General features: G+C 40.1%; 1 long non-coding RNA gene across 1 annotated transcript; it reads left to right on the top strand.

Annotated features, from left to right (window-relative positions):
- The first annotated feature begins 29,354 nt into the window (after positions 1 to 29,354).
- LOC114433756 (uncharacterized) lies at positions 29,355 to 71,858 on the top strand. The gene is made up of 5 exons (XR_003670395.1): positions 29,355 to 29,417; positions 48,602 to 48,723; positions 52,020 to 52,067; positions 69,331 to 69,446; positions 71,769 to 71,858. It is a non-coding gene; the product is annotated as an uncharacterized LOC114433756 (long non-coding RNA).
- Positions 71,859 to 72,089: the final 231 nt, after the last annotated feature.

The following is a 72,089-nucleotide window of genomic DNA, read 5'->3' as shown; positions in this document are numbered from 1 at the left end:
AAAGAAAAAAAGTGTGACTTATAGTCCAGAAAATACGGTAATTTTTTACACCTAAATGTGCATTGTTTACGGAGACAATCACAGAAAATACTATTCATGATGTTCACTTTAAAATCAGGTTAGTAAACTTAATGTCAGTTCATTGTGTTCCTTTTTTTGATGTTTCCAAATCTCAGACCCCTTAAATACATGGTGTGGCTCTGAGCTTACAAAGCACAGGAACTTGAAAGAACATAAAGTAAAATGATGTTGCCAATTTGTAATCCCTGGAGGAAGCCTTTAAAGCAAAAAAAAATGCTGCAATAATAAGCAAATCCACAGTGTAATATTTCCACAGCTGCACTACAAATGATGGGGGAAAAATACATGGAACATGCTTGTGGTTGCAACATTTTGGAATTCATTAGCAAAAATAAAAAGAAAAAAAGATGACAAGATGAGTGACAGTTGCAACAACAAGCAATCATTCTTCATAGTTGAATCACCTGAATGAAGCAATTTGCCATCGCTGCAAAACCTATCAGACATTTTAATGCACAACAGTTTGCATCAGCACATGAACAAAGACCTGGGGGATAATCAAAACCACACATGCTGTTTGTGGTATTATTCCCAAATAGGATGAATGTGATGGAACCACAGATGACTTCATTGCCAATTAGTGACTGCCCTGTTCGCTGAGCGATGGAAAGCAGTGCAACAGAACCAAATAACTCTCATTGCCTGTCTATATATTTGCACACAATCATTTATTTTCCAATTCTCATGCCCAACTTTAATGCAAAGCAGCTTAGCCGGACGTGCTAATCACTGACTTTCTTATTGCATCAACATGCTGAGAAACCTAACAAAGCATGTTCTACTTAATCTGACATGAACAACATGACTGTAGCGACTGAGGCAAAAAAAAACAGCAAATAGCCTCAGTCAGTCAACAATGATATAAAACTTAACCTCAACTACAGACAGATTACAACAACTAAAGCCTAAGCCCAGTAATAACTCCATCAGGTGGTGTATTATCATTCCTCTATTACGGGTTTGGATGGTGATTGTTAGAGAAGAAATAATAGCTGCCTGTGGTGCCTGACTTCACTTTGTCCGTGGCCTCTCTTTTTATTCTCACAGTGCCACTTTATCTTCAAGTGTTAACTATCTCAGATCCTTCCTTAGGTGAACAAACCAACACAAGACCAAGAGGGACTCACAACAAACCGATCTCTGAGAGTTGTTGAGATTAAGATAAATTATTTCTTTATTTGTTTTACCCCCTCTAACCGCCTTTTCTCTGCTATCTTTCTAACAAACACCCCCCCTTACCCCAGCAAGCACCCTCCCTTGCTTCCATCCTCTGCTTGTCATATGTGGTTTCAGAGTGCCAACCAAGCTTTGCGCCTCCAAGGGAGCTTCAGGCAAGTGTCACTTTAAGTTACACGCGGTGCGTAAAAAAGCCAGTCGCCGAGCTAGCGGTCATAGATCTGTGCAAAATCAGGTCAAATGTTGGCATCTCTATCCCATCCTCCTGGTGATTGTTACATTTTGAGTGCAGAGGCTGGTGATTTGAAAGGAATAAGAAGAAAAAAAAAATATGGCACAATCAGTGCTCTATAGCCCCTACCACCCCCCCACTAACTGTCTCTTTGCAATCTGCCTGGGAACGTGAGTACGGCAGAGATGTCATAGGACTGATTGTTAGCCACAGGGAGAGAAAAGGAGGAAGTACACATTGCCTGAAGTTGTGTTGCATATAGGACCAATGTCTGTCAGTTTTACATGGGGAGATATGACTGCTGACGACATTCAGCATGATTCCTATTGACATAAAACTGCAGCTCAACATGCACAGGCTGATGTTATTTAATGTAAAAAAAAAGTTAAAAATGATGCTGGAGTGGTGCATCTTAAAGACAGTGACCATACACTTTATTAGTTTGCAGCAATGCTGTGTTGCTGCATCAAGCTGGCATCAAGGGCAGAATGTTTCCTGCGCTCTTGTTTCTGGTACCTGAGTGCTTCAGCTACATCTAGTGGCAAAGTTCCTGCCCGTGCAGTTGGAAAAAGGAGCTGTGATTTGTAATTCAAAATACAGGGAGAACACAATATTCTTGTACTAGCTGCAGTAAGGGGAAAAAAAGAGTGTATCAAAAGACTTTCTGTGTTTACCGAAGGAGGAGGCAGAAGAAGACATGTACATAAATACACTGAAAAAAATGCAAAACTGGATAAACAACAGTAAGGGAATTAAAATGCACAGCAGGTGTATTATATCTCCCTATAACAGCCCATTCTTCCTCTTTATGCTGGCATCTCAACAGGAAGCAGAACTACAGTGACAAAAAAAAAGATGGTGTATAAGTGACAGTGACAGCTCTCGGTTCAATAATAAAGAATATTTGCTAAAATGGATGCATCCATTTTTTATGTTTGCCATAACTTTGGCCATTTTTTATTCAGTTCTATTGCATGAAAATTATTATTCCATTAATGTATTAAATATTAAATTGCAGTGCCATTTTAAATCCTTATGTCTTAGAAAGACAAAGAAAATATACTCCAAACACTATGAAAGCCCACTCTCTCTTTCACAAATATGTTTTTTTAAGCAATACTTTTCTTTTCATTGTGTTGTGAGAGGTAGTGTATGTGAGAGCAGGAAAAAAAATATATATTCATATTGAGTAGCACAGATTTTATGTTGCTGAAACTTAACACCCACTGTCAGCAGAAATGCATTGTATCTAATATAAAGCTTACAAAACACTATTCATACCCTATAGACTGTGTTTGCAAAAGACTGCGACAGAATGCGCGGTGATCTAATGGTAATCTAATGGAAATCATGGTAATCTAATGGAATACATTTTTGCTCTGCAGCGAAGATGAAAGGAGCACATGAAAAAGCCCCTGTGATTCAAAACTGTTGGTGAAAGCAGCACTCGCCTCACATCCCTCAACAAGAGTGTAAATCAGTGGCAACATCAGCCGAGGTGTCAGAATCTGTCCTGACCGACAACAAGTGGTGGTGGTGAGGGGTGTGGGTGGGTGGTGGGGTGGAGGACTGTAGGTGACTGAATACAATCTTTTCCTCTGTCAATGCACACAATCAGTGCTAATCAAAAGTTTGGATCTTTTCTTTTCATTATATTATCTCCAGATCTAATGAAATATATTCTGCATGTTAATCCAGCAAGTCCTGATTGTGCCTGTCCTGCTATATCTATCTATCTATCTATATATATATATATATATATATATATATATATATATATATATATATATATATATATATATATGGATGAAGGATATAGGAGTGACAATCTGTGTATGATCAAGGTGTGAAGATAAATTACCATAGCGGCTCAGAGCAATAAAGCATGTGTGAAAGGTAGAGCTCAGCGGCTCCCCTCGCTTTACCTTCACATTAAAAGTAATGGCAGGTCAGCGCAGATGTTAAAGGAGCATCAATCAGATCGGCACACAGAGAAATGCTTATAGCTCAGATTTACTGATACGTATACTGCTGTTTTCTTAATAATTGTTCCAAATGATTTAATCCTTTAAACTAATAGAAAATTATATGCAATTTGTGAGATGTCTCCATGACTTCTCAGTCACCGAGGTCGCAGAATCCTTAGGTCAACCTCATGGGTGAGCGTTTTACCAAGCAAACAGTGTCCAGTATGTAAAATGTAATTAGATGAAACAGAATTTAAGATTGGTATAATGTAAGCCAAAAAAAAACAGAAATCTTTTTTTTTTTCATTGTCTCCAGGCACCTTATGCATAATTCCTTCAGTAAGGTTGTGTGAAACTCAGTCAGTGGCCCACCTTGCTGTGACAGAAGGTCTCTTATCTCTGCGGTAAAGGCCTTTGGATTTCAACAAAAATCTTTCTTTATGAATCTTTGCCAAGAGTACTGAGCATCTTTTACAGCAAGTACATGTGGTTTGGCACAGGATGAGAGCAACTATTATGCTGGTGTAGCTTCGTTACACTTTTCACTGGCTTCATGTCGGGGGCATGCCTCAGCTCCACATTTATTACGTCTTTTAAACCTATCATCTGTGAACGTTACTGTAGCCTGATGTAAATACAAGAATCAAACCAACTGGCTTAGAACAGGTTGTAATGTAGAATATTGGTTAACATACATGATTGTAAATATATTTGTGTTGTTGAAGAATTTCACTTAAAAACAGCTTGATCAATGGTGGTAGACAACAAAAGGTTAGCAAATCGTAATCAAAGCAGATTCTTCATCACAAGACAGATTCTTCATCAGTGTCCATTGTGGCTACATTGAATAGGTCGAAATGATGTTTACTGCTAACTTTTTTAAACCCATAGGCCATATATTAAAGCAAAAAATACTAAAGAAAGTAGTTCCTGGTGTTGTTGACTGGTGGTGTTGTTCGAATGAAAATTCTAGGAAGTTTTATTGGTCTGATGGTTTGCATAGGTATTTATTTATTTTTATTTATTGCTGACATGTGTCACCTTCTTCGATTAAAGTGGGAGAAAATCAGTCACTTCACATTCAAACTGAATCAAAATGAATCATTTGAAAGAGCAGAATTTTTTAATCTCATCATTTCGAAAATACATTGTTTTTATTGTTATTAGACAATTATTTAGTCTATTAAATATACGTTTTCATTGACAACATACAGTAAACCATCCAGATATGTTGTTTTATTTATGTTTTTTTAAATAGTTTTTTTTTATGTTTCATGTTGGTGTAATTATGTCCTTGTTGTTTCCTGCAAACATACAAACAAACAGAGGATGGGGAAAAAGCAAACATTTGAATATACACAGCTAAACTACACACTGGACTACAATCCTTTTTGAAAAGGACATAGGCCTCATTATATGTCTTTTTGAAAAAGAGAAAGTTATTCCTTTAGTTCTAGATGAGTCTTTGTGCGTTGTGTTGGACCATCATGGTTCTACAACATTAAGTGGGTCATGGGCTGCTCCCCTTCCCAGTGGCAGATTGTGTCAGCAGGCAGTGGACCAACTGGCCGGGGAAGACCCTGTTTAATTTTTCACCATATTGCAATATTGTATGGTATTAAAATGCATAGAAAGAGGAAAGTCATTAATAAAGCACAGCACAGTTAGTCATATCCACAGACATGAGCCACACCCAACACAAATGCACACACATTTCTACGCAGACATTCATTATTTGACAAATGTATGTTAATGTGTTTGAAACTTCATTGATGCAATTTTAAACATTGAAACAACTTATTGCAAGCATACAGTCTAAATGCATTTTAAGTTCTTATATTTGTCACTTTACATGAAACTGTTCACCAACATTTCAGAAGAATGTAAATAGATCATTTCAAAAAAGGCTCCATTGAGTTTGCCTGGCTTGGCCTGCTTTATTTTTCAAGAAGTTCTACATAGTTATTTTGGGAGACACTAATTTATGCTAAGCCCGTATTTGCCCCTCTGCGGGTGCAGTGACATAATGCTATAAGTCACACTAGACACTAACAATAGCCACAGGCCACTGGTCAGCTCTGTTTTTAGATGACTGTTGAATCATTTGAAAAAAGATGTCACTTGTTGGCTATTAAGTGCTTTGCCTTTTCCAGCCCCGGGGCAGTGGCTAGCCAAGATAAATAACCTTCCTGCGATGTTAGCTGAATTCTTTCGTGGCTAAACAACTAAGCATGACAGGAGCTGCTGCACAGTATTGGTTTACCATAGCTCCCCATTTTTGTGTCAAAGGCAATGGTTGACAAAGACATTAATGTTTTATTACTGCCCATAAACAAAGTGTTCTTGTTATAGCTCGGCTGTGGTGATCCCACTAGAACACTTGTGAAACTCAGCAGAGCGCAAATTCTACATAGCTGTAGCAGTTTTTACAGTTTTCAAGAGTGAAACCTATTTTTATTTGACCAGAAACAAAGAAATAAAGAAGAAATAAAATAAATCAATATTGTTTCTTCCTCAAAAAAATGTATGTTACCTTTAGAGTTTATTATGTTGTCTTTTTCTACATATTTGTAAAGTACTATTCTAAAAAGTTTAGGTGAATTGAAAGATTTTCAAGACTAATTAGTTTATCAGCTAAATTTCTGCATAAGTTATGTCTATTTTATGCCTCTGAGGATTCGATATTTACATATTGGCAAAATACGTTCATCACTTATGATGGGCAGCTTAGTAATTAGCTCCTAATCTTGTAGAGCTGCTAGAATGGTATATTTTTTGTTTTTTTTATGAAGTTGTTGAGTATTGACACCTGGCCAGAAACACCATTTTCTATTTATATATGATGAAACAGCAGCTCAGTTTTGAGGTTTATTATGTCAGCATGTGGATTCATTCAGAAGTCAATATACTAAACCTTTCAAAGAACCTCAGCCAGCCAACCCTCATCCTGTTTCAAATTAGTAGTTCAGCAAAATGTTCCAACAGGAACTTCGTATTGCAGTGGAAATTTACTGACCTTGAAAAATCTTGGTTTTGACTTTTTGTGGTCACATTGACTTTTTCTCTCTTTCTCTTTTTATTTTGGTCATGATCCAGACTTCAGACTGGCACATTGCTGCATATGGTGACATGGCTCACTAAAGGTCTGCTTTAATGGTGCATGTTTGATCCTTTGGCCTGGCACAAAGGGGGGAAGATTATGCTGTAATTAGGCCATTGGTTGGAGGAATAAGCTTTTTTTGTGATCATGAAAAGACTCAGTCCATCAGCAACCACAGCACATAGACGTTTCTGTGAATAAAATGAATGTTTAAAAATACCTCAGATGTTATTTTACTTCATTACTTTCTGCATAGAATTTCTCCCTTTACTTTAATTATGACTGCATGGATACTAACAGTAGGGGCTGTGAACAATCTTTTTATATATCAGCCTCGGCAAATCCCCCCAGCAGGACGACATACAGGGTCATTAAGCCTCTGGTTTTAAATATAGACAAAATGTATCTTTTCTAGCTTTTTTTCTTATTACTTTATGCATACTGTGTGAAGAGCAGTCCTGAAAAATGATTCAGTTTAGAAAGGGCACCTGGACAGATGGTCCTGCACCAGCTGCACCCATGCCCTATTAAATCTCTACATTTTTATTGCTTTGAGCTGGACAAATTGTTTGTGTCCACTTTAAAAAAAAGAACACAATACTTAGTGAAAGGAAAGGTGGATGTGATATTGAAGGGTGAGAAGGCTAAGTTACACAAAAGCAAAAGCTTTTATCTCTTCTGCCCTTATCTGAGCTTAATTAAAACTACACACACAAAGGTGCCATAGTGTAATCAAATGGTGACCAAATGCATAATTCTGCAACTGCACACGTTTGGTAAAAGAAACCTGAGCAGGATGAATATGTTGGTATTCATTCTGTACAGCTGAAGACCAATCAGTATAGTGCAACTATCTTTGCATTGCATGTATGTGTACCAAATATGTACCAAATAGGTCGCACAATAGAGTAACACATGACACATGGTGTCTGTTTGGATAAAGGTTCTTGGTACTTGGGTTATAAAAGCTACAGTACAATTCTTCCTATTTATTTCATCTTTGTTGGATCTGTATGTCCTCTGTAATGTCCACACATTTTATAATTGGACTGTTGATTTTTCATCTTAAGGCAGCTCTTCCAGTGTTTGAATATCGGTGCTGTAATGTTAACTACAGTGGCAGATTAACTGACCTATAAGCCGGGGGTGAAGCTGCGTGGTCGAATCGATTCTGCTGTAAATATTGTGGAATCAGCGTAAATAATATTCACTGATTCAATTAGACTTTGCCAAGAAAGCATTGTTAAACTGCACAGGCTTTAAACTTGCAGCACTATGAGGTCACACACACAAGCATGAACGATGTCAGATCACTGGACACACAGGCCTGCATGTGGACAGTGTTACATCCCTGATAAACTAATGTGTAATCATATATGGCTAAAGCTACAATCATTGTGACAGTCAGTGTCCAGGAGAACAATTGTGATGTAAAAGTTTGTTCAGTGTGTGTGTGTGTGCAGTCATGTCAGCACCAAATAAAAGCATGTGCAGATTAGGTTGTAGCACACTGACATTAAAGTTAGATGACTGGTCTGGTTTTCACTTTGTTGCCGAGCTTGTAAGTGAATAGGTGTTTCATTAATGTAACTTCAGTGTACTGTGAAATTCACACTTATTTGGTACAAGGCTCACTTTTGTGATTCCACATTTGTCCAGAATTATTACAGCCATTTGCTATGCAGAAAAATGCTGAGTCAGATGAACAGGATGTTGCATTGGTGCTATGTGTTGCCTATACCATCTCAAAACAATGGCTGCAAATGACGCATATTATTCTTAATGAATTTCTTTTCTCTGCATTAAAAAGGCAAAAATGATAAACACCACAAGTGTGCACCCAACTCTATCGACAACTGTTCCCCCTCTCTCTGTGGCCCCTATGGAAAATCCAATTTTACACACCATGGCCTTCGTAGATTACTTTCTATTTCCTCGACCAGATTTTTATGAAGACATTGTGATTTTATTAACCAGTAAATACAGTTCTGTGTCACATTGTATGCATAGACATGCATAAAGATCCATCAAACGGAGGCTGAAGAGACTGGGGATGCAGCTATTAAATCAGAGCAGTTAGCAAAAAAAAAAAAAAAAAAAAACCTGTTGTGGCACGCTTTATCCGTCCCAACGCCATAACTCTGCCATCGCCATCACAAGACTCCCTGAAGTGCTAGGCGATAAAATTGTGCCTCATCATTGCACGTGCAGCACATTCAGAAATGTAATGTCCATCATTATGTCACATGAAGGAAGCAAGAACATTCTCTTGACAGAGTAGCTGTTATACTTCTCACTCCTTGCAAGGTAATTCCGGTGAGGAGAGAGGTTTTTCAGCGTTACAATAAAACCTCATCAAGACCCAGATGGAGTGAAGGCTGCAGTGAGAGAAGCAAATAATAGAAGCAGCAGAGAGGATCAAGGCATCTGTAGGAGTATGTATGTTGACTGAAAGAAAGATTGAGCAAATATTCTCTTTCCTGTTACTTAAATGAGAACCCCCCCCCCCCCAAAAAAAAAAAGAAAAAGAAAAAAAAGACATTTTATATGATTTTTTTTTAAACCATACTATTATAAGGTTAAGAATCAAACCTCTCTTTTCTTCTGTGGCTTGCCTTTCTTTTCATGTGACTAAGGAAAAAAAACACAACAGGTGTGTTTGCAGTGAAACAGCTGTAACACACACACAGTTAAGACAAGATTACAGATGAGAAATAATTGTTATTGCCATTGTGTGAACAGACTGGAGTGCCCCAGTGCTCAGTTATGCTAAGTTTAGTTTTACTTTTTTTACTGCTAATAAAGGCAGGCTAACCTTGTGAGTGTTTTTAAAGGTCAGTATGAGAGGCTGTGGTTATTATCTACTTGGCACTGCTAGAGTCTTCCTTACTTTAGGCTAATCCAAATAAGGGCTAAGCACTGAATGACAAGCAAAGCTACTAATGATCTGACATACTCACACATGTAATTTTATATATATAAAAAAAAACTGTGAACCCATGAACATCATTTTCTTTTGTACATTTTTTTTTATTTTCAGCCCCTTAAGATTGGTGCTTTGTGTTGACCCATAGATTGGAAACCTTTTTGTAAGTTGGTTCTCTATTTGATTTCCTGACTTTTGTCTTTAAAGTAATGCCTCTCTCTGTAAAAGCTGCATAAAGGTTTTCAACTTAACATGGTGTTTTGTTCAGTAATCAACCTTTTCATTTGTCAACAAGAAAGGAAATAATATTGCTCATTACCAGGTTATTTGGAGTGTTGGCATACAGTAACCTAGTTGCTACTCTCACTTCCTGTGGAAATCTGTGGTTTTCTTTCATAGAACAGTGGCTGTGGTGGTTTTGCCTTAAGGTCAGTTATAATTGATTACAGTAGTGACAAATCAAGGTCCTCAGGCCGCACACTCCAATTTATATCAGTCTATATATTTGGAACATAATGTACATTTAGAATGATTTCCTTCCTAATCCATCCATCCCTTTGTGTAACTCTCTTGTCCTTTCCTACCCCTTTGCTTCGTCCCAACACTGGGTGTGTGACGAGTGATGAACTGTCCTCCATTTAGCCTGGCTCACCTTCCCGAGGAGCCTGGCACTGTGAACAGTGATTAAGCATACTTTCCACTGTGTAACATACTAATTCAGAAAAAGGGCCCAAAGCATAACAGCTCCATTCAGTGATCATATTTTTCTCAGTAATTAGTGTGGCACTTTTTGTCTCCTATGAGAGCAATCCATTTTAGCTATTATAAAGGGGTTCTTTGTTTAAAAGTATTCATTTGTTTCACAGCCATATTGTTTGTATCACAAAAGTAAAGATTTACCCAAGATGCTTTGTGGATGTGTGAGCTTTCTATTCTTGCTTTCTGAAATGAAATGTGATCCTTTATCTTAGTTCTTGAATGCAATGCACATAACTGTCCTGAACTGTCCCCCAACTTCTGCCCAAAAATCCAAATATCCTTAACACCATTATGTTATATGTATGTTGTCCTATGTCTTTAAGTTTTTTTTTTTATTTAGATTTTTGTTAAGCCAGTTCTATAGCTTCTCTAATCATAACAGTTCAGCTGTGCTAACATAATTTAAATAGAACACAGGAGTGTTGGTTGCTGGAAAAGGGCCTCTGTATACCTTTGTATATATTCCAATAAAAATCAGCCTTTTCTAACTAGAATAGTCATTTACCACATTAATAATGTCTAGACTGTATGTCTGATTACTTTAATGTTATCTTAATTGAAAAGAAAGACATTTCCAACTGACCCCATCAGGAAGCAAACGATTAATTTTAAACAAAGTATATTATAATTTATTTAAAGAAAATTGTGAATGTTAAAAAGAGTGTCAAAACAAGGATGTGGTTGGTTTTGTAGTTGAACAGTATCGGCTAGAGGGCTTTTGGTTTCAGTTCAACCTCTGAGCGTTGCTGTTTTTCAAAGACATGCCTGTTTACTGCTAAGTGTGACGGGTGTAGTAATTACACTTTTCACAGTCACTGGGACACAGTGTTTGCATATTGGAAAGCTTTCATGACATTGATCTTGGAAGTTGCTATACCCTAATCACACATACAACATGAAACCACCACTCTGTGAAAGGCAGCACAACGTGCATTGTCTAGAAACACACACCAAGTTGTGTGCAACAACTGAAAGGACTTAGTAAAATGAGACAGATTGCTGACTGGATGTGGAGGAAGAGATGAATAGATAACAAAATTACCTGAAATATTTATAACCTCTGTCTCTTTCATCACTGCTTTCCTCGTAAGCCATTAAAGGGCCCTTTTGGGACCTCTTAATTGAGTTCCTTTTCGGAACAGAATATGAAAGGCTTCTTTTTATTCCCCCACTCCCTCTTTTCATCTGAAGAATGGGGTGATTAATACGCAGAGAATAGAAGTTGGAAAGGGTGAGTTCATTGTAATCAGGGGTACAACTTGAGTGATTGACTTGGTCTTCTGTGAGACAGCAAGTGGACACAGTTATTGAGCCTGAACAACTGCAGTTCACACACACACACACACTGTTCTCTGGTCCAAACACGATGCTAGCAGCACTGACTTTGTAACTGTCAGTGTGTACTGCTTTGTCCAAATGAGACATACAGATGTACTTTCAGTTCAGTGATACTGGTACTTTCTTATTTCTTAACTTTTGACATTCAATATTTGAATATTTACCATGGACAGATGAAAAATGTGGGTGTGTAGTAGTAATAGTCAAAACACAATGTTTACAGTCAGTGTGGGATTGGATGGAAGCACGAAAGCCTAAGCATTGACCTTGTGTAAAGGCTGTCAACATGTGGCATGTTTCAGTACATTTGTATACATTAAGTGGGCTGCATATGTTTTAGACCTTTAAAATGCTGGATTAGGATTACCCACAAATCATGGATTAGGCTGATGTAAACAAATATAAACAGTCACAGTACTGAAGTGTTGTTATGTGTACACTAACATGTTTTTTTTGGTATAAGTTAAACCTATGTCAGGAGAAAGGTGGGGTGGGGGGTGGCGTTTTTGTGAGGTCACTATCGTCACTTCCGACACGTTTTCCACTTGCCTAGGCTTTAAAATACAACTTGTTAAGGTTAAGTGTTAAAAACAGGGTAAGGTTGTTGGGGAACATTGTAGTTTACCCAGAATGCTGGCTGCCATGGAAATGATCTGTGATGTCACAGAAGAATATGAAAAGCTTCTTTTGGAAATCCATTGGCAACCATGGTGACAAGTCCTTTCCTGGACAACACATTTGACAGGCAGTACATTCACCAGCCACTTTTTCCTACTGAGAATTCACACATTATATCTAACCTTTTAACAAATGTCACTTAAGGCAAACATCTTTCTGTAACAAGCTTCTCTGCTATTTTCTTAGCTACCATGGGCATAAACCCAGATTACTTTACATGTACTTAAACACATGAATGTAAAATGGCGCATATCTGTGGTGTGTGGTGGTTGTTTCGGTTGGGCATAACAACCACCACCACCACACACCACAGCCCAACATCACACACAAATATGACCCATAAGGCAGCCTACTCTAAATCAAAAATTAAAAACTTAAAATATGACAAATACGCAACATGAAAAATATTTTCAAATAAATGCATTTTGTTTATAAAAGACAACTTCTGGTCCTATCTTTTGAAAAAGATACAGCTTGACAGCTTGTTGTTGTTGGAACAATGTGGTAAATCCCGCTATAGTTTTTATTTCTGTTTCCATTTTTGTGTGTCTTTTCATTTGACCTATGAATTGACAAAATTTAACTTCCATTCCACTGAAAAAGCTCCCACTGGATTTTCCATTTCCTTATCAGACCTGCTCATGATCATTTACTTATGACTGATGAAGGCACAAAAATGCACTTACCTTTTTTTTTTCTTTTTTTTTCTTTTTTTTAAAGTGGAGATGAAGGGCTGCGGCTGCTCCAAGCAGTAGTTTGACTGATTTATCACATCTCACTCCGCTCTCTCTCTGCAAATGCCGAGCAGATGGTCTGGCATTGCCAAAATTAAACTGCTTGCAAATATGCAGGTAGCGCTGAGGATGTGACCTCGATGGCAGCTGCTGAGCTCCTCTATTGTTCTGCCGCCTCTGAGTGAACAGTGATGGCCGATGAATTGTAGTGAAGTGCACGGGCATTTGTGTGACAAGTGTGCATCTGAATATGTGTAGGAGACAAGGGTGGGAGGTAGATTGTGGCTTTCCAGAGGTGAGAGATCAGATTTTTTTTTAGAGAAAGCACTGGGGGTGTGATTTATTGCAATTACATGACCACAGGAAAACAAAATATTTCATATTCCTGGACATCAATGAAGACACAAACATTTCTCTTTCTCTATAGCCTATGTGAGGAGAGAAAAGAACTGTTATCTCTGAGCTCTGCTGTGTTTATATGTAAAGCATAAAAAACCTCACTGAATGATGCTCTGTTGTCTGGAACATCAGCAAATGCATCCATCCATCTGAGTGGATGTGTCTGAGGACAATTCCACTGTGGGTTCCTATAGTGCTGGAGAGAGGATGGGTGATACACAACAAAATGAGAGGCCCAACTCTCCACAGATCTCATTAGACTGGTCATAACATTGCAACAAGCGTGGAAAGCATATTCATCTGACTCCTGTCCCCCCAGCACAGCACACTCCCAGAGCATTACCATCAGGCTCTTTTTGCACCATCACTAGCTTTGGGTTAAAGCTACAAGATAAGTGTGTGGCTGACTTTTCTCCTAACATGTTTTCTGACACACACACACAAAACCATCATTAGTGTGTTTTACTGTGTCACTTATTACAGAGAGTCTGTTTGATGCAGGCTGCGTGGACATTTGGAGGAAAATATACAGCATTTGAAGGGTGCTGAATAATTATAAGATAGGAAGGACGGAGGGAAATGGAGGGAAACCTTGGTGCTTAGATCATTTTTGACCTAATGGCCTGGATTCATGCAATTTTTATTTTATTTTTATTTTTAATTGTAATTTTTTTTGTGGAATAAAACATTGGAGGTTAAACTCTGATCATGAGCAAGCTGGTAATTGCTAAACATGAGGTACAAACCTTGATCAGAGCTGCAAAAATTCAAACACGTAATGTTGGCTATTCCAATAGAGAGAATATTTTTCAAAAAATTGCGTTGCTGTTTGTCAGAGCTGATACTACTCCACTGTGTATTCTCCATATTAATGAAGCTTTCTATCACACTAAAACAGATTATCTCAGCTCTGCATTTATTACATACACCAGTGTAAAGGCAGCATAATGGCAGGGTAATTATGAGCTGTGAATTGAAATATAGATTCACATCATCACTATGTAAAATTGTCAACAACAATATGCACCGTCTGTGGGGAAATGATATGGGTATCATCGGTTGTGCTTTGCTTTATGTCTCAATTATATATCCTTCCTTATTTTTTTTAACTGTAACGTCACATGAAGAAGGATCAAACTCAAAGGAAATGTATTTTTAATCAATTCTAACATTCCTTTGGCATCCTAACTTTATATAAATGAGGAGGAGAGATAGAGCTTTGGTTTAGTTTGGCACAATTCAACAAAACATAAACACAGAGCTAGGCGCCAAACTGTCCACAATTAGCCATGTGCATAATAGCAAATTGCATCACAAAGAAACAATCATTGGATCTTTCTAAGAAGATGGTGATAAGTCACTGGACCATGGTAGACTCTACCCTGGTCAGAGAGGCCAACTCGCTTCTGCAGTGACTGTTGTTCCATCCGACAGTAAAATCTATGGACAGAGCTTCCGTGATGTCACCCATTTGTTTCTAAAGAGCTGCTTGGAGGCACGGTGGGAGGCTCCAGGATGCTACGGCCGCCGCAATGTTGGCAGCGCCACAGTCCGCCAAAACTCCAAATACGGACAAAGAGGGGGGAGCACGAGCAGAGTTAAGGAGGTTGAGCGATCGCGGAAGCAGGAAACTTGCGCTGTGATGCGACAACCGCCTGTCACTCAAAGCGGCAATGCCCATAATTATGCATAATTTTAGGTCAGAATATAGTCAAAACAAGTATAAAAACGTCACCCCCTGTGCAATTGGCACTAAAAGAGAACTTATCATTTGAGACCAGAATGGTTTTTTGTACCAGGCTGTAAACATGTTCATTTCTGCTGTGAAGTTGGACATTTTAACATGGGAGTCTATGGGAAATGACTCGCTTCTTGAGCCAGCCCCCAGAGGTTGCGGCTTGAACTACAAGTTTCGACACTTCCGCATGGGCTTCAAGTCTGAGCCCCGAAGGTTGCTGCTTGGTCTGATCAAGATGTAGTCTATGTGTGCCAGCTTCTCTTTATGCATCTCTTGCTTTTCTGCCTCATTTGTCATACCTTATTTTTCCACTTCTAACTACACTTCATATTCTGAGCTAAGAATAACGTCTTTTCTGTGAATTTTATTTTTAAATTGCATACTAAATCTGTGGCTACAAATGTTCCTCAGCATTTCCTCTCCTAAAAAAGCTCATTGCTGTATGGATCTTTAAATTGTTCAAAACCAACCTGGCATAGAGCAGAGGGAGAGATTGTCTACTGACAAAGAGAAAAAAAATATAAAGATGTCAATAATTAACATCTTATCATTCTGAGAAGTCTAGGTTGTGCTACTAATGTTTCCCATTTGAATCACAATGAGGTGCTTTAAAGTAAATGTAAATGTCTCTCATCTGTGCAAAGCTGACACTGCGAAATGTACACTGATGAAGCCAGAGAATGCAGCATACATCTGAATGAAGTCATAAGCATCACAAGTAAAGAGAGAATATGATCTAAATTGAGAGTGTCAATTATGTAAGACACCGCAGCAGCACATGTTTTGTGTTGCGTTTTATTGTTAGCATCCTCTCACACAATCTGCCCTACCCACAAAAAAGAGAGACTGGCATGACAAAATGTAGTTCCTCTCACACACATCTGCCCAGAGATGCTCTCCTTCTTTCAGCATTCAAAAAAAGATCAGTGAACCTTGAACTCACAAGGAAGAAGCCTCTCTTTGGCCCACCATAGACTCCACCTCTGCTGCTCTGCTCCTGTCAGGGGGCCCCTGTGACCTGCTGTGAATTTCAAGACACTGGCCTTGAGAAGCTATCATAACTGAAGAGGGAACCAGGCTCCGAGCAGCACCTAATGGATGTGAGGATGGCCTGCAGCTCGCCTGGATAAATACACACCAGTGCAATTACAGTGCCTGGAGTCTCTCGGTATAGAATGTTCATTTGGTGACACAGTAATCTGGAGGACAATTGGCCTTCGCCTCCTCTCCTGTCTTGTTAAGTACAGTATGTATCTGAAAAAGGTCACCAGTAGCGTAAGCTTGGGTCTCTTTTTTCTTTGTAGGTGTGAAGTTTGGCTAATGTGAACTATTTTCTGTAACCTTGACTTAAAGTGAAAGGCAATTTTGAAGAAAGACTGCATGTTGAAATAAGCAGAGCTGACGTAGTTTAAAAATATTTTTTTCAGAGGTCGTCCTTAAGGACTATGTAAGAGTAATATTTTTTTATAGAAAGTAAAATTTAGTTATTAGACATTACAACTCCAATAAGTACTTTAATTTTACTCAGACCCCTCAGTTGTTAAAGCCTGCCGTAAGTTATAATTGTACATTTTTTTGTATACTGTATCCAATCAAATAATAATAATATTGATAATACTAGTTGCTTAGACTTTTTTACATTTGCAGACATCTTTATTGCGTTTACCTGCACACCAGACCACACACCACATATTTATAATCTGAGTTGAAACCACTCAATGTTCATTTCTTCTGAAAAATAGGGCACTATGTTAGCCGTACTGCAGCACAGGTTAGAATAAATAGCCATACTAGCAGTGGTGTTTTGCACTAGTTGTGAGAATGTCACAGAGCAAGAATAAATGTTGGTCTCGTCCAGTCTTTGATAAAGATGTTTGTTGTTTTATTTTTTTTGTTTTTTGCAAACAATAAGATTATCACAGCAAGCCATTCAATACAAATGTCTTCCACGGCACCAGCTGACCTAACAGTGCTTGAATTTCATATGGCATTTGCTACCATGCTTGTGTTCAGCTCATTGTTTGGCAAAGCTTAAGGCTCACTTGGTTACCATTCTACGAATAACATGGGAGCTTTATGAGGATTATGCCAAAGCTCCATGGCTCAGATTGGTTTTCAGGTCGGGGAATGCAGACACAAAGTGTGGACCACTGTCCTTTTCATGAGCCTCTGTGAATGTCACATGCTGGCGAGCTTGGCACAAAGTGTGCGAGGAGGCAAATGAAAACTAGCCACGGACGCAAATACCATCAGAAGAACGGTGACAGACGTGGCAAAAGGGCAAAATCTGACACACATTGGTTTTCCTCCTGGGAGCAGGCTGCCTTATGAATAAACACACACACAGAAACTATTTGAAACACCGCTCATTGAACATATAAAACTGTTGCGCTTAACTGCAGGCATTTGCAGCTTGGAGTCATTGCTCTACGTTTTTTTTTCTCCCTACCTGCCAGTCATCTCAAGCTCTCTAAAAATTCTATTCCACATCTCTACCCTGCTTCCCCCTCCCCTTCCCTACATCTGGTCTGAAGGGGTCAGTGCAGTTAAAGGGGGTAAAAACAGAACCAGAAGTGGATTTTCAATTGAATTGTCCGAAGCTGGCTGTTTTATTAAATCCTTCCCAATAAAAGGGCAGGGTACCTTTTGTGAAGTGGCTTCACCCATGACGCTTGGCTTGGGTGCTCGCCAGTGAACCAGTTTCTGTCAGATAAAAAGCACCTGGTGGTGTCTTCACTGGATATGGGAGACTTATATCAATAGGTGAATGTTTGTTCTATTTTGGAGTCACTCCATTCCATCTTTTTATGGTGCAAACAATTTGTCCCCAGGCATGTGCATATTATATTTAATTTGATTAGCAAACAAATAATGAGATCACAAGCAAAATGATATTCACAGCACGCTAATGGAACTGTAACAAATACATGTGGACACCCAGACATCATATGTCTGTTTGCTGGTCTCTATCTCTGGGCTTCTGTCCCAAAACAGGGAAGTTTCTGTGTCATATTGAAACAGAAAGCTTGCAAACACACAAATATGTTACATGTAAATATAAAAAATAAATAATATATCCTTAAAAATCTGCAGCAATTTGTAGGTTTGGAACTGCTCATCTGAAAACAGGAAGATTCACTGAGTTTCCTTTCAGTGATTTGTCCATAAAAAAATGATTATTTAAGTGATCATGGATCATCAATTATAATGCAAATAATCATCAGGTGCAGATCTGGTAGGCTGGCCATTCTTCAAAGTTTGATGTCGTTTCCACATCCAGTAAAGTGGTTGCCTGCACTAGTGTGATAAAAACGGATGTATTATTGTATTGATACATTTGTTTTGGTGAGCTGTTACCTGATTTATTTATGTATTTATTTATTTATTTTGGGGGGGGGGCTGGTTTAGCTACAGCCTTAAAGTTTGCATACAGAACATTGATGAGAAACAAACACAATGAGCTAAAAGACACTAAAACTGAGGATTTAATGTAGGTTGTTGAGCAAAGGGCAACCAATGCATCTAGCTACATGTAGCATTCTGTTGAAGTACAGTATGGATGTAGCTGCACATAGTCAAAAAAAACTTTTTTCCCATTTAAACCCTTTGACAGTGGCTACGATGGGGCTCATCAAAAACACCTTGTAGCTTAGTGCAAAGTGCAAATGTAGCTATATTTAAACTGTATCAGACTGTTACATGTGTTTACTGAAAAAACATGATATAGAAAGTAGCTGGTTTGTGTTGTCTGTGGGTGTAAAGTGATTCATAATATGCCTATCATATGGTGTTCCACAGGGTCCATGTTGGAAGCCCTTTTATTCAGTGTATATATCCTTCCATTAAATCAAATAATATGCAGATGATGCACTCGTTTTTCACACTGCCTACATTCCTCTATAATGTTGTTTTAAACTCTTCTACTCTACAGTCCTTCAATTTCAATGGCAATTTTTAAATCTTTATATCTTAATCCTTATTTTTTAAATTATAAATTAGGGTCTATTATCATTACTACATATTTGCACTTATACACGTACTCAGTGTATAAATTGTGCTGCCTAGCCTTGCCAGTTTTTGACACAGCGGGCACAGACCTTTAGTGAGAAAAAATACAAAAAGAAACCGGTACAAATATTATTTTATGACACTAATATTATTGACTGACTGGAACAAAAACCAATCTATCTCAGCTCATGGCCCATAGCACCTCTTCATCTGTCAAGCATGGTGATGCTGATGCCATGGTATGGCTGCTATGCTGACATTTATTGATTATCTTCTATGCTGACGTATGCAAACTCCTTAAAAGCAGAGTGAAACGGTTAAGAGGTGGAATTTATTTGACCCAACAGATCTCATTAATGTTTCCTTCCATTGTACAAAAAGCATCATCTAATTGGTTGTGGAGTCACATTTAGCCATGTTCATTTATTTAGATTTTCATTTCTCCTCTAATGAGGTTTCATTGTAGTCCTCCTCCTGTACAAGACCTTATTTCAACATTTATTTGAAGCTATTGTAAGACTGAATTAGACAAATGAAGTGGCTATCTAGCAAGGGTGAACCCTGCATCATACATCATACAGAATCCGCATCAATACCCCACCACTACAGCTGAATAACACACAAAAACACACTCTCGGGAAGATTAAAAAAAACTTATATTGGAAGACATCCACTGTAGAAAATAGGTTAAAAAGAGATCTCTGACCACTATAAACAGTAAGAATGAAAACCTGTTTCAGTGCTGCTGCGGGTGATGTGGTTACAGCTTTAAGACTGAGTGTAGCTATAAACCTGTCTCTTAAACGGGACATACTATACCTCTTTTTAACGAGTTAATATAAGTCTCCACAATGTGTTTCACCCTAAAGAAGTTTCACCCTAAAAATCCCACATGGATTCATTCACTGTATGACGCATGTACTCCTGGTTTTAGTGAAGTGTCTGTAGCTTTAAATTGCAAATTGTCCTCTCAGTGGGATTGAGAGAGGCGGAGAGGAACGGCACCTTCAGCTGCTGACAGAGACGTGAGTGAGAGAAAGGAATGAAGAAAAGCGTTCTGTCACTACTAACTTTCTCTTTGAGTGATCATTTTACATGTAAATAGAGCCAAAGTGAGTTTGTCAGATGTTATGAAATCCGCAGTGTAATGCAGCAGCTTGGATATGACTGCTTTCAGAACAGGGATGTAAAAGAGAAAAGCTTCATTGTGGATCAGACAATCTTATCCAAAAGTAGGAAATAGATGTAAAGGGGCTAGTAAGAGTTGCACTATAGAACAAAAGGCGACATGAAATAACCAACACTCAGTCCTTGTTTTCTTTTAGTTTCAACATACAGGAGCTCTGGCCACTATGTGAGAACTTAGTCAGGTGGATGTGTGCCAGCTCTTCTCATTTAATCCTGTTTTAACATCACAACAGGTGGCAAACACTTTTTTTTTCAAATTGATAGAGAAATGAGTGGATTATCTTTTAAAAAATATATATATATTGTTGACCTGTAATCATAAAAAAAAAACAAAAAAAATCCTGAGAACAATCTAATTTGGCAAAGCCAAACATCCACCCTGTCAAAATAAAAGAGAGAAATTAATGGAACCAAGTGATGAAAGCAAAAGCTTAAAAGGAAGTGGTGGAAATAAAACTAAATGGGATTTTGTGTATTGTAAAACTGTAAGCCTGGATAGCTTGAACATCACCGTGGGCTATTTCTCTGGGAAAGTTCCTGTTGCCAATGGTGTAAGCATTTATATTTCTGGCAAATTATAGCAATATGCTTAATGCACTGTATTTTGTGACTATTTTGTGTATTTTTGTATCATAGCTAGCAAACTATTTTGATGAATTATTGCTACAGTATTGATTGTAATATCACACCAATTTCCACACAATATTAGGTTCCACAGGGGTCCTTCTAGGGACCATTTTTTGTTAAGTCCTTATATATCCCTTAATAATGAGGAAAAGTAACTATCCTGTCATTATGCAGATGACTCGCTTATTTTTCACACCTGCCTACACCCCTTATAGTTTTTTCAAACTCTCTTCCTTACTTTTTACATTACATTTCAGTGAGCGTTCATCTGCGTTCATTATTTTTCCATTTTAAATGTTTTTTTTTATTTCTGTAAAACACTTTAATTTGCTATATGAAGTATGAATTGTGAACAAATATACTTGCATAGTTTGTTTCTTATGAAAGAAAAAATAGAGTTTATTTTGGGAAACCAGTTCCTACAGTTGAAATATAGGTGGAATTTTAATTGATTTTATTTTTTCCCCAATAAAGTTACAGTTAGGAAAGTTAGCAAAAAGTTACATGTTACACAGCAGTTTCATTTAATAATAAAAACACACGTAAAGACGGATGTCTGGCTTTCTTGAGCACAGCTGCCAGACTCAACCCTCCTGTTTCCTCTGCCTATTACAGTTTTACCAGACATTCAGAGGTGAACCTTGCTAATCTATTACACATTAGGCTAATATATTATGCATTAATGCTATACTGCTATCCTGGTCGCTTTGAAACAATGCATGTACAGAGTTTAACTATCATCCGCTTCAATTAGAAGTAAACTCTCAGTCTCGCAAAATCATGACGCATTGACCAACTGCTTTAAGCAGCAGCAGCAGCAGCTCCAAGTCCTCCTAAATAATTTGACATGGGCAGTAGGAAGTAAGATTACTTTGTATCTGCATGTATTTCTCTTATCTTTATGGTGCAGTTTGGAGATAAGAAGTGATCATCCATGCTGGCACTGTGTACTCACACTGCATGAGATGCATACAATTATGCAAATGATGTTGAAAGTCATAAAGCCTTGTTCAAGCTCGAGAATCCTTCCTCCCTCTAACCCCACCCCCACCCACCCTCTCCTCTCCTGTTCTCCGCTCTCTGGCTATGGATAAAACACACAAACACACTTTTTGAATGTTTCGTGATGGTGGTCCATGTGCAGCAGGCGTGCATTTTGTAATAAGACATGCACCGAGAAAGAGGGCAAGCTGTAGCAAAGAAGATGAAAAAAGTAGGGGGCTCCTGTGTACTTCATCAGCTGCCTGGTGCCTGCATTCGTCAATACACAGGGTGGTCAGTGGAACCTCTCAGCTGACTGATCGCAGATTGCTTCCACCTGTGGTCAAGTATCAACACCGTTACCGTGTAGTTGCTGTAATTACGCACACGGTGTGTGAACAAGCACCCTTACCTGTAACATTTTGAAGAAATCCAAGGTGACCTGTGCACCAAACGCTTCACCTGACAACATAATAGAACAAACATATTTTGGCTGCTGTGTCCACTTTACAGCAAAACACAAAAAACAACACAAAACACAACAGAATCTTTTTCAGGTGAAGTGCAGTTAGAACAATCTGATTCATTTGATTCGGTGGCGGAGTGCATTTTTGAATTTAACTGCTCAGAGCAAACTTTTCTATACCTAAAACAGATAAATGCACATGAATAATTCATAATAGTGGTGCACGGGTTACATCACAGCCACTTTCAATGATAATCAGATGACACTGATAAGATAATTTGTATGGTTCCCACAACACAAGGGCAAAGAGGATAATCATACTTTTAGATGAGCTGAGACAATACGTTATATAATGAGCATGATGTGGAAACCTATTCAATACAGTTGCTGCTCCTTCCCCGGCATCAAGACATCTGAATGGATAAGATAATTATCAGACTGCTTTGGCGTGTTCTACATTAGCTGTGCAGAGTGATTATCTGAGCCAAGTGAATTATGAGGCTGATTTCTGAACCATCACAGTGGCGGTTATCGCAGACTGATGGTAATAAGAAATTCAGAGTTGATGGAGGCAAGTTATAAACGGATGAAAGTACATTATTTGATTTATTTATTTATTGATTTTATTTATTTGGGAGGACATCTGGCCAAATAAACCATTGTAATGTAAAGAAATAATAGGATTTGTGATGTTTGTAATGTGAGTCTCGGTGATATCGTCATGAAAAACAAGTCTTAACAGAATTATGTCACAGCATCGTAATTTGGGATTCCAACAAGATGGAAAGATTTTTTTTTTTTGCCTCCAGATAGGAGTGTGAAAACAAATTTTCACACTCGTGTCTATAATCTGTTCCTTACTGAGAGGTGGGCTGGCTGCAGCTAAAAGAAAACATATGTAAAATAGTCAAAACACAATTAAATTGAAGAAAATGTAATGTATATATATATGTATAAAGACAAGACACATCATAAGTAATTAAAAGTGGAATGTTTGGTAAGGTTTAGGCACACACACACTCACAAGTTGGTTAAGTTTTAAGTATTTGCCACCTAGAAGATGGACTTAATTAAAACTTAATATCTATAGAGTGGGAATCTTTTAAATCTGTGTAACAAGGCCAGAGGAAAGAAGCAAGAAGCAGTTGTGTTTTCCCTACGCCGAAAAGGAAGTAAAACACAAACACTCCACTGGCCAACTCAAACTTCCCTGTAACAAAACAAATGTTTCTGCAACTTATCCAAAACAAACTGGCCAGCTTAATGCACAATCAAATATCTACAAATATAAAATTCTTTAATTTACAGGAGAACACAAACATACAAGAAACACTGGAAAAACATGCAAAATGCAATAATGCCACAAGGTGCACGTTTCTGTGTATAATGTTTATTTGCTTGATAGTGACTACATTTTTATTTGCTCCAGTCTTCTCGTCATCTGATGAGATGTGTTTCTCATGTTTACTCCATCATCACCAGAAGTCGATATTTTTCCAATTTTTGGAAATGGCCACTGAGTGCCTGCCCCCTGATGTCATAGAGGGGGTTATCACAGTGGTAGCTGAAAACAGTGCCAACAGAAATCTTTTTTTTTGTGAACTGTTTATCGATATGATTGCTCATGTTTTAACACAAACATGATCTTTGCCTAAACCTTTAACCTTAACAAGTAGTTTTTAATGCCTAACCTCATATGTGAGTGAAAAAACATGAAGCAATTTTCTTAAATAAAGCAAAACTATCTGCTGCAAAGGTGGTGTCGTTTCACATGTAAATGTAATTTCTTTGCAATGTAGTTATTGATGGAATGAGGTGCTAATTCATGAGGATTTGTTGCTAATTTTACTTGGATTTTTTTCCCCATGTCCTTAGAGCCAGTTTGGTGACACTCCCCAGTGAGGTGTTCTGGGCATGTCCCACCAGGAGGAGGCCCTGAGGCAAACCCAGGACATGCTGGAGGGATTATATTTTTCAGCTTGCCTGGTAACGCCTCATACGCTCCCAGAGGAGCTGGAGGAGATGGCTGGAGACAGGGAGGTCCGGGCTTCCCTGCTTCCCTGGATAATGATGGATGGAACGATTGGATGGATGGATGGATGGATGGATGGACTTTTGTATAATGCAAAAAAAAAGAAAAAAACCTCTAAGTTCTTCACTTAAATTCTACATTTGTAACATTCAGGTTAAATCCAGGTAACTGAAGGCAGTAAAATAATTAGGCTGAAAATCTCTGAACAAGCAGCTTATAAAATAATTAAAAAAAAAAAACAGACGAGCAAGTCTGCACAGTAATAATGATCAAAGGAGACGTAAGTTGTTTCAAGGACATAATCTCTTTGGTGCATTCGTTTGCCTGCATTGCTGCTCCTGCCAGTAATCTCCGGAGAGCTGGGCTGTGTTTTTGGATTGATGCGGACCGTGCAATGAAGCCCGGAGAACGCTGTAGGCAAGTGTCACTTCCCATTGGATGTTCCTGGTAACCAGTATACATGTTTCAAAAACAAAAACAGTCACGTGCCAGGTCTGACATGTTTTCATATCTCCGACCCTCTTTGACTTTGAAAAAGTAAGCAAACGTGTGAGGAGCTTGATTGAGGAGGACACCTGGTTTTGTAAAAACAAACGTTTGAATGACCTCTAACCTTCTAAACGTCACATGTACAATGTGCAAACTGGAAGTGTGAACCGTAGATGTTTTGAAGATAAAATATACCTGCCGGTGAAACACCTCTAATGAGGATCCTACACAATTATCATTTACAATGTGCCGTGAATAAAACCTGCTGGTTTTGCATATTGCATAAGCAAAACAAACAACAAATAAGGAGCACATGAGAAATTCATAAGGAACGAAATAATGGCACGGTGCTTTTTCTACACTGTCAGAAAGAATAAAAAGTTATGCAGAGAGGGGGGGAGAAAAGTTCCCTTTCTTCTCTCCCTACTGCAACTCCTGAGACATGTTTTCCCTCTCTCACTCTGTGTGTCTGTGTAATTGCACTTCACTCTCTGATGCCTCTCAACATATCTGATACATTGACAAATTCCCCCTTTCAGTGTTCTCATCATGGCTATTCCCTAGAAATGTACAAGAAAGAGGAGGAGGCAGGCGTGGAAGACAAGCATGAGAGCAGCGCCGGGGCTTCCCACGTGGGTTGTACCACATCGATTGACTGGTGAAATATATCTCATATCATATAAAAACCAGCTCAGGGCCATGATATCTCTTTAGGGAGAGGGCTCTGGGTCTCCCAAAGGTTTCTGAAAACAACTGACAAGATGCGGGTGCTTTTGGTGTAGCTGAGAAAACAATCACTGTAGACCCGCTGCACGTGTTGTGCTCATCTTTTGTTGCTAAGGTACAGAGAAAAGAGTTGATTTCTTTGATTTATGGGCAATTAAGAGCAGCTCTAAAGATGATTTGTTTTATTCCACAGTCAGGGGAAATCTCTTTATAAAAGGAGGTTCATCCGGTTCCCTTTTGACAGATGACACAAAGGTCTTAGAACAAGACATACAGAGATTATTACCAAGCCTTTGGTGTGTTTCCAACTTTTCCCAAAAACTATGTTGTCATTCCAGGACCTGGGTGCTGAATAAGCCCAGGTGATAATGACATTCATGGAGTCTGGTACAGACTGTATCTAATTTGACTGCTCTTGCTTCTTTCTTATGAAGCCACTCTTGACCTCATTTAAGATATGAACTCATAATCATGCTGATTGGTTCACCTGAGTTGCCTTCAGCTTAAATACTGAGTGCTTCTCAGGCCTCTCAGGATAAATCCATACAGTACAGGCTGGCTCTATATTACTTGTCAAAGTGCTCAACCTGCAGACAGCACAAAGGGTTAAACAAACACGTCCCATTTCTCTTTTATATTAGTGTATTGCTGTAAATAATAAGACACTAAAGCACTTATTTAATAGGATAAGTCTCCACTGTTCGTATCCATTGCTGAGATCAATGGAAACGAAGGGGAGCACAAAAAAGTGCATGAACGACATCTTTCAGGACCAGGCTGAGTTCCCTGCTGCCTCTTACTGCTGTCTGTCTGAGTGATCCATTGAGGACAACTTCCCCTTACGGCATACTGTGTTTTGTTGGCATGTGCAAGGACCTGTTGATGAGACACTTGGAAAACCAGGATGTGTCTATGAATCCCTGATGTTGCTAATAAAGGGCCAGACCGAACGATACAGAAACTAATGTTTATTATATTTTAGGAGTTATTCATTCCTATTTGTCATGTTTGGGAAGATCAGCTATACACATGTTTAACTGTTAACGCTGTAAGTAACAAATAATATACCTAAATTTATGTGGTGGTTATCTTGTTTGCTTCTAGCTCTCTAGCACAAACTAATGTGTCTAAATGGATGAACATACAGAGCATAAGATCGGCAGAACAAACCGCATCATCCCCGATTTATGCTCAGAAACATGACGTTCGTTAATTTACAATATATATATTTTATCATTTAAAATTTGAAATCTCTTGAATTCAGAAATATTTGAGACTTTAGAGCTGGTCCACTGACATCAATGCCAATCAGTATTCCTAGGACAAGTGCTCATGTCTTAGCTATGAGAGAAATTTGCTGAGATACATGAAACTCTCAAGAGCCATTAAAGCATGACATTCTCCAAAGAGTCGATATATGACAGATTGATAAATGAACAAATTATCCCACTTCATCCGCACAAGACTGTTGTCATAGTTAACCGTCAAAAATCAAAACATATCTATTTCATTCTGCTAGCTGTCTATAGCATCAAAGTCAATGGGATATTGTAATTGGATGCTGATGTAGGCCAATATTAATCATCATTTTATTGTCAGGCTCAGCAGTGAACTGGGCAGAACAGCCCTGTTTGGCCCAAAGATGAAGTATGCAAGGGGAGAAAAGACCAATTTCCTCCTAGTGAATGGAAAGTTCTCTAAAGCAGTTTGGAGTGATTTGTCATCAATCACAGCACATTCCTCCTGAGCTGGGAATTGGGGGGAAAAAGAAAAAAAAACTGAGCGAGAGATGGAGAAAAAGAGAGTGAGAGAAAGGGTTGGATCACTCTATTACCTGAGTGCACTTCACTGTGAATAATGATGTATGACATAAAAGCACTCAAGAGTTTCTTTAAAATGTTGCCGGCATGGATCTACAGCTTCAGCCATGGGATAACACACATTTAACATTTAGGATACCCCTGGGTGGGAACTGCAAAATGCCACACAGCATCAGCTTCACCTCTGGCACATCAGTAAAGCAGCAATATATGTTGAGTAGACCTTCAACATAAATATATATATATATATATATATATATATATATATATATATATTATACAAAACTTCAAATGTCTCTTCGTGATTTGACATTACGGTCACGTCGTCTGAATCCCTCCACACCATTTCTTTTTGACTGGCTTGATAATATCAAAAAAATTCATATCCATGATGCAACGTCAAGCAAATCTGCTCATTTGTCTATCTCGCTGAAAAATCTCCACACTACAAGTTTTGACATGTTTTCTATCAATATTTCATAAGCAAATCCCCCTTTGGATTTATTTGTCTAAACTTCAGAACCAGCTTTTTTCCAAAGCAGCCAAAGGTCAAACCGCTCGCTGCCGTCAAGGACCTTTTCTTGAGAGAATCTACTGACGGAGTAACACGCTGTAAGGAGACAGAATTTTCATTCCGCATTTGTTAGTTTCAGCGTGGGAAAACGCTAAATGTGACCAGCGCTAACGTTTGTGTGTATTGACAGGTCAGAGCCCTCGGATTGCGCTGCGAGGGTCTCTCGCAGTTCTTAAGTTATGCAAAGCAACAGCATGCGAGCGGACTGTACAGCTCTGTGGTTCTACACCTGCAGGTCTTTTAATGAATAATTGAATCCTACACACTCTTATGTATTTATTTGTTAATGTTGACTGAGAATATTTCCACAAATTGTTGTAATTGCATTAATAAGAATCCTTTTGTTTTAACATTATTTACATGATGTATACACAGCATAAACAGCAGCTGTATATACTGTTGCGTGCTTCTTTCTAAAGTGGCATACCACACGTGGTGATGAAGTATTTCTACATCAGTAGACCTTCAACATGCTAATGAGATTTAAATATTCACCCACTGACCTTATGGTGTGCAGCAATGCTGAATCCAGCACTCCCACAGTGTGCAGCCTCTGTAATTCACGGTCTGGCAGACAGCCTCATGTCACAGCAATGATCATTTACTGCTCGCATTAATATACATTACTCATTTGCGCTGTGCAGTTGGTCAGTGTGCTTTGACCTGCTGTTTGCACTCAGTGTACCACTTTTACATACAGTAAAAGTGGTACACTGAGTTCAGTAACTGTATATTGAAATCAGGGTTATTCAGTCTAAATATTCAGTGTTGCTGTAGGTAGTGTAGGTGCTGATTATTATATATTATTAAGTGATGTGTCATGTGTCAAACAAATAAGTTTGTACATACTATATACTTTAAGTCAGGTTTCAAATGCAGCAGAGGTCTAAAGTTCTTTATTTATGTGTAGCTCGACAGGCAGAGAAGCAGAATCATGTGCAGCTGTTTTTAAAGACATATTTGCATGCTGCTGTGTTCAACATTGCAAATAAAACACCTGCATTGTGTAGTCAGTGACTACCTGCTGTGTAGCCAATATGGTGCCTGCATAGGTGCCACAAAGTATACACTATCACAGTGCTTTGCATATTACAATGTGAATGCACTTAGGCACTAAATTCAGAGGAATCATCTTTCAGTCATTAAAGAAAGTAAAAGAACATTGATTTTGCATTGTCTTATTAACATAAAAATAGTTGAGGTACAGTTTTTCTTACATGATTTTTTTCCCTGTGTAATATTCTGTTGCACACTCCAGTCCAACAGGTGGCGATAATGCAGCTCTATGCTGGACAGGAAGAAGAAAGATAAACCAGGAAGGAAAGGTGGTCCAACTTCCTTCAAAGACAAACAACTTCATAACTCAAGTGCAGCAAAGGTAAGATGGATTTTAAAGTTACAGCAGTACAAAGTTTGATGGTTTAGCTGTGTACTTATTAAGTTGCTTGGCTTTGGCATTGTGTTTGGTTTAGAGGAAGAGGTCTTTGTAGGTCTCCAGTGGAGCTTCCACATGTACTTCATGTGTAGATTGCAAGGATTAGCCTATCTTTAAATGGCTTGTAGAAATCGTGTCCCCAGTCCTAACACTGTAAAGTCAATTCTTATTTGCATTTTATGTAAATATAATAGAGTCTTAATGTTGCCTTGGCATTACTTTGTATAGTGATACTCAATCCACCTCCATGCCTGCCAGTCAATAAATAATGTTCCATCATTTAACTGAAATGTAATTCTGCTACCTTTGCTGAGACCCTGTTGGCATGAACTGGAGTACATTTTATTAATCCATAGAAGAAAAGCATGACTAGCATGAAGGAGAAAAATATACCTGGCAATGGAGAGAATGCCAAATGTCAAATATTTGATGTGATTGCTATATGGAGGAGATGGCGCCATGGAGTCAAAACTGGAAGGCACATACTGTACTGTAACCAAAATATGCTGTAACACAAAGAGACATGTCAACTTTTGTTATTGTTTCTCTGCATATGCTTAAGCTTTTGAATACTGCTGTCAGGTCAGATTAATATTAGGCGCTGGTTACATCCAATACTAAATGAGCTGCAATTACATGGTAGGGCTGTAGCATGTAAAACAGCAAGATAATATGTTAGCCACAATACCTCCAGGGTTATATCTCCTTCTACCATTTATTCTTACTTAAACAATGTATTTTTAACTGTGCTAAAATGAATATTATATTATATATTAATGCAATACTGTCAAGTACACACAGGTGTTACCAGGGTAATAATAATAATAATAAATAGCTTTTTTTTTCCTCACATGGGAGTCAGTTAGGCCTTCCTTGTAGTGCTAAAGAGTGTATAATATTTTTTAGTGCAAACAATGAAATTTGTACACAGGTAATGTGTTTCTAAGGGTTAAGAAAGTCATCATGTTCCGCTTTCTGTTTTGCAGTAACACAAGTTCATTACAAGTTTCTTTCCCTCTAATGGACTGTAACTGTTTTTATTGTTTGTGTTAATGGTATAAGTGAGTGTGTTTTTTTTAATCACTCTGTCTCCACTATTAAGCAGTTTAAACATGTAAATGAAGTTCAGGCTGGAGTAATGTTTTTTTCATTGCATATTCGCACACTGTGGTGAAGGCTCTGCTTTTATACAGATGTTGTAAAAATGTTTGATGATATAGCAACTTTGCAGTGATTAGAATAATTTAACTTTTTTATGTAAATGGGCCCGGCTGAAAGTCAGTAAGGCCCCCTGCTTTCCATTGTCACACTTAGCTTGTTTATCTCTGCACAACAGCTGATTTAGTTAGCTTTGATACTTACATGAAAAGTAAACTTTTATGTCTTTTGCTGTAGCTTTGCAAATATTGTGTAGCTTTTCCTTCTTTGTTTTGTCTTCTGTGGGATAGGATTCTAACCAATCAGAGAGAAGCTTCAGCTAACCTTCTTTCTAAAAATTGATGGACCTACACCAGAGGAAGAACACTGTGGTTCTTAAAGTGGAAGTGTATTACCAAAAACCTCTCCTTTTTCTTCTTCTTCTTCTTCTTGTTCCCTTTAGGGGTCGCCACAGTGAATCATCTATTTCCACCTAACTCTGTCCTCTGCTTCCTCTTCTCTCACACCAACTAAATTCATGTCCTCTTTTATCACAGCCATATATCTCCTTTTTTGTCTTCTTCTTGACCTCTTCCAACATGCTTCTACCAATATAACCACTATCCCTCCTCTGCATGTGTCCAAACCATCTCAATACGCCCTCTGTCTGTGTCTCTCTGTCTGTGCTTGTTCCTCATCTTGTCCATCCTCATCACTCCTAAAGATAACCTCATCATCTTCATCTTCATCTACCTCCAGCTCTGCCTCACGTCTTTTCCTCACTGCTACAGTCTTTAAAGTGTCCCCATATACTTCTTGCTGTGCTTAGATGTTAAGCCTGGAGTAAGGACCTGCCAGTCACAGTGACAGACGAATGGTGATAGCTAACTCTGAAACCTATCATTAACTGCTTAAAGGTTTCTTACAGTATACTACGAAACATTAGAGGTGTTGCTCAGCCTTGTGAGAACTCTTGTTTACAGTCTTATGTGGGTGATGCTGAAGCATTTTTTTGCCTTTTTTAATGCATGCAGTAATGGACAGATCCTTAGTTTTACATTACCATTTTGAGCTATATGGGCATAACCCAGAATGCTGTGTGTACTCTTAGTCACAAAATAATGACCCTATGAATACAAGAGCTGTTTATTGAAGTGGATATGGGGGATATTCGGCTTCATCATTATCCCATTGCTGTATTAAACTGAGGCCGCTAAACTACCAGCACCCATCCCAGGAGAACAGCCCTAATATCTCCTCTTCCACAGTCCCCTGACCATGATTATAATGTCTCTAGACAGTGGCTCTGTTGAGGGTGGCACTGCTCCTAGACTTTGAAAGTACTCAAAATACACTCAGTGGTAAGCTGAGGGCGAGGGGGGACCAGGGCTCTAGAGTGCGACCATTTTGGGCGCACATGCGACCTAATTTCTCAAAAGTGCAACCAAAAAATATCAGAGGTCGCACCGGTACGACTAGCTGTAAGAGATACATTCTCCGCGACTCTCAAAAGTCTCCAGCAACAGACACACATCAGGCCCATATCGTGGTCTCAACCAATCAGACACGGTGAAGGGCGGGACCTCCGTGTGTGTATCTTTGAAAACGTGTTTGCTGCGGTCAGCAGAGACCGAAAATCCAGAAGAAGAACGCGGACATATGCTGCGCAGAGCGGATGCTGTGTGATAAAGCTTGTTCCATACTGCACGAGAACAGAGATATCTGTTCATGTTACCGAGGTGACGAGAACAAAGTCCGTTTCGGCCCGGACTTTTTAAAACATGTGTGCAGAACTCATACGGCCCTCTCACTGTAGCGCGCAGCGCGCACACAAAGACAGACAGGTATTAAAGACGTTTCGCTGCAGAAACCGCAGTTTAAGTGAACATGTGCGGAGGAGGAAGAGTTGTTGCTACTATGCGGGTTTTGCTAATTTGCTGTTGACCTGAATGAGTGATGATAACGAGCCGGTAATGTTCGAAGAAGGGGGGGCGTGACGTGCTCGCAGCAGTATAACAGACTGAACAGCAGGTCTGATGGACAGTGTTATCTGACCTGTGTGGTTCATCCATGAAGGCTGATTCACTCTGACTGACAGCAGTCAGCTGGTTTTAAGGAGTTATAGAACATGGTTACATGACGAACGCCCATTTAAAAAAGTATTGTTATTATCCTGCTATAGCGGACCATTGTCTGCCAGTATGATATATGCATACAGCTAAACTGCAACAGACAGAATGAAAAGTCTGTCAGCTGAAGCTCAGCTTTAGAAAGAGAGGAGACACAGGAGAAACTGAGGAAGAGAGGTGAGGAAGATGAGAGAAGAGATACTGTAGCTGCAATAGAAACGTGTTGAAGAAAACAAAATATATATATCAATCGCAACTATTAAATAAATAAAGGTGTATATAATTTAAATAATTTTTAATTCCCATTGCCAGATAGATAAGTGAGGAGTGACTGCCAGAAAATACAGAGAGAAAGCAAACAGGGAAATGAAGAGTGCTGTATGAACTTTGAATCTTCATTATGGATTTCTGACAGGCAGACTTGTTGGCTAGTTTGTCCATAATTTGAATAAGTACTATCAGTACATGTATTATTTTTATTTACCTGTGTTCATTAAACAGGGTCCAAAGTCAGTTTAGGATGATATGTGATTATTAAGCCCGTTCATATTTCCTAGACATCAAACTTTGGCTACAGCCCTGCGAGGCCCATCAGGTAAACAGTAGATGTAGCTGCAGATGATGACAGAAGATGAAAAAAACTTCTGCATTAAGATAGGTGTCAAGTTAAGGCCTGATCCATAAAATATATGGACAGCATTTAAAAAACAAACTGCTGTGTGATGCGGTGCACCTAACTTTTGTGCCGGTGCACCCAAGAAAAAAAGGTTAGGCGCACCTGTGCAACCAGTGCAAAACGTTAGTCTAGAGCCCTGGGGACACACAAAACATTTTTGGGACACAGTTTTCATCCCAAGAAAAGCTTTCTAGAGTCTCTCGCAGAGGCTTCACATATTCTTTGTCTCTCTTTGTCACCCTCCACATCTGCCTCCCTCTGTCTTCCTTACACCTTCTTAACTTACACAGTCATGAGCATGTACTGTAATTGGAGATAAACAGCATTAATCTTCTATATTGTCCCAGAATAACCCTCTGGCCCATCCCAGGTTTATTAGCCTCTTTATTACACTAGTGTGAGAGTACAGTACTTGACATATTCATCTTCTCAGTAATCTTTTATACTGCATTTATAATGATACCACCCCTTTGGAAAATGAACTTTTATTCATACCAGCAATTAAGATCTTGTGCCGTTTGTCTTGGCCACCGGGGAATGAAACAACCTGAGGAATCACTCTGCTAATGATGGCCTGTCAACGATGCAGCTGTCTGGAATAAATCGTCAAGATCCCCTCGTAAACAGCTATTCCCCCAACATCCAGTGCACACAGAGAGACGCGTCGGAATGCACACGGCGGAACTCAAAACTTTGTTGAGTTGCCAACAAGCTGAACTTCAAACTTTCTTGCATGACATGTAATTACAGCGATTCGGCGGGAGATTTACCACACCAAATTCACCAGCAGAGATTTATCCGCTGCTGAAATTCAATTCAGATACTGATGCAAAACATATTAAAAAAAAAGAAAAAAGTTTAAAACATGCACACAGATAAAAATATACATGTGGTCATGTAGTCAGAAAGTGCTAGAAAACATGGAAAGAAAGGTTATCTAGATAATATCCCCTTTCAGACCTATATTATATATATTATGTCATATTTTGAGTAACAGCATGCTGCAAAAATTACATGTTTTTGTAGGTACAAGTAGAACTTAGCATCACATGACAAAAAGCAAACAGAATTTTCCCTGTGGTTCCTTTGCATGTAGAAAATAAGCCTGCAACGAACAATAGCATGTGATGCTTACACATTTTAGTCAGCAGAGGTAATGTTCACAACAATAATTACCATGGGTATGATTGTCAAAAGGTGGTGAAATGGTGATCATACGATATAGCCAAACTGCGTCAAGGACACATGACTTAAGCATCATAGCACACCTGACCTAAGCATCCCCTGTAGTCCTTACCAGCTACTTGTTAGCAGCCAGAAATAATTACCAGGGGCAGGGTAAATCAATGTTTCAGAATTAAACATGACATTGTGTCAGCTTGTGCTGCCCTCATTTCAGACCTCTCACCACAAAACACTAAGAAAAAAAAACACAAAAAAAACACATCGACCTCTTGAAAAGGGAACAGGAAGTGCTAAAGTGCAAGCCCTTTTCTGGGATTTCTGACTCATGACCTGCTTCTCTGTACTGGCAGTTAGACATAGTCAGGGACTGCTAAGATGACAGCTCCACTTTACCTCATGTACTGGGTTTAAACCTGTTTAATTAGCACCTGTGTCAATATGAAAACATGTTTATACATGTTCATCTAATATTTGATGTAATGTGTCTTGTTAATTCTTCATGTGCAATTGAAGGAGGAGGAGAGGGAAAGAAGGACAGGGAAGAGACACTGTTTGAATGAAACCAGAGTGGCAATTTAGAAAGTGATTTGTCAAAAAGACGGGCAAATTTATTACATTTCCTTAACCCAGTGGTCAGTCAGAGCCTGGTCAGATGTTTTTACTGTCATTTCCTGCTGTGCTGTTGATTATCAATTTAATATGGCATTAAATTGATAATATGATTTCTGTTTATATAGCCTATGTGTGGGTGTTGCGTCTGTGGTACTGTAACAGGTTTGAGGGGTAGCTCTAATTCTTAATAGTCCCCATTGTTAAAACCTGTTTAAAGAGAGATTTTAGAGAGAAAGGGAAAGCACATGCTGCACTCTGATTATTGTCCGGTTGGTAAAAATTGGTGATGTTTATGTTTGTTTACTTAAAAAGTTAGCACTTACCCATCCAGTGTCCCCCATACAATACGGATGCTTGATGCATTCTGTGACCCTGTCCTCCCCCTCTGAGCCACCAGAGCAGCCACTATTGTGTTTTTTTTGAGCGCTTGTTGTTCTCACCTGTATTTACTCAAAACATTCAAATCCCACTTGCAGGACAAACTGAGCATCCAGCCGTTATAAAGCAGGTAATTATTGTAATTCACACAATTAAGGGCATCCTGGAGTTTAATCTGCTAATAGTGATTTCCTGTGGCAGCAGATAAGAAGATCAGTCCATTACAAAGTTTGGCTAATCCAAATAGAATTAAAACATTTTTCCAGTTCTTGTCCTGAAAAAGCAATCTCAATCTCAATGGGTGCAAAAATAATATAAGACCTCATTTTTTTCCCCCCACACTCAACAATATCATATGTCAACTCCGATGCCATTTACTCTCATCAGATCTGTTTTGTGATTGTTAACCAAGACCATCCATCTCCTACTCATCCCAGCACCCTTATTAGTCCTTAATTCAGAAAATTTGAAATGTTTAATATCCCAAGATGGATTGTAATGTAGATTTGTCAGATTCAATTTCACTGATCGTATTTAACCTTCAGCCAGCAACTCACTCACAGGTTTGAAGACTGCATTACCATTATCAATTGTTCAACCCATTTTCAGAGGCCCGTCGCAATGAGGGCTCTAATCATTTCCTTCAGCTCTCACAGACCAACTGGAGATTTTTCATTTGTCATGATTTGTAATGATAGGTTCTAAGAGGCGGGCCTGTTTTGTTTTCCTAGCGTCAAAACAAGTTTGAACTTTCATTCCTTGTTTAATATCACAGAAAAAAAGATGCCGTGTTAGGTGATTGTGGCAACAAAAAAAGCTCTACATTTGGCATCCTGTGTTAGGTAATACATAGAAAATAAATGATGCGATATATAACAATGTTATAATGTTACATATGTTACATGTAACATTGCTCACTAATTTTGTGTATCTTTTTACATTTTTCAGCCTCTTAACTGTATTTCCAAAATCACTCTGATGTTACAACATCTCAAAATAGATTGAATGACACCTCTGTCCTTGCTTGAGAGCGTCTGTATCACCTGCACTGGCCCTAGAAATCTTTGGGTTTCAGGTAGGAACCCATACCTAAAAAGGAAAACAAAATTTTCCCACTTTACATCATACGTCAAATCCGGAAGTGGAGTTGGCAGCAAAGTTCAAAGTCATGGCTGAAGCAGTGAAAGTTGTGGCGAGAGCAAAGCAATGAACCTTTTACGGCGGGACACACACAACAGTTCTGATGACATGTTTGAGCACACAGCTCCAGCTTTGAAGCAGTTTGCCGGTGTCTTCAGCTGCTAGTCAGCAAATGTGCATGTAGAAACAAACAAACAAACAAACAAACTTTTTAATTCTGTTAATTATAGCTGCACAGTCCTGCAGTACCAACTCTTAGATAATCATGTTTGTTAAAGGCAGATAAAAACATAAATTGAGAAAAAATGCTGTCCATTGATATAGTCATAGCACAGTTTTTTGCACAAGCCTGTGAATTATTATTATTGAGCTGCAAATGCACAAAATGCCCATTCACTGGCTCTCATGAAAAAAGAAATATAATTAACAGTGATTTTTCAGAGAGTCTGATGGTCACATTGTGGCCTGTGGTTTCTATATTATATTTACTGTATACTGAAAATAAATAACATAACAGAACAATTGAATGATGTAAATAGCAGCAGAAATTTGGCTAAATTTAGCCGCAGCCTCCTGTGCAGAGGCGTGGGTTTAATTAGGAGCAGATATAGGAGGGTTTGGTATTTATAGTTGATTCTACTGGAGATTTTGCAAGTTGAATTCAATTAAACATCTGTGATAGCAGGTGCCTACTTTATAACACCAGTGGATATACTGTACCTTTTAACAGAACCCCCACCATCAAGCCATCACAATTTGGTCCTTGTCAAAGTCGCTCAAATCCTTATGTTTGCCCATTTTTCCTGCTTCTAACACATCAATTTTGAGGACAAACTTTTCACTTGCTGACTAATATATCCCACCCACAAAAACAGGTGCCATGATGTTATTCACCTAATCTCTCAGTGGTCATAATATTATGCTTGGTAGGTGTATGTGCTGCTATGAAAACATCACAATACAGAAAAAGGTCTAGTTTTTACACCACTGTCAGCATATGCACAGTACATGTAGCAGCCGTGCAGGTGTGTTGTTGAAAATACAGTGAAGAAAGAAGGCAAACAAGGTGAACTATATTAACACCCGATACATCTGTTACATGATAACATGTGTTAGCATGCGGTTGTTTATTTTCACCTCGCAAACTACTTGTTATTTGGTTTTAGCTATTAAATTAATAATTTCTGTCACATTTATTACAATACATACTTCGTATTCTTTTTTTGTTATAAAAAAAGAAACATAAAATTCTTACAATTACGACCCTTACATATCAAGATTATTATTGTAAACAAATATGCAACAAGTCAGTGTCATACGATTTGAATAATTCCAGTATTTCTGTCATAAAAAACTCCTAAACCCAAAATAAGCTGTAGTATAGGGCACTGCAGGTCTGTTTGAGGATTGTAAGAATGCCAGAGGACTGTTCCTTTTATTGACTGTGTGATTCAACCTGCAGATTGACTTGTTTTGCTGTAAACTAAGGGGGGGCCCGTGGGCCCTCAGGTTAAGTTTGCACTTTGCTGTGGTTGTGCTATGTGAAGTTCAATGTGTAAGGTCAAACTTAGGCCAGGCAAGAGGGGAGGCATCAATACTACAAACATGGAGTGCAGTGGAAGATAGAAGAAGCATCCATTTTTGCTGTTTTTTGGCTTCATTTTTGCACAGTGAGAGGAAGTGATCTCTATTAACATTGTCCAACTGTAGCATGTATGATTATTTTATCACCCTCTGGTTCTGTCAAGACAGTGGAGAATCACTCGTCAGATGTCCAGGGCACAGTGGGGGGCACCCCCTAGTGTCTCACTGTTGCACTGCATTCCGAAAAATCCACTGAACCAATTTCAAATCATTCAAATTTGGAGAACCTAACGCTATTATTAAAACATAATCCTCCAGCCTTTGAAGAAACCCGACCCCCATTCCTACAGCACCTAGAGAGCTGATTCCTCTTTTATTTCTCCACCTTGTACCACCCCCTAACAGCGCACATGCCAGACAGTAAAATTATTTATCAGCAGCTGAGCTCTGTGTAGGTGTCAAAAATACACGAAAGTTGCACGTTACATGCGAGGTTTAGTAATAGGAGTGATGATGCCGCTGAATGCCTCACACAGGTCATGCTGTGAGTTGAGCCTCTCAAACTGTGGATTTGCATAAGTAGTAACTGTTCCTGTTCCTGCACAGCAACACATACAGTACAAGAGGAGTATTAAAATCTGTCACGTACTGTGTCAAGGTATTGTGCAAACCTAAAGCTAACAGGGTTGTCTGGGTCTTTGGGGCTTGCTATAAGTAGAGTCATAGGTTAAGCCTGTGCAGGGCTTAAAGAAACCTATTTCTCTTATCTTTCCTGGTCATGAACCATGAGCAATAACATTATCAAGAGGTCTGTTGTTACAGGGTTGGGGTAGAGAGGAGGGGAATTACAGGCAGTGAAGAGGTTTTAAACACTACACGTCTTGGGGATGTGTCCAATCATGCCTCTAATCTGGCCATTGTGTTGGTCCTTATCAGCTGTCGGCGCTTTGAATAGAACAAAGAACAGTATCGTTGGATCCATAAATCATAACTTCAGACACGGTGGTAGGTCAGTGTTTTATGTGCACTCCTGGATACAAGCCTAAGCCTCCTGGTTCTATAAACTCATGTTGTTTTTCCCAGTAGTGCATTATTATTTAAAAAAAAGAGAGATGTGGAAAATGACCTGGACATACAGCTGTATCTAGTGTTAGTGGTTCCAGCTGTGCTTTTTTTTTGGTGCAGGCCAGTATCGACTCTTAGAGGGACAGCATACGGACAATAATTGTTTATTGTTTTACAAAATATACCGATTATATGATTCACATGTTTAAGTGCGAGAAGTGAACAGAGAGTGTGGAACAGACGTGAAGAGGTGAGTGCAGGTGGGTTGCAGTGGGTGGAGAAAACGATCAGGGGTGTGACAGGAGAGTGTCAGCAAGAATCAAGGGAAAGGTACAAGACAGTAGTGAGAGCAGCTATGCTGTAAGCTTTAGAGACTGTAGCAGTGAGGAAAAGACAAGAGGCAGAGCTGCAGGTAGTAGAGATGGAGATGGAGATGATGAGGTTATCTTGAGGATGGACAAGATCAGAAATGAGCACATCAGAGGGGCCGCTCAGGTTGGCTGTTTTGGGGACAAAGTCAGAGAGGACAGATTGAGGTGATTTGGACATGTGCAGAGGAGGAGTAGTGGTTATATTGGTAGATGGATGCTGGAAATGGAACTGGCAGTCAAGAGGCCTAGAGTGTTAGGGTTAGTCCAAAAAGAAGATGAAGCAAGTGTGAGAGAAGAGGAAGCAGAGGATAGAGTAAAATAACACAGAAAAATCCACAAAATTAACATTAAATTGCAATTTATAATTCACACAGAATTGATAATTAATTGTTTAACAGTTACAGCCATTTTCTTCATAAGACTTTTAGTTTTTTAACACAAGGGTTTACTGGATTTGAATTTTTCTTGTGGCAAACATGTTCCCAAAATTTCATGCACAATAAAAATTCATCATACACAACTTTATACAGTGCATAGTTATGGAGAAATTGTGACAAATGTAGCTCAATACATGGTGTTTTCAGGAGAGCTGTATTCTGATTGACTCAGATGGAGTCGGACCTGTAACCACATACAGGTTTAAAGAATTTTAACAGATCTGTTGAAAGAATTATAAGATTCTGTCACACCCTCTTGTCTTTGTAATTCATTGTGACTTCAAGAAATCATGAGTGCAAGGATTCACTCAGTTTCAAGGGCGAATGTTTATTGTGATGGCATAGAAAAGTTTCATTTCAGTGACTTTTGCGTTATTCTGTCATGAGAGAAAGACAGACATGTATGCTGTACAAGTGTACAGGCTACACACATGAGAAACTGTAATCAATGTACAGCACTTTACTTGTACTTGATACATTTGACATATGTTAGACTTTTTGTATGGCTGTCAGTGCATTTGCAGATTGCTGTCGCCATCCATCCAAAGCCTTTTTATATCTGTCTGCACTCTCCATACAGCATTTATTTATCATTCAGACAGGATATTTGAATATGAACTATACAGACCTTTGTATTTTAGTGTCTTTCTGCTCATTGTTTTGGTTTTAGCATGTACATATAACATAAAACTGGAATTCTAGATGACAATGAGGTTTCTGTAACACCACAGAAAAATATCTAAATAAAAATGCATTTTAAAACTTTAAAAGGCAGCCAGATTCTCCCAGAGATCACAAACTGACCTGCTATCTATTCAAGTGCAAGCTGTATACATTGTTGTTTTAATGTATCCCGGCTTTTTTGAAATGATTTACTACAATCTGGTTTTGCAGATTGAAAGCACACATAATTGAATCTCCATTTAAAGAACCATACATATTCAGTGGTTTAATTTTGTATATGTTTAAGGTAGATAATATTCCAGACCCTTTTGGATCTTATTTTGAAATCAACTTTCTATATTCAAGAGACCAATTATATGCCTTAGGAATGCCGTCTTCTGTAAACTTATTAGAAAATTAAAATAGTTTTTTGAACTAACGGGCTTTGTCTACATATTAATTATCAGATCTTCAAGTCCATCAGTTTTGTTGCACCATCAGGTGTAGGTTTATGTCTTGCATTGCATTTTTGTACAATTTATGAATTTGTTCATTATAATAATGAACAAATATTTACTCTGCATAATGTGGCAGAGTAAATATGATTAATATGAAAAATGACTATATTAAAAAAATTAAAAAAGGCATTTTTTAAAACAGTCTAAACATAATAACAGAATGGTACAGTATGTATTTTAATTATTTTATGTTTATGTAAACTAAAACTTGATATTCAAAGCATTTTATTATTAAAATAGAATTCTTTTTGATATGTTGTGTGGAGTTGACATATCCATCCATCCATCCATCTTCCACCGCTTATCCGGGGCCGGGTCGCGGGGGCAGCAGTCTAAGCAGGGACACCCAGACTTCCCTCTCACCAGACACTTCCTCCAGCTCCTCTGGGGGAATCCCGAGGCGTTCCCAGGCCAGCCGAGAGACATAGTCTCTCCACCGCATCCTGGGTCTTCCCCGGGGCCTCCTCCCAGTGGGACATGCCCGGAACACCTCCCCAGGGAGGCTTCCAGGAGGCATCCGAACCAGATGCCCGAGCCACCTCAGCTGGCTCCTCTCGATGTGGAGGAGCAGCGGCTCTACTCCGAGCTCCTCTCGGGTGACTGAGCTTCTCACCCTATCTCTAAGGGAGCGCCCAGCCACCCTTCGAAGGAAACTCATTTCGGCCACCTGTATTCGCTATCTCATTCTTTCGGTCACTACCCAAAGCTCATGACCATAGGTGAGGGTAGGAACGTAGATTGACCGGTAAATCGAGAGCTTCGCCTTCCGGCTCAGCACCTTCTTCACCACAACAGACCGGTACAGCGACCGCATTACTGCGGAAGCTGCACCGATCCGTCTGTCAATCTCCCACTCCATTTTTCCCACACTCGTGAACGAGACCCCGAGATACACAAACTCCTCCACTTGGGGCAGGAGCTCTCCTCCCACCCAGAGAGGACAAGCTACCTTTTTCCGGTCGAGAACCATGGCCTCAGACTTGGAGGTGCTGATTCTCATCCCAGCCGCTTCACACTCGGCTGCAAACCGTCCCAGTGCACACTGGAGGTCCCGGCTTGATGAAGCCAACAGGACAACATCATCCGCAAAAAGCAGAGATGAAATCCTATGGTTCCCGAACCAGATCCCCTCCGGTCCCTCGCTGCGCCTAGAAATTCTGTCCATAAAAATTATGAACAGAACTGGTGACAAACGGCAGCCCTGCCGGAGTCCAACATGCACTGGGAACAGGTCTGACTTACTGCCGGCAATGCGAACCAAACTCCTGCTCCAGTCATACAGGGACCTAACAGCCCTCAGCAGAGGGCCACGGACCCCATACTCCCAGAGCACCCCCCACAAGATGCCGCGAGGGACACGGTCGAACGCCTTCTCCAAGTCCACAAAACACATGTGGACTGGTTGGGCGAACTCCCATGAACCCTCCAGCACCCTGCGGAGGGTATAGAGCTGGTCCAGCGTTCCGCGGCCAGGACGAAAACCACATTGCTCCTCCTTAATCCGAGGTTCGACTATGGGTCTTATTCTCCTCTCCAGTACCCTGGCGTAGACTTTCCCAGGGAGGCTGAGGAGTGTGATCCCCCTGTAGTTGGAGCACACCCTCCGGTCCCCCTTTTTAAAAAGAGGGACCACCACCCCGGTCTGCCAGTCCAGCGGCACTGCCCCCGATTGCCACGCGATGTTGCAGAGGCGTGTCAACCAAGACAGCCCCACAACATCCAGAGACTTAAGGTACCCAGGGCGAATCTCATCCACCCCCGGTGCCTTGCCGCCGGGGAGCTTTTTGACTACCTCGGCAACTTCAGCACAGGTGATGAATGAGTCCACCACTGAGTCATCAGCCTCCGCTTCCATAATAGAAGGCGTGTTGGTGGGATTGAGGAGACCCTCAAAGTACTCTTTCCACCGTCCAACCACCCCCTCAGTCGAGGTCAACAGCTCCCCACCCCCACTGAATACAGTGTTGGCAGAGTACTGCTTCCCCCTCCTGAGGCGCCGGACGGTTTGCCAGAATCTCTTTGAGGCTGAACGATAGTCCTCCTCCATGGCCTCCCCGAACTCCTCCCAGGCCCGAGTTTTTGCCTCTACAACTGCCCTCGCTGCAGCACGCTTGGCCTGCCGATACCTATCAGCTGCTTCAGGAGTCCCACAAGCCAACCAGGCCCGATAGGACTCCTTCTTCAGCTTGACGGCATCCCTGACCTCCGGTGTCCACCACCTGGTCCGGGGATTGCCGCCACGACAGGCACCAGAGGCCTTGCGGCCGCAGCTTCTGACGGCTGCATCGACAATGGAGGTGGAAAACATGGTCCACTCCGACTCAATGTCTCCAGCCTCCCTCGGAATCTGGGTGAAGCTCTCCCGGAGGTGGGAGTTGAAAATCTCCTTAGCGGCGGGTTCGGCCAAACGCTCCCAACAGACCCGCACAGTACGTTTGGGCCTGCCGGGCCTGTCCAGCCTCTTCCCCCGCCAACGGATCCAACTCACCACCAGGTAGTGATCAGTTGACAGCTCAGCCCCTCTCTTCACCCGAGTGTCCAAAACACAAGGTCGAAGGTCAGCTGACACGATTACAAAATCGATCATTGACCTCCGGCCTAGGGTGTCCTGGTGCCAGGTGCACCGATGGACAACCTTGTGCTCGAACATGGTGTTCGTTATGGACAAACCATGCCCAGCACAGAAGTCCAATAACAAAACACCACTCGGGTTCAGATCGGGGAGGCCGTTCCTCCCAATCACGCCTCTCCAGGTGTTACTGTCACTGCCCACGTGGGCGTTGAAGTCTCCCAGCAAGATGACAGAGTCCCCGGTTGGGGTGCCATCCAGCACCCCTCCCAGAGACTGTAAGAAGGTCAAGTACTCTACACTGCTGTTCGGCGCATACGCCGAAACCACAGTGAGAGACCTCTCCCCAACCCGAAGGCGCAGGGAGGCGACCCTCTCACATACTGGGGAAAACTCCAACACATGGCAGCTAAGCTGTGGGGCTATAAGCAAGCCCACACCAGCCCGCCACCTTTCACCATGGGCAACTCCCGAATAGAAGAGAGTCCAACCCCTCTCAAGGAGTTGGGTTCCAGAACCCGAGCTGTGCGTGGAGGCGAGCCCGACTATCAGCCTCCCGCACAAGCTCAGGCTCCTTCCCCCCCAGCGAGGTGACATTCCATGTCCCCAGAGCCAGTTTTTGTGTCCAGTGATCAGGTCGCCGAGGCCCCCGCCTTCGACTGCCACCCAATCCACTCTGCACCGGCCCCTTACGGTTCCTCCCACCGGTGGTGGGCCCATGGGAGGTCGGCCCCACATCGCTCCTTCGGGCTAAGCCCGGCCGGGCCCCGTGGGGAAAGGCCCAGCCACCAGGCGCTCGCCTTCGAGCCCCAACCCCGGGCCTGGCTCCAGGGTGGGGCCCCGGCTGCACCATGCCGGGCGACGTCACGGTCCTTGCTCTTCTTTTCTTCATAAGGGGATATTTGGACCGCTCTTAGTCTGGCCCATCACCCAGGACCTGTTTGCCTTGGGAGACCCTGCTGGGGGCATTAAGCCCCCGACAACATAGCTCCTAGGATCATCTGGGCACTCAAACCCCTCCACCACAGTAAGGTGGTGGTCCACGGAAGGGCAAGTTGACATATGATAAAAGACAAATCGGATAATAATAATAATAATAATAATAATAATCCTAATTTTATTTAAAAAATTATATAATAAATAACTTGTTTCTTCACATGCTTTAAAAAGTTAGACCTGTGTTCATAAGTTATACCATTTTAAAATAATGTTTTGGTAAATTCCAGATGGGCTGCCATGTTTGTTTTACTAAGGAGTGGCTTTCGTCTGGCCACTCTACCATACAGGCCTGATTGATGGATTGCTGCAGAGATGGTTGTCCTTCTGGAAGGCTGTCCTCTCTCCACAGAAGAACGCTGGAGCTCTGACAGAGTGACCATCGGGTTCTTGGTCACCTCCCTGACTAAGGACCTTCTCCCCCGATCACTCAGTTTAGATGGCCGGCCAGCTAGGACTCCTCCTGGTGGTTCCAAACATCTTCCATTTATGAATAATGGAGGCCACTGTGCACATTGGAACCTTCAAAGCAGCAGGATTTTTGCTGAATCCTTCCCCAGATTTGTGCCTCAAGACAATCCTGTCTCACTGGTTTATAGACAATTTCTTTGACTTCATGCTTGGTGTTTGTGCTCTGACATGCATGGTAAACTGTGGGACCTTATATAGACAGGTGTGTGCCTTTCCAAATCATGTCCAATCAACTGAATTTACCGCAGGTGGACTCCAATTAAGCTGTAGAAACATCTCAAGGATGATCAGTGCAAAAAGAATGCATCTGAGCTCAATTTGAGCTTCATTGCAAAGGCTGTGAATGCCTATGTAAATGTGATTTCCTAGTTTTCCATTTTTAATATTATATATAATAAATATAATATAAAAATTCAAACAACAAAAAAACATTTTCCGCATTGTCATAATGGGGTATTGTGCGTAGAATTTTGAGGTAAGAAATTCATTTAATACAATTTGGAATGAGGCATTACAAAATGTGGAAACAGTGAAGCGCTGTGAATACTTTCCGGATATATAATTTTAATAAAGTAGTTTTGTCCAAGAGTCAGTGCTATAATTCTGTTTTCTAAGGGTGTAGCATTGTTCTGGCAATGCTAATTTATGTAACCGGAAAGTAGGGCTGTGCGATTTGACGATAAATGATCGTGAAGGATTTGAACGTATCGGCGATCTACCAGAACGGACAGATCGTTTTATCGTCCATAGAGCACGTTCTATTATTTGCAGTTCTATGTTCGCGCAGAAGCATGAGTTTTTTTCACTCGGCCAACTCTCAGTGCGCTTAATGTGAACACGACCAACCAATGACAGCCTCCCTGCTAGGAAGCTACGGCTGAAAACGAAAAGAGAACGGAGGAACTGGTCTGTAAAACGAACTCCACCTTTATGTTCGGTACTGTTTCTGCCGGCAGCAGCAGCGCGTCTTCTAAGCCTGTGTGTGTGTCCGCGCGACGTGTGTCGCAGTGGAAGGGCCGCGTGTATTATAATGCTACGAGCACGTACGCGCCCACCTCTCACCATTACCAGCTCGTTATATTCAGGTTCGCTGCTGTTTCTGCCGTCAGCAGCTCTTCTACACGTGTGTGTGTGTGTGTCTGTCTGTGTGTGTGTGTGTGTGTGTACATCAGATGCAGACAGAGGCAACAGCTGATGACGTCACCAAAACAATAACGCAGGCATTTGATGAAGAGGCTCCATATGAGGACTCTAGTAAACGGTGGACAGAGCTGACAGCAGCAGCTCCGTTTGTCCTTAGATATGATTCCCATTAAAGTTTGATCATTTGGTCTAAATCACATTGAACTTTAGGAGTTACTTAAGTCTCAATATGTATTTATTGTTTAAACTTAGGAGGCACACTTCAGTCTGTTTAAATGACTGTTGAATAATACTTTACAGAATTACATTAGTCTTTTTTTTCAACCTATTTGAAATAAAACTTAATTTTGTTCTGTAAGTTATTTAAATTTTCATGTTTATTGAAAACTAATACTGAGTGCACGTTATCAGAGTTGTTGTTTGCCTTTAAAATCTACTGTTGAGAGGTGACAGAGTAGGCTACCTGAAGTCATTTACACAGAAACATGCAAATTAGTGTCAATGTAAAAACAAATTGTGATAAAATCGAGATCGTGATTTTATCATTAAAGAATCGTGATATAAAATTTTTGCCATATCGCCCACCCCTACCGGAAAGTCTTGTTTATCTGTATAAAATACATACATTGTCAAATGTAATTTGTCAGAAATTAGGATATATAGCAGGTCTAAAGATTTATTTATCTGTTTAAGACATTTTAATACTCACAAAGAAGAAAAATGCATCAAACAAGAATTCACACACTCAGCATGATTTGACATTGAAAAGTAGTACAAAGTAACTCATTTATTTCACTTGGACTCATTGCATGTTCGTGTCTCAGTAGTTGATGATGTCTATAAGTGGCCAAGCAGACAGTGAGTTGTAATCTCTGAGCGAGAAAGATAATGAAAAATAATAATTGCTCTTCAAGAAAACAAATTATTTCCACAAGAAACTTTTTTTTTATTTTTCAAGATAAATTTACAAAGGCATTTCCTTTTATTCCTCCTTGTTGGGTCATCACATCATGTGTGTGTGTGTCTGTGTGTTTTGTGCGAAAAATCACCAGCCAAACTTCTTGACTGACATGCAAGTGTCCAGTGAGAAATCATACTCCTGTGTTCCCGAGAATAGACAAGGTGATAAAATCGCTATTCCTGTCAGGTATGCACCAGTGAATTGTTCATCAGTTCACCACCTATTTTCCTGTGAGGGTTCCTTTTTTTTCACCCCCCATTTTAACTTCTTTACTCAAAGCCTTGGTTTGAAAAGAGAAGCTTTGGTGTAAGCAGAGAGGCCACGGGGGAGCAAATCCCAGCGGACACTCAAAAAAAGAACAGCTTCAAAAGGGGCCTGCAATACCACGGTGAATTGTATAAGGGAGAAAAATGCAATGATTAAAAGTGAAATGTTTGTTTGAAGATAATGTTATTTTGAAAAACCTCTCTTAAGAGGATTTCCAACTTGAAAAAGAGACAAGAGAAAGAAACAGTACGAATGTGGGAGCCAGAGTTGGAACTATTTCCCACAGTTGTACATTTGGTTAGCATATGAGCAGCATCTCTACTTTGGAGCTTGCAGCTGAATGCATGATTGAAGGGGGATCTATACCTGCTTTCTAATATCAGGTCTGAGGGGTGGGGGGTGGGGGGGCCTGGGTTAAAGGGAGCAGATATGAGAGGGACCATGGGATCTGACTCTGAATGGATACAAGACGTCTATTTAGCCTGCGCTGCCGTAGCAGGTGTACATTAGTATTCAGCAGTGGAGCTGCGATGAGGCTGACTGCATGGGTCAAGTCAGCACCACATCTGGGCTGGGTCGTCTCTGCTTTAACCCACTGATCGTTATGTAAAATTGCAGGGAGGAGACGGAGTGCATAAGCTGACATGTGGCATAAATACAAGCTTTCATCTGCAAAATTGGAACAGATAGGAGCTTTTTACTCAAAATGTTCATCCAGCTTTTAATAGGATCAAACATATTCTTATTTACAAACTCTGCATTTTATGATATATAAATTATATGAAGACTGCGCCTATTTCTCTTTCTCTCTTGTCCAACTCTCAGGTAGCAGACCATCTCCTTGATCTGATGTGGCCTGTCACTCCTTTCATCCATCCATCCATTCTCCAAACTTCTGCTTCCTGGTCTCCCCCCACTGGTTTTCCAGGTCTTGGCCTTTGTTAGAGGTTAGTGTGCAAATGAATTTGGGTAAAGCAACTTACATTCTGCTGCTAAGTTTAACAATGTACTATACTAGTAAATCCCCAGAGATGATGAGATTAGATTTTAGATTTTTTTGATTTATCCTTTAAATGACAGTGCCCTCGGGTGCTCTGTGACTTGGTTCAGTAACACAGTGTGTGTGGGTATATGGAAGGTGCCCTTCAGTAAATCATCATTTTCTATTTAGAGGATCAATAACTGGAACTTCTTACACAGAATTCAGAATGGATGATGGCTGGGATTATTTTAAACTCAGGTTGGAATAGTATACAGTGTATATATATATGGATTGTATCATGAATGATCTGGTACTCGTCAGTGAGTGATGCATGGTGATTTTACTGTATTAGTGTAGATTGGACATGGCAAAAATAAGGTTTGTGTGCACACAATAAGGGATGTTATCAACCAGCCAGTGCGACTTGAAGGGCGTTTAATAATGCAGTGAGAACCTTGTGGAAAGTTCTATACATCTACCTTTCTACGCCACCCCTTTAGAATTCCCTTTTGAAACTGCATGACTTTGCATAAGCCACACCTAATTGAATATTAATAACTTCTGATGGTATTTGATTATCTGTTTTTCATTTGGAAAGATTATACAAATGAGCCTCATTTGCATGTCAGTATCCAGGAAAAGAAATGAAGTGTGTCCGCCAGATTATTGTTTTCTTCTTCTAACCCTACCAAGCACAACTTCTTTAATCTCATGAATTCAGGATTAGTTTCACATTTTGGTGTGATGCTCCAATTGGGTTTGTGCAGGGAGGTCATTCGGGGGAGCTTTTGTTTTGCTCTAGTAGGTGAAGACAATAGACATAATAAAGTTTCAATCAGCTTTGTTATTATTCCTTGAAGCTTCAGTGAGCTTTGGTATTTGTCGGATGGCATCTGTTCTGGCGCGGGGCAGGTATGCAGGCAGATGGTAACAGCGGAAGGATGATGAAGAGTTTAGTCCCATTCAGTCAGTATGAAGTAAATGGAAGAAATGAAAAGCCCATAATAGGAGTGGAGTGGAGAATTACTGTCCTGTCTGGCTCCCAGGCAACAGCTTTATCTTCACAGCAATTTACAGTAATCCGGGTCGGCTGTGAGGGGGGCCTGCCTCAGGTCGTTGTTAGCCGCTGTAAAATGACATGTGAGTATACCAAGTAACGGGAAATCTGGAACAAGACCTAATCATCACTTTAAGTCACATATTATACATTTAGATGGCAACTATAACTCAACTGAAGGGCACTGCGTGCTCTGCTGCTACATATGTCAAAGATAATAGTCTGCCTGAAACACAGAGCGGAAACAGGAAGGGCGCCTTACCCTTCAGAAGTTTTTTTTTTTTTTTACTTCCTCAAGAAATGGCCACGAGCATCTTAAACACGACTGATAAATCATATTATGTTATCTTGCAATGCAATATTGGCGTTTATTCCCCTCATAGACCCAAGGTGTACCTGCTTGTCAATGTTACTGTCCACACCTCATATCGGCAGATCAATCCTAAGTGAGACTCTGCTGAAGTAGCTCCTGATTTTTTGATTGAATTTCAAGCAGTCTTCCTTTTTCGATTCTTATCCCGATCAATTTGGCCGGGTTGCGCCATTGATCTGATAAACATGAGCAGTGGTGGCACTGCACAGACTTCACAGAATTTTTTTTTTTTTTTTTTTGCCAAGTTGGTATTGAATCAGCAGTGAGTGAAGAATGTCCATAAGTATCGAGTGTCCGCTCGAGTGTGGCAGTAAATAATTCTCAGATGTAATATGTAAAGATATGAAGTGGAGACACTCTCTCAGCGGTCCTGCCTCCTTCCGTTTCCGTCATCTGTGTTCTATTGTGTGAGGTTTAAACATTTTAAATGCGGTTGAGGATTTCCACCAAAATTTCTCAGCAAAGCGCAGAAATATAATAATCACATGGAGACGAACAGGCTCAGCACAGCCAATGCTGTCAGTGAAGTCACTTTCTTTACTTTTTTTTTCTCCTCACTCTCTCCCTCCTCTCTCCCACTCAGCAAGCATTCGAAGGATCTATTTCTTATTAGAATTCACCCCAGAAATCATGTTGGGCCAGCGTGCTCCTGCAGCTCCAGACTCTATTAAATGCCTCATTCAATTTTATAATATAGTTTTTATATGACATTAAAGGGCTTTGCAAAAAGCAGTGGAATTATTGGTGGGGGTAAAAAAAAAAAAAAAAAAGGGAGAGGGAGGCTCACAAGAATGCTATTATATATTCTGATTTACTGTCTTCCCTCTCCTGCAAGTTTCTAAGCCTCACCCTACATAAATTGACTTCAGGAGTTCTCTCTCTTTCCTAATCTTCACGCAGCTGTAAAGATTGCTAAATAAGCATTAATGCACATTCTGCAACACAAACCTCAGCACCCAAAAATCAAATTCCAAAGCCCTTACTCTTCCAAAATTGATTGACAGGACTTTTATTACATGAAATTTTAAATACTTTGATTTATGTATCCTCTGGTGTCACAAAGAGATGACAAATGGATCTAACGTGCGGTGAAAGAAATACATGTTATGTACAGTAAAATTGCAGTGTTCATACAATTACTATGTTGCACATTCACCATTTAATAATAAACAGAATCCCATTACACTGCAATACATTTGTGATGTATCAGGGAAAATACTACATGCATGCATGTTGGTATGGTGACCAAATCAATCCGCATAATTGCGTCTACATGTATACTGTAAATTGCTTCCTGTAGTTCTCCTTTGATTGCTAAGCTTCATGCTAACGGCACTGCACTAAAACACACTGCGACAGAGTAAGAAGCAGGTTTGGGTTAATTTATTTGGGAAATACAGTCATTGGACAGCTTTGATGATGTCACCCTGCATTGTCAGGGCTATTTTGAACAATTCGATTATAGTTATTGTATAAAAGGAGCACCTCCTGTATCCTTTTATTTCTAATTTTTACATATCTATTGTCAGAGGATGTTTTGACTGTGCTTTGCTTTCACACCACAAACAAACATGCTCAAGTTTATTTGATTGCACAGTGAGATCCATCTTATGAAGCACAATGCATCTTGTCTCATCTGCACCAAAGCAATGTGTGAAAGCATTCAAAAGCTAAACAACAATAAAATATACATTATTAAAGAGGAACAATAAATGTGCTGTATTCAAAGCCTGACAAGATTTTTAGTATTGACAGCCCTAAAAGCATGTGTTGTTTGACACTTTAACTATAATGCAGCAGTCATAAGTGTTTTTTTTTTTTTCCATCGCAGGAACTGAGTGGAACTGCAAAACAAAGTGCCTAATGAGGAACACATAAGGTAAGTTAAGTTAATCTTCCTCTTCCATGTGTTCAGCCTTTGAAGGATGAGGTTCAGGATTCTCCATTTTAGGAGCACTTCACATTCAATACCAAGAAAAAACCTGCTTTGATCTATACCTGATTTTAGTCATGCTGTGCACAGCTGCTGTGGGGTCAAACTGAAAAATATAATCATGCCTTCTATAGTATAACATTCAAAACTTTTTTTACATTTTTTAATATATTTTTCATATCACAGTCACAGCAGGGTAGACCAATGAAGATGAGTTTTTCATATATGGCCACTTGATGTTGGATCTAAAACATGGTCACGGCCTTTTTTAAAAATATATGTGTGACAAACAATCACACAAGCAAACAAAACAAGCCATAAACAAAATGAATAAAATAACTAAATAAAATATCCCTATTCATGACAACACCCATTACACCCATTTGAGGCTTGAAGCTATTTAAGACAGACATTATGCTTAAATATATAGTGTCTATTCCTCAGGAAACCTATGTGTCATGTCATGGAGGTTCTATTCATCTTTATGTCTTTATAAGCTGTTTTTTCCCCATGTATTTCAATATGGAAATACATGGGAAAAAAAACAGCTTGGCTATGACAATAGACAGAAACTCTCATACAGACCCATACAGTGAAGAGCCACTCTCAGTAGAATGACAAGCTCTGCTACCATGCAGGTACCCACATAATGGCTGTCATAGCTCTGCGGGTCTCCTTGTCTTTTTCAGCAGAGAGTCTCTGTATCCTCTCAGGCCTGGTTAGCTCTGACTACCAGCTTTTACACTGCTGTCAGACTGGTCAGCCTCCCTTTAGCATCCTTGTCACACACACACACACACACAGAGTGCAACCATGAGGCCATGCCTCCTGCTGGCACTGCTGCAAAACTTTTATTGCATTTTTTTTTCATATGCTGGTTGCTTGCTGCCTTGAGAATCCCCACTGACAGAGATTTTTATTTTGTTTTTTTTAAACACAGGAGGATTGTCAAATGTCAATTTCAAAAATAGTGCTGTGAATCAGACATGTCATAATAACATGATAAGGGTTTTTTGACATTAAATTACTTTAAATAGATAAACAATTCCTGCATTTTTATTTTCTGACTTGCTAGAATTCAGCGCATCTGTGACGGGTATGAATGCTGACAGCAATTAACCCTATAGGAGACTCTGTCTGAACTCAACCTCCCCAGCAGAATTATAATTAAAACAAATCTAAACAGCCAGTTACAGAGGTTCATTGTAAGATTTAACAGGCGTTCATTCTTTATCTGTTCTAGCCGCAACAAGCGTTTAAGGCACAAAAGGAACAACGAGGTGGCACGCTGTATGGTCCCCCCTTGTTGTCTTCTGTTACAAAGCCTGTAGACAGCTTGACGCTTTACTTCATCTTCTTTCTGTAATCTCTGTCAGTGGGGGCTCTCATCTGGTGCGAGGCAGCGAGCAAGAGGGTGCAACCCAAACAGTCTCTGAAAATGGCATCTCCCTCTGTTCATCTGTTGCTGGGTTAAAAAAAAGAAGGCAGTTTGCTATGACAATACAGATTCCTCTGTATAACAGTTAATACTGCGGCGTGACTTATAATGTCAGTCGATGATAAATCACACACAGTTGAGAAAAGCAACATGATTTCAACATTTTCATGTTTCCTGAACAGCAGGATGTGGATGTTAACATGCTGGTAAGAACATGCTGGCTTGATGGTCTGGTGTTGTTGAGGATGGGACTTGTCACCATGGTAGCCTAACCTTTACCAGTTTAGGAATTGATGTTTGCAAAGTTCATAAAGTAACAATGCCGGAGGGGACACACAAACCCCAGACTCCTGGGTGAAAGGCTTATCAAGGGGTTAGTGCCACTCAAACCCCATCCAGCTGTCTTATGTGGACTTTTGCACCTACAGTATATCAGTCTCCTTATCATACGTCCATATGTTCCATTCTAGCCATCCGGTGTAGATGTGTTGTTTTGAGGGTCGCGTCCAGAAACAAAGCAGCTCTACTTCCAGGGGATGGAAGCTTTTGAGGGAGCCTTTGAAATGGGGCCGACTTGCCAAACCTTTGTGATGCAATCGGTCTTCAAATGTAGTCCTTGAAGGATGCAGGTCCTGGATTGAGACACAGTTCATGTTTTTACAGGTCTTTCCCAGCCATCCCTAAACTTTGGAGGAAATCTTGTCTTAGGAGCACAGCCATAGTGACATTATGTGCCCTCTGTGACTTAATTTAACCAGTTAGCCTGTAGAACATGTGGTATTTTGTGATGAAAAGATGTTTCTTTAGAGTGTGTGTGTGTGTGTGTGTGTGTGTGGTATTTTATTGTATTGATAAGCTGAAACCATCCGTTAAACCACTAATAGCAAAGGCACAGTCTTCTTTTTGAGAGATTGAGATTTTATCAAGAGATTTCATTCTCCAAAACAGATTCCTCCTTGTGTGGGCACTCAGTGCAAGGTAAAGAACACACAGAAAGACATGAGAGGGCATGGGAGAACACACTTTGGTAATTGCTGTCTTTTGGCCGGTGGCTGGCTGCATGTCTTTCAGCACTAACAGCTCTATTAACTGCTTTCCAGCTGTTCCACAAAGTAATGAACTTTGACATTGACTGCCTTAACAGGCATTTTTTTCCTACAGAGCAAGTCATATAAGTTGCAATTTACACTGTTCTAAGCATTGTGCCCCCCCCCCCCCCCCCCCCCCCCCCGGACCTGGCTTTGCACAGGCTTCCAGTATATGCCCATCCATCCTATAGCAACAATATACTGGCATCCAACCACAAAAGTCCAGATTTCCACACAAATAAATATCACAAAATGAAATACATCCTGAAAAGCAGAAACAGCTCATTACAGTCCCTTTGGCCCTTGCTTCAGAGTGCAGTGAGATTATTTATTTTTTAATAATTATTATTTTATAATGGTTTTAATGGTTTTTTAATGGTTTCAATGCTCTATCCTCACTGTAGCCTGTGGACAAACCAGACGCTATCATTATTATTTTTGGCTCATGGAGCAGTGAATTTACATGTTAGTTTGAATACAGTTGAAATCTTTTTCCTTTAAACTATACTCTATCTGCTTGTAGTTTTGTAACTTTAGTTCAACATAATTTATGCACACATATATACTTAGAATTAAAGTCTGAAATAATAAAATTAAATAAAATTACATTTAATTAACTGAAATGAAAAAAAATGAAGAAAAATACCTTTGAATATATAGTCAAATATACAAAATACTTTTTTTAAACACAAAATACATTATATTTTAGAGTGTAGTGTCATCCCCACTGATGTGGCTAACCCTGTTGATCATGCTAAAGTTGCTTTCTCCACATTAACAGATACAAGAGCATAGGCTAAAAAAAGTAGATAAATAATGATACATTTAGCTCTATATGTTGGAATAATAAAGCATGCCTTACATAATGTATGTATGATTAGGTCAACATTTCCTAATGCATATCGCTAAATTCCATTACAGGAAGCGGCACAGAGCCCCAGTAGTAGGCTACATGTTGTTTGCGTACCTTGTTACCGCTGTCTTTGTAGAGCAACAAGAGGCACATTAACAGGCAACATCCTTGGTTGAAAGAAACCAGAATCATCCTTTCAAGGTGGTTTTGAAGTGGTGATCACATTACATAAAGTGGCTTTCAGTTCACTTGTGTTGTGATGAGCATTTTAAATCTTGCATTATGAAAAAAAGCTGTTGAATCAAAGAAAAAAAAATGGTGAACTGTCTCACTAATTTAATCACAGATAAATGACTATTATGCTTATAATCATGTTTCTCTGTCACACTGTAGACTTGAAAACATTAGATTGATGGCCTCAGAAGACTGGGTGAGGATGTAAGACATGCCTTTTTGTTTTTTTATTTTTGTTTTTTTCTGATTCTGGAGTTGGCACTTTAAATGTGCATTAGCTAAATGGGCTGCAAACCAGCACAATTAATGCAATTTAGATATTCCTAAAATTCTTCAGGCATGTGAGAATGTTGTTTTATTTCCCCTGGTGTGAGTTTCTTTCTTCTTTTTTTTTTTTTCCTTCTTCTCCTTCCTGACTTTATGATTTACACCAAATGTTCTCATATTGGCAGCATCTAGATAGAGACAGAGAGCTCTGGCTTGCGAGATTGAAAATGAGGGGGATTATACTAAGAGATCCAAAAGTCCTTGTCCCTCTATCATGGCTTAATAGTTTAGTGGGGGAAAAGAAAATAGACGGAAGTACTTGTCCCAAGTGGTGTATTTATAACGTGTCACGGTGGTAAACAGCTCTTCCTGGGTTCAATTCCAGCTGGGATGAGCATTCCAGACTTTCTTGGCTGTAATGCTGACAATGGACACTGGCAACATTTATTTTTTTTTTTTGCTGGAATGCAAAGTGAAGAATTGCATTGACAACAAAAACATTTGTTTTGCATAATTATTTTCATACCCATTTCCATCTGCTGTGTATAGCTACTTCCCCTGGACTGGCGTGTGGGTAGCAGAAGAGTGACAGCGGGTCTCAAACAGTTCAATCAGAGGAGCAAAATGCTGCTACAACAACAACAACATTTGGCGCTCCAGACCCGCTGCCGTTGTTGACCTGTTAAACATCTGCTGCGTCCTTGCAATCAGGGATCATTTTCATGTAAATGACAAAATGTTTTTACAGTTTAATGTCAGCTTTCTAAATAATGTATATCAGCGGCTGTGTTCCTGTGTTTTTTCTCTCTCTCTGCCTGCTTACACGCTGGCACTGTCCATCTTTAGAACATTTTTCCAGCTTTTTTCGCTGGTAATTAGACATCAAGAATTATTAGAATATATACCCACAAGACAGAGCGAAAATGTCGAGAATGCTGCAACTCATTAACAGTATTCTTCAGGGAGGACAAGCTTTGATTAGATTGTTCGTTCCTTCAAGGCAAATCCAGCTGAACAAAGGCTTTTCTGGTACGTCTATGAAACAGTGGATTTCACACTCATATTTTCTGCATTAAAACACATGAATACAGCTCACTGTTCTTCTGATGCACAATTGTGGTGGTACTCACAATAGCATTTTTTTGTATCTTTATATTTTTATATACTCACCATTGGAAGATTAGATGTTAAAACAATCTTGTGTCAAATAAATATTCTCTGTGATGTGCACTGGCTCGCCCAGATTTTATGATTTGGCAGATTAAATGTGAATCTGGTGTGACTGGACCAGGGATAATGTTACATTCTGTTTACAGAGAGAAAACTCAGATGAGCAGATGACCAAAACAACGAGCCAATTATAAGATGGTGTTTTGACAGTGTAAATTAACAAATGGAACTTCATAATTAAGAACATGATGGATGCATAGCCAATGATTAATAGCTCTTTTGGGGTGGGTTTGGCCTGTATAGGCTTTAACTCATTCCTCTGCAATTATGTTTAAAGTCACTGTTAATTGATGTCATGTAGAGACAAATACTACCATTAATGCCAGATACCACTGCGAAACTACCCTCCTCTTAATGTAGACTTGTTCTGACCCATAAGAAACGTTTTTTTTCTTGTTATATGAAGTCATCGTCTTTGTCTCTGTCTGTCCAGGCAAATCTTTCATTTTGTCCACCTGCTGCATATTGTTGAGGAAGAACCTCATCCTTCAGTCAGTGAGCAGTGAGCAATGAGCAAAAAGCAGCAATGAATGCTTGGACCATGAATACTAAAGGACAGGTAATTAAAGCATACCTGCGGAATATTACTTTGGCAGACTCACCTGAGGAGAGATCCAGACCGCTGCCCATTAAGACTGAAGAGGGAGAAAAGACAGGAAGAAAGATGATGGGGGGCCGTTAGCAACCCATAAGGAGGCAGTCCTGAATGATGGCTGCTCTCTGAATCAGTCATTTGGTCTGAGAATCTGACATTTGATTAAGTCTGACCCAGATACCCAAGACAAGAAGTCATGTCCTCTTATGTGCACTTCAATGGGAAGTCAGACATACTGAGTTTTTATGAGTTTGAAGAGGTCCAGACTGAATGAGGTTGTTCATGTTTAGGTCTGTCTGCCTGCCTGCTAGGTCTGACTAGGTAAAATAATTGCCGTTGCACTGAAATAGGAATAAAGATCTCCAAACATGTAGCAGTTAGTAATCGGGACGCTCACTCATGGGTTTGGGTGTTCTCTCAGTCTGCTTCATCAGGTTGTCTTGAAGCCTTTATCACACAGGACATCTCAGCATAGTGAGATATAGTGCTTGTCATCCGGCCAGGACATGTGATCAAGATGAAATACTTTAACACGTTGCTTCTTATTCAGATAGTATGCTTTGGTTGTTGATTGTCACATCTAGGATTCTGGATCTAGGGTTGGGCGATGTAACGAGTGTATCTGATCAGTTGGTAGCAATGGCAAAAGCCTTGTCTATTCTTCAAAACCACGTAATTACACTCAACTAGAGATGCCACACAGCATTGTACATATCTCTCATTTCCATGTTTTGATCAATAAAAGGCCGCATGGCAAAAGCAGCAAGAACTTCTGAACCGATGCAGTGGGTCAACAGATATGGTGGGGTTTGCCTTTAGCATAGCTTGTATAGCTTGTATATCTCCACTCATTTCTACCAATATGCTGTGCCACCATCCTGAATCAAAGTCTGTAATATGGATCCTAGCTCAAACAATTAGTGCATCCTGTTATTATTTAGTTATTTTGAGGCAGACTGATTATTTGCAGTGCAAACCAAACCACCGGTATATGTTTTAACACAGGCTGCTGAATCCAGAGTTGTTTTTCTATATCCATCAAATAATCCATGTCTGTGAGGTTGAGCTGTCTGGAAAGGCCAGGTAACAAATCACAACAAGCCTCATGGGATGACACCCATTGGCTTTCTGAAGCGTCTCACTGATATAACCTTGAAATTAATGGGAGGGTTCTCACATTCTCAATTCTTATGGGGCTCACCCTAATCTGTTATAGAGGTGGCTGAGTTCTCTCCTGTGCCGCCTGTGAAGTTTGAACCCCAGCAATAACCTTGTCTGGTCGGGTTAGACGGATGTAGCATTCCATCCTTCTCACTATCCTCTCAATGTTTACCAAACCCTCTCCACCCTTCACAGAGCCCACATTCACCAGCCCTCCAGAGAGCAACGCACCAATTACTCCATGTGTATCTTGATTGAATAATAGGACTTTTAATTGTCTTGTCTTTCACAATTATGTCAAAGCCGTAACCTTTAATTAAGTGTCTGCCAATTATTTTATTCCCCCTTTTTTGTTTGAGTGGATGAAAGTAATTACTGTCACCTTGCAAAGTATGAGAAGTAATTAATCCTTTTTGATTTTACCAAATCCCATTTCTTTTGGTCATTAGTTGGCCTTTTAATCCTCGAAAGATTATGAAGCCAGTTAATTATAGGAAGTGCAAGCACCTACTTGTTGTTTGTGCAGATTTTTTTTTTTATTTTTATGCGAGTAAGTGGTTTATGAGTATGGAGTCTGGTGTGTATAATATGTGACGTCGAATAAATAGCAGGGAAGAAAAAAATCCCCACAGTGATAAATACATAGCAATGGATAGTGATGTGTTTGGGCACATGTATTGCCTGCTGGATGGCATGCAGTGTGTGTCCTCTTTCAAAACCATTTATCAGACAAGGCCAGGTGGGTTGTGGACCCAGAATGTGGGCCATTGTTGTAGGCCATAGAAAACCTTGGATGTCTGGGGGATCCATCCCTCCCCTTTCCTTCCCCCTCTTCCACTCCCCCAACCCAGGAGCTCTGTGTGGCTGCTACATGAAGGCTCCAGCACAGACCCAAAACATGCATATTGTGCAGGTCTGAAAGGACACTATAATCCATCCCCATACATGCCAACACCCCCCATCTAACCTCTATTCATACCGAGCTCTCCAGAGTGCCTTTTACACACTCTGCAGTGCTGCTTTTACACAAGTTAAAATGTGATGGAGAGCTGACATTGTCTTCCTCTGTGGTCAAACGGTGCGCTTCTCAACATGCAGCTGGTGTGTTATCTCATCCAGAAAGCACACACACAAATCTGGATCCTTCTCTTTCTCTCAGCCGGTATGGAGAGTGTTTTTTTTTTTTTTTTTTTGTGGTATCACATGTGTGCCACTGACAAAAAAAAACAGAATACAAGCACGAAGGGATCACAGTCGCCTGTGAGCTTGCTGTCTTGGCCTAAATAAATACAGTCATTGACATTGAGATTCAGGTCCTGCCTGCCACCCAACAGTTGGTGTCTCACCCATATTAAAGGAAAGTAGTATTTATGTTTTTTTGTCCCGCTGTTTTTTTATTTTTTCCATCCATTCCCCTCCCTGTCACTTCAGTCGCCTGCCTTTCTCTGTGATGAATCTCAATTATGCCAAGGTCACCTTTCATTGCGGTGATCTCTCTCCCACTTTATTGGAACTGGCAGCACTTCCACACTATCATGGGCATGCTTATTGACAGCCTATTCCTTCTCCAAAACAAAACTGAAAAAAAATAAATAAATAAATACAAACGAGGCAGAAATGAGAGAGAGAGGGGGGAAAAAAAGAATCTTGGTGGAAAAAGTTACATTGCATCTATGTTTTGGCGGGCATAATTGGCACGTGTGCTTACAAGTCTGCCTAATGATTTGTAATCATTCTCCCTTTTGTGCAATGAAGAAAGTGGGTGGAGGTGCTTTCGGGGGCCAGCTTATTCATATGTTGGTTGTAGCACTGTAATTGCTAAATAGTTTTGCAGGATACCCGCTGTGAGGAGACCCTTTTCAATCAACTTGGTTGAAAATACCCTGCTTGTATTCCAAATGTGCAATTCTAACAGAGCAGTATCGGATTTAGAATTAGAGGTATACTGTTTCATGTGTCTATTTCTAGGCGGTGAGCTCTTATCAAAATCATGGGGATTTATTTGTTTTCCACTGTAACCATGACTACAGCACAATGGCACTTGTGAGGTCACGGAATCTTGTGTGTAGAAATGAATGACATGAGAGAGTCACGCGCTAATTCGTTTGTGCATAAATAAGATTTGGAGTGTATGTGTGTGTGGGGGGTGGATGGCATGGAGATGACATCCACCATTCACGTTTGATGAGGATGCTAGCACGTGTAATTGTTGTTTCAGTGCAGCATCTGTTGCTAACAGTGGTGGTGGGGGAGCGGGACGGGTGGGGCGCGAGGGCTCGCAGGCAGATAGTTAGCCTCACAATTGACAGTGACATGTTGGTAAGCGTGAGTGCAGAGCATGTTAGCTGAACCAATAGGCCTTTGATGGCTCTCTGATATAACTCGTTAAACAAGCGTTGGACCGTTTAGCTCTGTGATGTATCTTATTTGTCCGTTCTCTGCCGCCCCCACACATCCTCGCGAAGCTGTCTTTCTCTTCAAAGGCTGTCTTTCTTCAAAGGAACTACAGATAGACAGCTGTGTGGTCTCATATCTTAGCCATTCTTGGCATACTTGTATCTCTCAAGAAACTCTTCAGCAATGAACATAGAGATTCACTTTACATCAACAGGTTTTATTTAAGTAAATGGGACAGCTCAAATAGCAATATATTGCACTTAATTTGCTACGAGGCAGTCTTTACTCTCGTCTTGTGGTGTAGTCAAAGCATCTACTAAAAATGGCAACACTGGATGATGGGCATTTCAGGTATAAAACTGTCTCACAGATCTGATGATAACTGGTTGATTGGCAGCCCATAATATCTGTTATTGGCCCACATAATAACATGGACTTTACATTGGGAGGTACAGGCAGGTGGGTTAACTCGATACACATAGAAGCAATGAGAACATGAGTGTTTACTTGACTTCCATGCTTATCTTTCCTGTATAGCTTCTTTTTTCAAGGTGTAGTGCTTATTCCCGGACAAATGGCAGCTGTTTTGTGTGCATAAAGCCAGGGACATAACCACAGTGAATAGATGGAGTTGCATTTGTATTGTCAAACAACTGATTGCAGGTTTCATTATACAGTGTAAACTTTCCCAGGAAAAAAAAGAAAAAGGAGAATGAATGGACTCACCTTCAAACATGCCATTGACTCTCTAAATGCCAAATGTGCACAAAGCTCTCATGTCTAGATGAATGGCAGGCTCCAGGCAGAGGGAGTTTGTGTCTCCTCCTGTCTTTCCCCTCTTAAAAACATACACACACAAAAAAAACATTAAATAAAATAAATAAAAGTCAGATACCCCATGAGAAATGGAAGACTGCCAGACAGATCACAGAGCTATTGCTTTATCCAGAGAGAGAGAAAAAACTAGGCTCTAAGAACTTTGTGACAAAGTAGTTTTGGTATTTTGTGATGTTGGTTCAACCTGACTCTGTGCAAAGAGCTGCTCACTTCCCAGAGGATTACCAACCCTTAAGAGGGCTATATGATTCCATATGCCAGAGCTACTCATAGACATCTTGATTTATTATTTTAGTTTTAGATTTGAGAGGTAGAATGAGGTAAGTGTTTTTTTATTTTTTTTAACTGGTAAGAGAGAAAAAAGTTATACATTTAAACGGTGTTAATCTTTTTGGGCCTTACACTGTGACAGAAGTGTTCACAGAGACTACCTGACAGCACATGGCTTATGTCATCTAAACAGGCAACTGTAATCAAATGGCAGGTGATTCTAACCAAAGAACGACAGCAATACGTGGCAGTGTGCCATCCATGTTGGTGGTAAACACACACATGCAGCATCCCAAGAACACGAGCAAGTGGGACGCGGCTTGCTGGCAAACACTTTGATCGCCTTTCATTCACTCCCGCCTCTCATCTCTTTGGGCTTTTGGGGAAATGCACTGTTTAATCCGCCGTATGTTGCAGAAGTTTATACAAGGTACTCTACAGAGTTTGGGGGCCAACACTAGATGGGGGGGAGGCAAAGAGAGAGAGAGAGAGAGGAAAAAAAGCATACATTTACACGGTTGAGTGGTGTAATCTTCATGAAATACCGGTAAATAGGGAGAGGAAGCCTAGTGGAGCCGTAGATTAATGCTGCTATCAAATGGCCTGGGACAAAGAAGGGGATGGCTAATGAGCTGGAAAAGGCAGGGCTGTTCACTGCGTTAAATGATACCGTAGCACCATCTCCCCACTGGCCTGCCGCACTGCCATGTTCACACATTCTGATGTCGCTAACAGCAATGTAGGACAAATATTGGAAAATGTCATTTAAGCCAGAACTGCAAGGACGTGTTTGATATTTTAAAGATGGCTTCATCAAAGGCAGATTTCTGCAACACAAATGCAGCTCTCTAATTTGGCTCTCTCTCCCATATGCCTGATATTCCTCCCTGCCCAATTTCTGAGAGGTCATTTACTGACAACTTCGTTTTCATCCCCAAAAATTACTTTCAAATTTGGTCTGTTCTCTCTCTCTCTCCCTCTCTCTCTGTTCATTTATCTCTCTTTTCTTCCCCTTAAATCCATTTCCCTCTCTCTCTCTCTCTCTCCGTCTGCTTGCCTCCCTGTCATTGCCATGAAATAATGAAAAACAGGATTCTCCCTCTTGTCTATCATTTTTTCCTATGGTATCATCTCAGGCATGTTTGTAACTTCCCATGACGGTCGCCTAGGTGACAGGAAGAGAGAGATGAACTCTTGGGTTTAGATAAATTTCCTGGTCTGGCCCGCGGAGGCTGTATCAATTTTTGATGTTCTACTGCCTCACAGACACTTTTGCAGGCATTGTTTCATGTTTTATTTAGGCCTGTGTTAGAGCTAGGTTAAAGTTTCAGCAGACTGCCTCCCTGAAAGAGTCTGATGGCGTGGAGGAAATATCACATTGTGGGCAATGGTGGCCTCTTATCAATGGTCAGACAGACAGAGAGAGAGAGAGAGAGGAAGGGGAGGGTGGGAAGAATATGAGGCTTACATTGCTTCCAGATTTATCCATAGCCATATTGTTATTTGTGCACATGTCACATGCACATTCGACATCACTGCCTTGGAATTAGATAATTGTGAAAAAAAAACCTGCTTTCCTTAAGAAGAAATACGTCTCTATCGCTATTCTGAGTGCAGTCAAACACGCGAGCGTGCTCTAACCGCTGCAGGCGTCGACATATTTATCTTACTTGAGCCAAGTGACAGTTGTCTCCGAAGCCATTTCATTTTGCACGCTGCCGTGAAAACAAGGAAGAGGTGGAGGCGAAGGGGTGAAGGAATGGGGGAAGCTGGGGTTGTGTGTAAGTAGCAGAGTGGGCTGGCGGTGGTGGTGGTGGAAGTGGTGGTGGGGGGTGGGCAGTATATCCCCCAGTGATGCTGTGAATCAGAAGAGGTGGGTAAATAAATAAATGTGTTATGTATGACCAAGCACACAGACAGGGCTCCTGGGGTATACTTGCCGTTCCAACCACGATGCACTCAGACAAGTGAATAAATCAGCAAACAATTAGGGCTTGTGATTTCATTTATGGTACCTACGAGCGCTCCAGTGGCAGATTCTGGCAGATGTCATTTCTAGCCAATTGATTTTGCTGCTGTCCCGAGGCCCAAGCAGTCATGGCCCCTCTATCCGAATTACAAATGGATGGCAAACAGGAGCCAAATGGCTGTCCAGGCAATTTCTGCATGATAGGAGTAGAATAATGTAGAGACCACGCTGGCACTGAAGGAACAAAGACATAAACACACACACATCACTGGAGGCTCTGCTGTAAACATAAACCTATGCATGTAAGAACACAGGTGCGTTTGTGGAATTTATTTGCGACATATATGCCCCAGAAAAAAAAACAAACAAAAAAAGTGTTTTAGTCTTTGAAGGTGCATCCCCTGAGCCTTTATTATGGTGAATCCGATTCTTCGGTGGTAAATGAACTTCAAAATATCCTTCAGCAAGTGAAGTGAAATTGTTTCTAAGCTAACACAAAAAAAAAAAATGCAATCATGACATGCCGAACATCATCATCTCAATCATGAAGAGAGGCCACTTGACCACATGCAATGCAAATTAGCGATGTCATTTCAAAGCTGGAGTGAGTGGGGACCATGCTCCTGGTCTGAAATTGTTTATCAGCCTGCAACAGCATCTTTTCTCAGCTTTCTCGCTCTGTTTTTAGATGCACTGCTTATTTTTGCATGGAATACATTCGGTGTACACAGTGCACCTGACAACACATAAATCAGGACTATAAAGCTTTAGTGTGTTGTGTTTTCATGGTAGGGGGTGAGTCACAAGTTATGTACAGTATGCTGGTGGCTGGACCAAAATCTAGGACATGATTACGGTTATACCTGGGCGTACCATAACAGCAAGTGAAAAAATTAATTAAATAAAAAAAAAAAAAAAAAAAACAACCCAATGGTCCCACACCATGAGATTTCCACCTCCAAACCCCACTGTTGGTATGGTGTGTTTGAGGTGAGGTGCAGGGATCTGACCTCCAAATATAATGTGTAGAATATTTAAAATCCCTCTGTAACCAACACCATCAGTATGTTTTTGCAACAATTAACTTGTGAAGGTCTTGAGAGCTCTTTGCTTTTACCCATCATGTTTCTTTTATAGGCAGTATATCAGTTAGTACTGTACCAGCTGATATTCATTTGCACTGTCAAGGGGCAGGGTATTCTTATTACTGATAGATTTTAGCTGGTGTCTTGGCTTTTCATGACTTTTCACACCTCCCTTTCTTCATGTGTTCTTCAATTCTCTTTCCCTCTTGCACATAATTACACTGAATTTATAGACAGCTATGGTTTGACTTTGCATATGTGGATTACATGGGCTGTTACCAACCCATGAATTTAAGAGGCGGTGATTAACTGAGAAACGTGTTCCACTGTATATAAAAAATTAATGCATAAATAAATACAAACCTAAATTTACGATTGTGGCATGTCCAGCAGTTTGTTTTGTAAAGTCTCATAATCTCCATTGGTATTAGGCTCTCACAGGCTTCTATGACTCTTTTGAGCATTGTGGCAACACTCAACAATCACTAGCTCCTCTAAGCAGCAGTCTTAGGATTTGAAAATGATTGTAAGCGATGCTAAAGCAGGGGAAGGCTATAAAAAGAATCAGCATGCTTACAACTTTGGCAGTTAAGGGCCCCCCACCCTGTCCCTGTGTGGACGTTTCTGTCTTTGTTTCAGTAATTTCTGAGTGACATGTCCTACAGCTCAGGAGGAAAATTTCCCTGTTATTTTTTTTAATGTTACCAAGGTGACAAGTCCAACACATAAAGGACTGCTGTGCAACCAGTGCGTTTCTGTAAAGTTGAGGTTGTAAACTCAAAAGACAGAAATAAGCATGCATAAAGGCTCAAAATATGGGACTGTCTGTGGTGGTAACTGGACCCTAAAAATATCTGCAATACTAACCTGTGAGCTATGTATAACATATTTAAATAAGTCAATACAAATGTATGTTTTATAATATGGCATATCTTGCACTAAAAATAGGGATGTTTGACAAATATATCTAGACAAGGATGTCAATCCTGGATTATGGCCAATACTATTCTGATACCATTTCCTTTGCTGCCATTAGAGGTAGCCATCACCCTTCTTGGCACAGGAGAGTGAAAAACCTCCATCTAGCTGACTCTTTGGCTCACTCTGTCATAGCTTTATACGGTTGTTGGGAGTCGAGTCTGCTGGCATGCTAAATGAGCTGCTGACGTAGCACTTGTGGATGGAATAGATCAGCCTTTAGACCAGCTTCATTATCTGATACCCAGATATCCAATGTTGATATCAGATAAGCGCAGCCGTAATCTGGATTATATTTTAATGACACCTGTAATAATTATTTGGGAGATATACACATTTTTAAATCACTGGATCATTGTGGATACATATGCTTTCCTTCTTTGTCTGCTTTTCTGTGAAACGACAGTTTACAAAAGGAAAAAAAAAGAAAAGAAAAGACAACTTTGGATAATGATCTACGAGTGTAGATAACAAAGTCTCATTTTTTTGCGTATGCTTTGGAACCTTGCATGTGCCAAACAGTTAAAAAGGCAGCAGAACGGTTCCTAGAGCTGGTCTACTATCCAACAAGCAGTTCAGAGGGAATATAATATAACATTTTTACTGCTATTGATTTAGCTGGAAGGCCTCTACCTCTTCACAACAATAAAGACCGATCCTCTCACAGCGCATTCAGGTGCAAGCATGTCCTTGAAGTAAGCAGCAACTGTGTTCCAGTCTTCCTTCTAACATATAAAACTGAGGGGAAAAAAACAAAGGTTGACTGGGCATGCAGCTGCAAGGCTTGTTAACCATACCACAAACCTTCAGGCACCAGGCTCAGATGTTGTCATTATTCATATGAACAACTGAATGAGAGGTAGAAGAAGGCTTTCTTCCAGGACTGATGCAAACATGAATGATGTTTGCCATACAAGAGAAGCTGGAGATGGATAGCCAAAGGAAAGACAGAACAATTTCCACAAACACTTACTCTGTTTAAGTAAGGGGGGAAAAAAAACAGTAAGAACCATCTCCCTGTGAGTCTTTTCCTTGAAGTGAACGTCCCACTCAGACTTAGCAGGCTAACATGCTGCAAAATTGGATCTCCCACAGTTTAGAGCAAGGTTTCCATTGCAAAGGCCAAACAGACAATTTGTCTTTTTATGCAGGAGTTGGACAGTATCCTTACAATGAACACAACACCACAGTTGGCAGGTCGGCAGTTAGTTGCACATCTGATTCCTGTTGAATCTACTGCTGGAACAGGTCACAGAGGGCTGAATAGCATTCAGTCTCATGTGGCAGGTGTTCACCTTGGATTATGGCAACAGGGGAAGCAAATGAAATCTGTGACACTAGGAGGCCAGCGGTGTTCTGCTTGACAACAGTGTCTTGTCTCAAGGGCAGTTACCTGTTAGTGAAAGGTGTCTACTGATTGGCAGTGCAGCAACAACTATCATTTCTGTCCGTCTGAAATACAAAATATTATCATAACTTTAATCTTTTAGAAAGGACTGATTTGACCAGATAAATACCACAAATGATTAACTGTGAAGTTGTAAAATATTGTAAGTTTCATGGATGGATTGTTCTGTTAATATTATCTATACTTATTATTGTTTCAGCAACAGGGGGTATTGGGAAATTCTCAGCATGGGATGCATTGATAATTAACATCAAATGTTCTTTTTTATTTTCTTAATTTAAAATGCATGATTGTCATTTTTGACTTTTTTTTTAGTTTGTGAAAGTGCCTCAGGCAAAAACTGTTGAAACAGCATTTCTTAATATATCTATTGGAAAATGTGGATTAGAAGATTTGTGATCGCCTGAAATGGGACAGAAGACTTATTGTTTCATTTCCTCAAATAACTTCAAATGATTTCTTCGAAGTTTGTTATATATTCTACAAACTGTGTTTTTAACTTCCTTGATCCTGGGAATAGAACCGTTTCTACTGTGTAGCATACTGTGCTGTTTGTGGCCCTCCGGAGTACATATGGGATGGAATGTGTACCTACGATATTGCATATTTATGTGTTATCAAACAAAAGAGAGAAAGCAAGGGAATGGGAAAAGGCATAACATAACAATAAATGAGTTATTATACAGAACCCTGTATCATCTGTCTTATCACCATCAGCCAGTTAGATTGTTGTTGTTGTTGGTCATCATAGACCATTTATACCCAAAGTATTGAGTTATAAGATAGAAAGTCAACATTAGCTATGTTTCTAAATGAATGAATGATGAGTGTGTGTTTGAATGTGTGTTGCATAGCGTTTAATCGGCTGCATGCTGGTTTTTACTGAGAAGCGTCTTTTCTGTTTATTTGCTAGATTTACGTATCTGTTTTAAAAAATGCATACAACAACGTAAAATGCCCAACAGTAAGATAAGTTGTGTATTTAAATTGCAGTTAAGACAGCAAAAAAGACAATTTCACACCAGCTGCACTAAATCATGCTGTTACCACATGAATGGAAGGCAATTCACTTACAATTGTTCTGCAATTTGAGGAAAGGTCCACTGTCTTATGGTCTTTCTTTCATTTTTCTCCTTTTTTATGTGGGGTCGGGGGTGGGGGACAAAATTACCTTTTGTACCATTTGGACGTTTGGACTTGAGTAAAATGGGCCAACAAGAGAAATCGTTCATAGTGCATTGACTCTCTTGTCCGCTTCTCTAGTTTCAGTAGAAGTCTGGAAAAAAGGGCAATTGAACTGGTGTTTTCTAAACCAGCCAGGCTTTGGTCAGCATCGACTTTCACCAAGACTCCTTTAACACCATATATTTTATGTTTTTCTTTCTTTTCCTCTGCTCAGAGCTCTTTTAAACTCGATGCCTGTAAGGACTGATACTCGGGAAGAAAGAGCTAAAAGGAAATGAAAACAACAAGCCTCTGGAACCAGCCTGCCTCACATATTGAAGAGAATTAATGGTAAGCAATGAGACAAATAATGCAAAAGATGAAGCGTCCTGCTGAGTATGGATCTGAATCAGATAGAAAAGGAATGAAAAAATGTCAGAAAAGTCAGGAGGGGGTATTAAATATTGGGTTCTTGGGTTTAATAATGTGCAGAGGGCAGCCTTTAGTGGTTAGTCGCACTGGGGAGGAGTGGCATTTAGAGTTGTGGAGGAGAGTAGATGAGGTTAGGCACCCACAGGGGTTCTGTCCACAGCAGGGAGATGAAGCTTTATGGTGGCTGGGTCAAGAATACCTGCTCAGTATGCCTGGGGTGGGTGCAGAGGTATCCATCAGTGCAGTGACAGTCTATACATGCATCCAAAGGATTTATTATTATTTGTATATATATATACCGAATACCTCTACAACACTAAGAACAACAGCAACAGAATCACATTGGTGCAAAACCCCACCTACTGGCAGCAGGAAATCATGTCTGCTCTCCTGTCTCATATACTAATTTAATGATAAAGTAACATCATTCTAAATTTAATCATGATGTAAAAAATCCTCAGTTGCCATTGTTACCTATCATTAGGCTACAATTCACAGACTGAGGCTGTAATGGTGTTTAAATTGTGCTGGGCTTGAGAGGCCGCTACTTGGGGATAGCACTGCTCTGTGCCCTGAGTTTAAAGCAGATGGTACAAATTTGATGCCAAGCGGGTCTCACTGCTGCTTTGCCGAGTGCCATTGACATATTTGTTCATGGTTGTAAGACGTTAGTATGCGTTTTAAAGAGAATAGCAATGGACGCCATGAGGAAAAGTGTACATTAAATGGCCCCAGTGTCATTTCATGTATGCAATCTTGCTCACACAGGATATCTTTGACTTCTGCCCCCAAATCTATTAACTTGCAAACAATGATTCCTATTTGGTTCGTGCAGAATAGGCTTGTCAGGTATTTACCCTAATGGCCGATGCAATAAAAAAAAAAGTGGACAAAGATTCTCTGCTAGGCCAGATTCAGATGTTTTATATTTAGGCAAATGTCAAATAAATAAATAAATGACTGCTTTAAAAAGGTGATTACGCTTTTGTTGTTTTATTATCATTTGTTGTTTGAAACTACATGTTGATACAACCAACTAATTTCTCCTACTGTATAATAGAGTTCATAATAAATAAACATAAATTAGGCCACTCCTTCATTAACATACTGTTTGAATAAATTTAAAAATTAAAATTTAAATCCTGAGATGACACTAAAGGGTACTATCATCTAGAATTCTATAATAATATGCATTTCTTTATGTCTCTTTTTTCTTTATGACACTTTCAACCTGTGTAAATGACGAGGACATGGCAGCTTCCACAGGTGCACCTTTATCATTACAGCAGCGGTTAAAGTTGACTAAGTTTTCAAAGTAATCATATCACAGGGATTTCCTTTCCTATGTGAGTAGATTGATTTGCTTGATCTATGTGGGGAAATCACAAATAAAATGGGTCATCTGGTTTACCATAACCTTAGCTCCCTAACAAATAAAAGCTAAATGTAAAGTTTGTCAATGTTTGAATGACCAGACTGTATCAAACTGGACAGAAGTTGTAGTTTTTAGAAATGCAGCCAGCAGCTACTGTGGGAGCCAGTGTTGCCTACGAGCCGAGTGTCCTCTGTGTGTTGCATCACCTGAAAGCCCTTCTATGTCTCCTGCTCTGAAGCCTTCAACAAAATCTGTGATGATGCATTTCCTGCGGGGGCACGGCTGTGCAATGTTTTAAGCTGCTGAGGCTACAGAATATACGGTTGTATTGAATATGTGCCTAGAAAACAGATGGATTCTGTGACCTCTAAAGCAAATCAGCTCTACAATGATGAACTGTGTATCCCATTGTTCAGCATTGACCCGCAATGTTCGCATCGTCCTTCCCGAAAATAGTCCCAACACGAAATGTAAAGACAAGGGCACGTTGTTTCAGTGGTGCTTCGAGGTCCACTCAACCGCTCATAACAAGGAGCATTGATTCTACAAGCTGTGTTGATCAAGCTCCTGTTGGATCATGGCGGGAGGCTCAAAGCTTCCCCATTAGCCTCATGCTAAGGCGTATAGGCCATCTCCGAAGCAAAGTGTGGCAGAATTAGATTTCAAACAGAGTGGGAATAAATATTATTCCGTTCCCAGCAAGACCCTGAGTGGTGCCGATGTGATACCAACCTTTTAAGGGAAGCTTATCTATAGCCAATGCCCTGCAAGGGTTCTTGTCTAATACTGCTGTTTGCTCACAATCAGCATTGTGTTTAATAAATGTGGCTGAATATTAACTAATCTTTTGATCTCACTTTCATTAGGCCACCCCGAGAGAAGAAGTGGATTCTTCTCAACAAATTAAGCCCTACTCCGTCCCCGCCCACAACACTGCATATTATACTCATGAGGGAAATGAGCAAGGACACAAACGCTCTCATTCAAAGATAACTGGTAAACTGCTTTAATTAGGCCTTGTTTTCAAAGTATCTAACTTTCTTTGGGAGGGTTGTTATTATGTTCTCTCTCTCTGTACTGGCAGCCAGGCTGTGATTTTAGCTCCATTTACGCAAACACTGCATCATATACACACACACATACAGGGAGCCGTTTTTTTTTTTTTTTCTTTTACTCCGTGCCAGATT

The sequence above is a fragment of the Parambassis ranga genome, chromosome 3, assembly GCF_900634625.1.
Source record: "Parambassis ranga chromosome 3, fParRan2.1, whole genome shotgun sequence".
Classification (NCBI taxonomy): Eukaryota; Metazoa; Chordata; class Actinopteri; family Ambassidae; genus Parambassis; species Parambassis ranga.
The sequence above is the reverse complement of the archived record's forward strand: the minus strand, read 5'-3'. Positions and strand labels throughout refer to the sequence as shown.